General features: G+C 40.4%; 1 protein-coding gene across 3 annotated transcripts; it reads right to left on the bottom strand.

Annotated features, from left to right (window-relative positions):
* Positions 1 to 26243: 26243 nt before the first annotated feature.
* On the bottom strand, positions 26244 to 34427 carry ARSL (arylsulfatase L). 3 transcript variants are annotated; one of them, XM_080941602.1, is made up of 11 exons: positions 34164 to 34427; positions 33778 to 33911; positions 33151 to 33300; positions 32768 to 32889; positions 32327 to 32449; positions 31385 to 31817; positions 30380 to 30516; positions 29477 to 29611; positions 28446 to 28608; positions 27297 to 27418; positions 26244 to 26909 (listed from the first exon to the last, which is right to left on the bottom strand). In XM_080941602.1, the coding sequence occupies exons 2-11, from the start codon at positions 33792 to 33794 to the stop codon at positions 26470 to 26472; spliced, it is 1842 nt and encodes a 613-aa protein (XP_080797728.1). In that variant the 5' UTR covers positions 33795 to 33911; positions 34164 to 34427; the 3' UTR covers positions 26244 to 26469. The 3 variants fall into 3 exon arrangements, with proteins under 3 accessions (XP_080797728.1, XP_080797729.1, XP_080797730.1); XM_080941603.1 differs by having other exon boundaries at positions 33778 to 33891; XM_080941604.1 differs by having other exon boundaries at positions 33778 to 33891; positions 34182 to 34427.
* Positions 34428 to 70445: the final 36018 nt, after the last annotated feature.

Here is a 70445-nt window from a genome sequence, read left to right as displayed (position 1 = left end):
TATACTTTATGTTTATAGTCACTGAGATCCACAGACCATACAAAGTGTAGACTATGTCACACCAATGACATGTACAATTATCTAAACAAAGATTGTGCTTTCATTGTGTTTGTAATCAATAAACAGACCAAATAAGAAATATATTTAAACCAGCTGTATCCAAAATTATACAATTCTTCACAGAGCCACCATTAAATTTTATTGTAGTGATTCAGTTTTAAATATTAAACATGATGCAGAGAAAATGTCATTCTGTAAGCTTTCTTTCCTTTTTCTTTTCATTTGTTATTTTACTTATTTACATTTTAGTTTTTCCCCCTCCCAGTCTCTCCTCCACAAAGCACCTATAGCCTCTCCTACCCTGTAAACACACACATCTGTCTTCTAAATTATCATATGACTATGAGAACAGGGGACTCAGAAATATTATTTGTTTAATTTCATCTATTTTTCAATCATTTGTACATTACAAAAGGTCTATTTCTGTAAACATTTAGAAGATTATATTGTGAGTTTTAGTCTTAATTTTTATATTTAAGCATGGATATTTGTTGAATTGCACTGTTAAAATTTTGAGAATGCAGCTTTTATGACAATAATGAAGATTCATTTTAAAAAATTAAAATAATGAAATTTTACATGATGAGCTTTCTTTATTTTCTCATTTGTTAAAATGCATCAAGATATATGCCATCTTGTATATTATAAGCTATCATAAAACAAAAAACATTGACAGAAAATTACCATTTTTGTATGGCCACTATATTTACATTCAGAACAAATCCCCAGAGCTGTGGATATACTATAACTACATGTACCGTCTTCATACTGGAATCTTTTATGAGACTCTGCTCAAAAATTTCAAGCTCAATATATTATTTAATCCATGTTCACGTACCCTTCCCCAAAGTGAGGGTAGATTCACATCCTATCACAAATGTGACTTTATTTTTCATACTTAATGCATCAGTCATAGTCATGTAATCGTTCATAATTTGAAACTTGAAGTAAAAAAATTAAGGACTATTTTCTGTTGGATATTTTCTATATTTACATTTCAAATATTATCCTGCTCTCCCCACTCCCATCCTTCTTCTTCTCCCCTTTTTTCCATGAAGGTGCTCCTTCTCCAAACCACCCTCTCCACCTAAACACCTCGGCATTTCCCTAAACTGAGAATAATGAGCCTTCACTGGACAAAGACCTATTCTCACAGTCATTGATATCCTATTCTATATATGCAACTGAAACCATGATTTTCTCCAGGTGTGCTCATAAGTTGGTGGTTTAGAAACTGGGAGTTCTGGAGAGGTAGGTTGTTTAATAATTTTGTTCTTCCCATGAGGTTATAAACCATTCAGCTCCTTCATTCCTTTCTCTAGCTCCTTAATTATCTGTTCAGTCTGATGGCTAGCTGCAAGCATCTTCAGTTGTTGTATCTGTTTCTAAGGAAGCTTCTAAGGTACAGCTTCTAAGGAGGCATTCATATCTGGCTCCTGCCAGAAAGTACTTTTTAGAATCAGAATTAGTGCTTGGATTTGGTGCATGCATATGGGGTCACTTCCTAGGTTAGGCAGTATCTCAAGTATCTTTTATCCAATTCTTCCTCCTCTATTTCTCCCTGTATTTCCTCCAATGAGTGTTTTAATTTTTCTTCTAAGAAGGACTGAGGCGTCCACATTTTGATCTTCTTTCTTGAGTTTCATAATGTCTGTAAATTTTTCCTTGGTTGTTCATAGTTTTTGAGATAATATCTCTTTATCAGTATCTGCATAAAATGTGTATTCTTTTGGGACTGTGTTACCTCACTCAGTATGATTGCTTCTAGTTTTATATATTTGCCAAGAATTCCATAATGTCATTGTTTCTAATAAAAGAGTAGGACTCCAGTGTGTAAATGTACCAAAATATGTGTTTCCATTCCTCTGTTAAAAGACATCTAGGTTCTTTTCAGTTTCTGGCTATTATAAATAATATTGCTATGAACATGATGGAGCATGTGTCCTTGTTATATGTTGGAGCATCTTTTTTTTTTAACGACTTTATTTTTCAAAACAAAGATAAATGTACAGATTTTAAACATTTTTTGCTTAAAATTATACATTTTTGTCAGTACTGGTTTTTCAGACATTAAAATAAATTTTACATAAAACCATGTGAATATATTTTTTAGTCAGTACTTGATTTTTTTCAAGGGCTTGACACTATGCATTGAAAACCTACTAGTTACAATAAGCGTAAAGTACATGTAAAACAAAACGCAACATGGAAATAGTCAGGCTTCTTCTTTTGTGAATATATGTATATTTTTTGTTTTCTTTATTTCTTGGACTTCAAACAGTCTGTGAGTTGTTTCTGGGGGAGTGCAAGCCTCTGGGGTTAGCATCCCACTATCAGTGACTGCATATTATGTCTGTTCTTTTGTGACTGGGTTATCTCACTCAGGATGATCTTCTCTAGATGCAGCCATTTTCTTAAGAATTTGGTTAAGTCATTGTTTCTGGTGGCTGAGTAGTATTCCATTGTGTATATGTACCACAATTTTTGTATCCATTCGTCTTCTGAAGGGCATCTGGGATCCTTCCAGCTTCTGGCTATTATAAATAGAGCCGCTATGAACATTGTGGTGCATATATCTTTGTTGTGTATTAAAGTGTCTCTGGGGTATATGCCCAGAAGTGGAATAGCTGGGTCTTCAGGTAGTACTATATCCAATTTTCTGAGGTATCGCCAGACTGATTTCAAGAGTGGTTGTATTAGCTTGCAACCCCATCAAAAGTGGAGAAGTGTTCCTCTTTCTCCACAGCCTCGCCAGCATCTGCTGTCATCTGAGTTTTGGATCTTGGCCAATCTGACTGGTGTGAGGTGGAATCTTAGGGTTGTTTTGATTTGCATTTCCCTGATGGCTAAGGATATCGAGCACTTCCTCAGATGTTTCTCGGCCATTCGGTGTTCCTCAACTGAAAATGATTTGTTTAGCTGTGTACCCCATTTTTTAATAGGGTTATTTGATTCTCTGGTGTCTAGCTTTTTGAGTTCCTTGTACACATTGGATATTAGGCCTCTATCTGTTGTGGTGTTGGTAAAGATCTTTTCCCTTTCTGTTGGTTGCCGTTTTGTTTCCTTGACAATGTCCTTAGCCTTACAGAAACTTTGCAATCTCATTAAGTCCCATTTGTTAATCTTTGACCTTAGAGCTTGAGCCATTGGTGTTTTGTTCAGGAAATTTTCTCCTGTGCCTATGTGTTCTAAGGTTTTCCTTACTTTCTCATCTAATAGTTTCAGTGTATCTGGTTTAATGTGGAGATCTTTAATCCACTTACACTTGAGCTTTGTACAAGGAGATTAGAACGGGTCTATTTTCATTCTTTTGCATGTTGAGTGCCAGTTGGACCAGCACCATTTGTTGAATAGGCTGTCCTTTTTCTATTGAATGTTTACTGCTCCTTTGTCAAAAATCAGGTGACCATATACATGAGGGCTCATTTCTGGATCTTCTATTCTATTCCATTGATCCACTTGCCTATTTCTGTACCAGTACCATGCAGTTTTCAGCACAATTGCCTTGTAATATAGCTTGAGGTCAGGGATAGTGATTTCCGCAGATGTTTTTTTGTTGTTGAGGATGGATTTCGCTATTCTAGGTCTTTTGTTATTTTATATGAAATTGCACATTGATCTTTCCAATTCCATGAAGAACTGGGTTGGAATTTTGATGGGGATTGCATTGAATCTGTAGATTGCTTTTGGTAGGATGGCCATTTTTAAGATGTTGATCTTTCCAATCCATGAGCATGGGAGATCTTTCCATTTTCTGAGATCCTCCTCAATTTCTTTCTTTAGAGGTTTGAAGTTCTTGTCATACATGTCCTTCCTTGCTTAGTTAGAGTCACACCAAGGTATTTCATAGTTTTTGTAATGATTGTGAAGGGTACATTTTCCCTAATTTCTTTCTCCACATGTTTGTCCTTTGAGTATAGGAAGGCTACTGATTTGCTTGAGTTAATTTTGTATCCGGCCACTTTGCTGAACTTGTTTATCAGCTGTAGGAGTTCTCTGGTGGAATTTTTGGGGTCACTCAAGTACACTATAATGTCATCAGCAAAATGTGATGTTTCTATCTCTTCCTTTCCGATTTGTATCCCCTTGATCTCCTTTTGCTGTCTAATTGCTCCAGCCAGGACTTCCAGTACTATGTTGAATAGGTAGGGGGAGAGTGGGCACCCTTGTCGAGTCCCTGATTTAAGTGGGATTGCTTCAAGTTTCTCGCCATTAAGTTTGATGTTGGCTGTTGGTTTGCTGTATATTGCTTTTATTATGTTTAAGTATGGACCTTGGATTCTTGTTCTTTTCAGGACTTTTAACATGAAGGGGTGTTGGATTTTGTCGAATGCTTTCTCAGCGTCTAGTGAGATGACCATGTGATTTTGGTCTTTATGTTTGTTTATATGGTGGATTACATTGATGTATTTCCTTATGTTAAACCATCCCTACATCCCAGGGATGAAGCCTACTTGGTCATGATGAATGATGGTTTTGATGTGTTCTTGGATTTGGTTAGCAAGGATTTTGTTGAGTATTTTTGCATCAATGTTCATAAGTGAGATTGGTCTGAAGTTCTCTTTCCTTGTAGGGTCTTTGTGTGGTTTAGGTACGAGGCTTATTGTAGCCTCAAAAAATGAGTTGGGTGATATTCCATCTGATTCTATATTTTGGAATAGTTTGGTGAATATTGGTGTTATATCCCCAATAAATGTCTGATAAAATTCTGCACTGAACCCGTCTGGACCTGGGCTTTTTTTGGTTGGGAGGCTTTTGATGACTTCTTCTACTTCTTTATGTGTTATAGGGTTATGTAGATGGTTTACTTGGTCCTGGTTAAACTTTGGGACCTTGTATCTGTCTAGGAATTCGTCCATTTCCTCCAGATTTTCCAATTTTGTGGAGTATAAGTTTTTGTAGTAGGATCTGATGATTTCTTGAATTTCCTTAGTTTCAGTTGTCATGTCACCACTTTCCTTTCTGATTTTGTTAATTTGGATACTCTCTCTTTGCCCTTTAGTTAGTCTGGCTAGGGGTTTATCAATCTTGTTGATTTTCTCAAAGAACCAACTCTTTGTTTTGTTCATTTTTTCAATGGTTCTTTTTGTTTCTATTTGGTCTATTTCTGCCCTAATTTTGATTATTTCTTGCCGTCTACTCTTTTTGGGTATATCTGCTTCCTTTTGTTCTAGGGCTTTTAGCTGTGCTGTCAGGTTGCTGATGTGAGCTCTCTCCAGTTTCTTTTTGGAAGCACTTAGGGCTATGAGTTTTCCTCTCAATACTGCTTTCATTGCATCCCATAGGTTTGGGTATGTTGTGTTATCGTTTTCGTTGAATTCTAGAAAGTCTTTAATTTCTTTCTTTATTTCTTCTTTGACCCTGCTATCCTTTAACAGAGCGTTGTTTAGTTTCCATGTGTATGTGGGCTTTTTGTTGTCTTTGTTGTTGTTAAAGACCAGCCGTAGACCATGGTGATCTGAGAGGATGCATGGGAGTATTTCAATCTTCTTATATCTATGCAGGCTCGTTCTGTGTCCAATTTTGTGGTCAATTTTCGAGAAGGTGCTATGGGGTGGTGAGAAGAAGGTGTATTCTTTTACTTTAGGATAGTATGTTCTGTATATATCTATTAATTCTAGTTGGTTCAAAGTCTCTGCTAGTTTTGCAGTGTTCTTGTTCAGTTTCAGTTTCCCTGATCTGTCCATTGGTGAGAGTGGGGTATTAAAGTCTCCCATTATTATTGTGTGGGGTGAAATGTATGTTTTGAGCTTTAGTAGAGTTTCTTATATGAATGTGGGTGATTTTTTATTTGGAGCATATATGTTAAAGATTGAGAGTTCCTCCTGACAGATTTCCCCGGTAATGAGTAAAAAGTGTCCTTCTTTATCTTTTTTGATAAATTTTGGTTGGAAATTTACTTTATTCGATATTAGAATAGCCACTCCAGCTTGCATCTTGGAGCTGTTTGTTTGGAAGTTTTTTTCCCACCCTTTTACTCTGAGATAGTGTCTGTGTCTGTCTCTGAGATGAGTTTCCTGTATGCAGCAAAAGGCTGGATTTTGTTTATGTATCCAGTCTGATAGCCTATGTCTCTTTATTGGGGAGTTGAGACCATTTATGTTAATAGATATCAAGGAATAATGGTTTCTGTTTGCTGCCATTTTTGCTTTTTTGGGTTGAGTTGTGTCTGTGTTTTTTTCTTCTTTTAGTTTTCTTGTTTAGGAGTTTTCTTGTTTTTACTAGGCTGTATTTTCCCTTCTTGTATTGGGTTTTTCACCTATAATTCTCTGTAGTGCTGGGTTGTGGTCAGATATTGTGTGAATTTTGATTTGTCTTGAAATATCTTTGTCTCTCCATCGATGGTGATTGATAGTTTTGCTGGGTATAGCAGCTTGGGCTGGCACTTGTGCTCTCTTAAGGAGTGCATGATGTCTGTCCAGGCTCTTCTAGCTTTCATAGTCTCTGTTGAGAAATCAGGTGTAAGTTGGATTGTTCCTCCTTTATATGTTACCTGACCTTTTTCCCTTACTGCTTTTAGTATTCTATCTTTCCTTTAGGCCCTTGATGTTTTTACTATTATGTGTCGGGAGGTATTTCTTTTCTGGTCCAACCTATTTGGAGTTCTGAAGGCTTCTTTTATGCTCGTGGTCATCTCATTCTTGAGGGTAGGGAAGTTTTCTTCTATGATTTTGTTGAAGATATTTACTGTGCCTCTTAGTTGATACTCTTCTCCCTCTTCTATTCCTATTATCCTTAGGTTCGGTCTTCTCATTGTGTCTTGTATTTCTTGGACATTTTGGGTTAGGAGCTTTTTGTTTTTTGCATCTTCTCTGGCTTTTTTGTCTATGTTTGCAATGTTGTCTTCTGCCCCCGAGATTCTCTTCTCGATCTCTTGTAATCTGTTGGAAATGCTTGCTTCTGTGACTCCTGATTTCTTTTTTTGGTGTTCTGACTCTAGGGTTATCTCTTTTAGCGTTTTCTTTATTGTGTCAATTTCTGTTTTTATTTTCCTCTTCCATTCCTTTATTTCTTTGGTTCTGTTTTCCTCTCGTTCTTTGATTTCTTTGAGTGTTTTTCTTGTTTCTTCTTTAAAAGCTTCTGAATCTTTTTGCTTTTCCTCCCTTTCTTGTTTAAGTAACTCTATCAGCGTCTTGAGGCATGATTTCAGGTCTGTGTCTTCTTTTTCTGGAGTGTTTGGAATTCCGATGTTTGCTACTATGGGAGAGCTGGGTTCTGGTGTTGCTAGATTGTCTTGGTTTCCTTGGGATATACCCGTTCTCTTCCCTCTTGCCATTTTGTTGTCAGTGATATGTTCTTGCCTTTCCCTTGTATCTGGTCTGTGTCCCTGGTACACTTTCCCTGTGCACTCCGCAGAGATCTCTCTACTCCCCGGCAGCCCAGGTTCTGGGTGGCAGCTGGGCCACGCTACGCTCTGCGTCCTGAAGTCGCCTCTGGGTGAAAACAGACGTTCCTAAGATCTGTTCCTGATCACAGATGCTCAGCCTCTACGAGCCGCCTTTCTGGCTTACAGGTGGGCCAGGCTCCGCTCTGTGTCCTGAAATCATCTCCGGGTGGGAACAGAAGTTCCTAAGATCTGTTCCCGGTCACTGGATCGGGGACGACAGGGCAGGTCAAGGCAGGGGGTGCCCTTTCCGTGTGCACTCTGCAGAGATCCCTCTGCTCCCCAGCAGCCTAGGTCTCCCACTCACCAGTTGCTCAGCCTGTACAAGCCGCCTTTCCGGCTGGCCTGGAGCATCTTTTAGGTTTATTTCCAGAGGTGGTCCATCTGACTCTTAATTAGTACTATCTCTAATTTATGAGGAACTGACAGACTGATTTCCAGAAGGGTTGTACCAGCTTGCAATCCCAACAAAAATGGAGAAATGTTCCTCTCTCTTTCTCCACATCCTTGCCAGCATGTGATGTCACCTGGGTTTTTGATCTTAGCCATTCTGTCTGGTGAGATATGGAATCTTAGGATTTTTTTTGAACAACTTTATTTTAAAAAACAAAGATAAATGAAAAAATTTGAAGCATCTTTGCATTAAAGTATACAAAAACAGCTTTGTCAGTGCTTGGCTATTTTTTTCAAAGGTTTGATAGTGTGCATTAAGGTCTTACTAGTTACAATGAGCATAAAGTACATGTAAAACAGGATGTAACTGGGAATTAGTCAAAGTTTTCTTGGTGTGTAAGGATTGAGCATAATGGTACTTATTTACTTTACTTTTCTTTTCTTTTCTTTTCTTTTTTCTTGAACTTCACACAGTCTGTGACTTGTTTCTCGGGTGTTCAGAGCTTCCTGGGGTTAGTATTCCATTATCAGTTACTGCATATTATGTCTGTCTTTTGTAACTGGATTATCTCATTCAGGATGATATTCTCTAGATGCATCCATTTTCTTAAGAATTTCGTTATGTCATTGTTTCTGATAACTGAGTAGTACTCCATTGTGTAAATGTACCACAATTTTTGTATCCATTCATCTACTGTAGGACTTCTGGGTCCTTTCCAGCATCTGGCTATTATGAATAGAGATGCTATGAACATTGTAGTGCATGCGTCTTTGTTGTATATTGGAGTGTCTCTGGGGTATATGCCCAGAAGTGGAATAGCTGGATCTTCAGGTAGTACTATCCAATTTTTTGAGGAATCGCTAGATTGATTTTCAGAGTGGTTGTATCAGTTTACAACCCCACCAACAGAGGAGAAGTGTTCCTCTTTCTCCACATTCTAGCCTGCATCTGCTGTCATCTGAGTTTTGGACCTTGGCCAATCTGACTGGTGTGAGGTGGAATCTCAGGGTTGTTTTGATTTGCATTTCCCTGATGGCTAAGGATGTTAAGCACTTTCTTAGAAGTTTCTCAGCCATTTGATATTCCTCAATTGAAACTTTTTGTTTAACTCTTGCCCCATTTTTAATAGGGTTGTTTGATTCTTTGGTGTCTAGCTTTTTGAGTTCTTTGTATACCTTGGATATTATTTCTCTATCTGATGTGGGGTTGGTAAAGAACTTTTTCCCACCCTGTTGGCTGCCGTTTTGTTTTCTTTATAGTATCCTTAGCCTTATAGAACTTTCCAATTTCATTAAGTCCCATTGGTCAATCTGTAACCTTAGAACATGAGCCATTAGTGTTTTGTTCAGGAAATTTTCTCCTGTGCCTACGTGTTCTAATGTTTTCCCTACTTTCTCATGAATAGTTTCAGTGTACCTGGTTTAATGTGGAGATCTTTAATCTACTTACACTTGAGATTTGTACAATGAGACAAGAAAGGGTCTATTTTCATTCTTCTGCATGCTGAGTGTCAATTGGACCAACACCATTTGTTGAAGATGCTGTCCTATTTCCATTGAATGTTTACAGCTCCTTTGTGAAAAATCAAGTGACCATTTATGTGACGACTCATTTCTGGATCTTCTATTCTATTCCATTGATCCATGTGCCTATCGCTGTACCAGTGCCATGCAGTTTTTAGAACAATTGCCTTGTAATATAGCTGCAGGTCAGGGATAGTGATTCCCACCGATGTTTTCTTGTTGTTGAGGATGGAATTTGCTATTCTAGGTCATTTGTTATTCCAGATGTAATTGCACATTGCTCTTTCCAACTTTATGAAGAAATGGTTGGAATTTTGATAGGGATTGCATTGATTCTGTAGAATGCTTTTGGTAAGATGGACATTTTTTCAATATTGATTCTTCCAATCCATGGGCATGGGAGATCTTTCTATTTTCTGAGATCTTTCTCAAATTCCTTCTTCTGAGATTTGAAGTTCTTGTCATACAGGTTCTTCACTTGCTTAGAATTACACCAAGGTATTTCATACTGTTTGTGACTATTGTGAAGGGTATCTTTTTTCTCATTTCTTACTCCCCATGTCTGTCCTTTGAGTAGAAGAAGGCTACTGATTTTTTAGAGTTAATTTTATATCCATACACATTGCTAAACTTCTTTATCAGATGCAGAAGTTCACTGGTGGAATTTTTGAGGCCACTTATGTACACCATCATGTCATCTGAAAACCGTGATGTTTTTATTTCTACATTTCCAATTTGTATCCCTTTCATATCTTTTTGTTGTGTTGTATCTCTGGCCAGGACTTCCAGTAGTATAATTAATAAGTAGGGTGAGAGTGGGCATCCTTGTCTAGTCCCTGATTTTAGTGGAATTGCTTCAAGTTTCTCAACATTAAGTTTGAGGTTGTCTATTGGTTTGTTGTGTATTGCTTTTATTATGTTTAGGTATGGGCCTTGGATTCCTGTTCTCCCCAAGACTTTTAATATGAAGCTGTGTTAAATTTTTCAAATGCTTTCTCAGCATCTAGTTATATGACCATGTGGTTTTTTTCTTTGAATTTATTTATAAGGTGGATTACCGTATATTGTTGATGGATTTCCGTATATTAAATCTTCCCAGCACCACAGGTATGAAGCCTACTTTATCATGGTGAAGGATCATTTTGATGTGTTCTTGGATTCAGTTTGCAAGGGTTTTGTTGAATATTTTTGCATCAATGTTCATAAGTGTGATTTGTCTGAAGTTCTCTTTCTTTGTAAGGCCTTTGTGTGGTGTAGGAGTGAGAGTTATTGTGGCCTTGAAAAATACGTTAGGTAGTGTTCCATCTGACTATATTTTGTGGAATACTTTGGAGAGTACTGTTATTAGGTCCCCAATAAATGGTTGGTAGTATTCTGGACTGAACCCATCTTGACCTGGGCTTCTTTTGGTTGGGAGGCTTTTGATGACTGCTTCTATTTCTTTAGGTGTTATGGGATTATTTAGATGGTTTAATTAGGAAACTCTCTCTTTGCCCTCTAGTTAGTCTGGCTAAGGGTTTATCAATCTCGTTAAGTTTCTCAAAGTACCAGCTCTTGGTTTTGTTGATTCTTTGATTGGTTCTTTTTGTTTCTATTTTCTCAATTTCTACTCTGAGTTTTAATATTTCTTGCCTTCTACTCCTCTTGGGTGTATCTGCTTTCTTTTGTTCTAGAGCTTTCAACTGTGCTGTCAAGTTGGTAGTGTATGCTCTCTCCAGTTTCTTTTTGGAAGAACTCAGATCTATGAGTTTTCCTCTCAGTTCTGCTTTCATTGCATTACATAGTTTTGGGTATGTTTTGTTTTCATTTTCATTAAAATCTAGATAATCCTTTATTTCTTTATTTCTTCTTTGAGCATGATATCTTATTATAAATCAGTATTTAATTTCCATGTGTATGTGGGCTTTTTCTTGTCTTTGTTGTTATTAATGACCAGCCTTAGACCATAGTGATTTGATAGGATGCATGGGAGTATTTCAATCTTCTTATATATATTGAGGCTTGTCATGTGACCGATTATATGGTCAATTTTGGGGAAGGTGCCATGATGCTGAGAAAAATGTGTATTCTTTTGTTTTAGATGAAATGTTCTGTAGATGTCTATCAATTCCAATTGGTTTATAACCTCTGCTAATTTCATTGTGTCCTAGTTCAGTTTCTGTTTCCATGATTTGTCCATTGATGAGAGTGGGGTGTTGAGGTCTCACATTATTATTGTGTGGGGTGCAATGTATTTTTTGAGCTTCAGTAGGGTTTCTTTTATGAATATGGGTGCTCTTGTATTTGGAGCATATATGTTAAAGATTGAGAGTTTCTCCTCACAAATTTTCCCTGTAATAAGCAAAAAGTTTCCTTCCTTATCTTTTTTTTTTGATAACTTTTGGTTCAAAATCTACTTTATTTGATATTAGAATGGCCACTCCAGCTTGCTTCTTGGGGCTGTTCTTTTGGAAGTTGTTTTTTTCCCAACTTTTTACTCTGAGATAGTGTCTGTCTTTGTCTCTCAGGTGAGTTTCCTGTATTCAGCAAAATGCTGAATTTTGTTTATGTATCCAGTCTGTTAGCCTATGTCTTTTTATTGAGGTATTGAGTTTATTTATGTTAAAAGATATTAAGGAATAGTCGTTGCTGTTTCTTTCTATTTTTCCTTTTAGAGGTAGAATTGTGTTTGTGTGTCTTTCTTATTTTGGTTTTCTTGCTTAGGTATTTTCTTGTTTTTACTCGATGTACTTTCCCTTTTTGTATTGGGTTTTCCACCTGCAATTCATTGTAGGGCTGGATTTGTGGTCAGATATTGTGTAAATTTAGTTTTGTCTTGGAATATGTTGGTCTCTCCATCTATGGTGATTGATAGTTTTGCTGGGTATAGCAGCTTGGGCTGTCACTTGTGTTCCCTTAGGATCTGTATGATGTCTGTCCAGGCTCTTCTAGCTTTCATAGTCTCTGTTGAGAAGTTGGGTGTGATTCTGATTGGTCTGACATTATATGTTACATGACCTTTTCCTATTACTTCTTTTAGTATTCTTTCTTTGATTTGGGCACTTGGTGTTTTGATTATTTTGTGTTGGGAGGAATTTCGTTTCTGGTCCAGTCTATTTGGAGTTCTGTGGGCTTCTTTTATGCTCGTGGTCATCTAATTCTTAAGGGTAGGGAAGTTTCCTTCTATGATTTTGTTGAAGATATTTACTGTGCCTCTTTGTTGATATTCTTCACCCTCTTCTATTCCTATTGTCCTTAGTTTTGGTCTTCTCATTGTGTCTTGGATCTTCTGGATATTTTGGGTTAGAATCTTTTTGGCTTTTGCATCTTTTCTGACTGTTTTGTCTGTTTTCCATGTTGTCTTTGGCCCCTTAGATTCTCTCTTCCATCTCTTGTAGTCAGTTGAAAATCCTTGCATCTCTGTCTATCGATTTATTTATTTTTTTTGGTTTTCTACTTCCATGGTTTTCGCTCTTAGTGTTGTCTTTATTGTTTCCATTTACACTTTAAATTACTTTTTCAATTCCTTCATCTTTTTGATTTGTTTTTCTCTAGTTCTTTGATTTCTTCTAGTGTTTTTCTTGTTTTCTCTTTAAAAGCTCCTATTTCTTTTATGAATGTTGGTGCTTTTTTATTTGGAGCATATATGTTAAGGATTGAGAGTTCCTCCTGACAGATTTCCCCGGTAATGAGTAAAAAGTGTCCTTCCTTATCTTTTTTGATAAATTTTGGTTGGAAATTTACGTTATTCGATATTAGAATAGCCACTCCAGCTTGCTTCTTGGAGCTGTTTCCTTGGAAGTTTTTTTCCCACCCTTTTACTCTGAGATAGTGTCTGTCTTTGTCTCTGAGATGAGTTTCCTGTATGCAGCAAAAGGCTGGATTTTGTTTATGTATCCAGTCTGATAGCCTATGTTTCTTTATTGGGGAGTTGAGTCCATTTATGTTAATAAGATATCAAGGTATAGTTGTTTCTGTTTCCTGCCATTATTGCGTTTGTAGGTTGAGTTGTGTCTTTGTCTTTTTCTTCATTTAGTTTTCTTGTTTAGGAGTTTTTTTGTTTTTACTAGGCTGTATTTTCCCTCATTGTATTGGGTTTTCCACCAATAATTCGTTGTAGTGCTGGGTTTGTGGTCAGATATTGTGTAAATTTTGATTTGTCTTGAAATATCTTCATCTCTCCCTCTATGGTGATTGATAGTTTTGCTGAGTATAGCAGCTTGGGCTGGCACTTGTGCTCTCTTAAGGAGTGCATGATGTCTGTCCAGGCTCTTCTAGCTTTCATAGTCTCTGTTGAGAAATCGGGTGTGATTCTGATTGGACTGCCTTTACATGTTACCTGACCTTTTTCCCTTACTGCTTTTAGTATTCTTTCTTTACTTTGGGCGCTTGATGTTTTTACTATTATGTGTCAGGAGGAATTTCTTTTCTGATTCAACCTATTTGGAGTTCTGAAGGCTTCTTTTATGCTCGTGGTCATCTCATTCTTGAGGGTAGGGAAGTTTTCTTCTATGATTTTGTTGAAGATATTTACTGTGCCTCTTAGTTGATACTCCTCTCCCTCTTCTATTCCTATTATTCTTAGGTTCGGTCTTCTCATTGTGTCCTGGATTTCCTGAACATTTTGGGTTAGGAGCTTTTTGTTTTTTGCATCTTCTCTGGCTGTTTTGTCTATGTTTACAATGTTGTCATCTGCCCCCGAGATTAAACAAAACAAAAAAATCTTTACACAACAAGAAAACTTTGACTATTTCCATGTAACATTTTGTTTTGCATGTACTTTGTGCTCATTGTAACTATTGGGTTTTCTGTGCATACTGTCAAACCTTTAAAAAGATCAAGTACTGACTATTCATATAGATTTATGTAAAAATTATTTTAAAATCTGAAGAAAAAGTACTGACCAAAATGTATTGTATAATTTTACACAAAAAATGCTTGAAATCTGTACATTTATCTTTGTTTTGTAAAATAAAGTTGTTAAAAAAAAAAAAAGCTCCTATTTCTTTATGCTTTTCCTCCCGTCCTTGTTTAAGTTTCTCGATTATCATCTTAAGATATGATATCGGGTCTGAGTCTTTTTCTGGTTTGTTTGGCATTGTGCTGTTTGCTGTGATTGGAGAGCTGGGTTCTGGTATTTACAGGTTGTATTGGTTTCCCTGGAGAATGTTCTTTCACTTTCCTCTTGCCATCTTGTCTGTGATTATATGTGGTCTTGCCAGTGATTGGTTCTTGTGTCTCACATGTACCTTGCCTGTGTCCCTGGTTCTCCTCTGTTCTTGGTGGCAGATGGCCTGAGTGTTCGGTCCACACGCAAGGGCCATTCGGGTAGAAACCAAGTCCCAATGGCAGAGTTTCTACTCCCCTGAACCAATGGGAGGGTGCTTTCAGTGCTCTCGGCCCAGACCTCTCTGTGCCCTGGCTACTCGCCGTGCAGTCACACCAGCCCTGCATCCCTGGATCTCCGCTGTTCCCAGTGGCAGATAACCTGGGAGTTTGGGCAATACATACAATCTTATGCTAGTAAAAGTAAGTCAAAACACTGGGACTGTTAGCAGAGTCATTGTGTGCTATGTGCTGAAGCAGAAAACTAGTGGAACTAATGAGTGAAAGCTTAACTTGATTTTTTTCTAGCCACTGCCTGGCAGCTTTGCCTGTGTCATTTATCATTAGATCTTCACAGGAAATGCAAGTAACTGACATCAGATCTCTAGCTTTGAAGTATAATAAGATAAAAGATAAAATTTAAATAACGACGAGTTTGCAATCTTTATTATCATTATGGCCAAGGGCCTGGAAATAGAGAAAGCTTAAAGCATTGCTTAACAATAGGTCAGGGTTGATTAATCCCCTAAAGTTCTTTTACTTTTGAAGATAGTTTTTGCTCTCCTGAGATTTTTGTTATTTCAAATGAATTTGCAAATTGCTCTTCCTTAGTCTCTGAAGAATTCAGTTGAAATTTTGATGGGTATTACATTGAATCTGTAGATTGCTTTCGGCAAGAGGGTCATTTTTACTATAGTAAGACTACCAACTCATGAGCATGGGAGATATTTCCATCTCCCGAGAAGATCATTTTTCTTGTCAGAGACTTGAAGTTCTTGTCATCTTATTTTTCACTTGCATGGTTAGAGTCACACCAAGGTATTTTTTCGTCTTTGTGACTATTTTGAATGGTGTCATTTCCATAATTTCTTTTTCAGCCTTTTTATCCTTTGAGTAGCGGAAGTCTACTGACTTATTTGAGTTATTTTTATATCCAGACCCTTTGATGAAGTTGTTTTTCAGCTATAGGAGTTCTGTGATTGAATTTTTGGGGTCATGTATGTATACTATCAGATCATCTGCAAAAGTGATATTTAGACTTCTTCCTTTTCAGTTTATTTCTTTTGACCCTCCTTGCTCTCTGGTTGCTTTGGCCATGTCTTTGACTACTATATTGACTCGGTAGTGAGATGTTCCCTGACTTTAGTGGAATTGCTTCAAGTTTCTCAGCACTTAATATAATTTTGGTAACTGATTTTTCTGTATATGGCTTTTACTGTGTTTAGGTATGGCCCTTGAAATCTTGATCTTTTCAAGATTTTTAACATGAATGGTATTGAATTTTGTCAAATGCTCTTTTAGCATCTGATGAGATGATCATGCGTTTTTTTATCCCTTTTAGTTTGTTTGTACAGTGGATTACATCGATGGATTTCTGTATATTGAATGATCCTTGCATGCTTGGGGTGAAACCTACTTGCTTGGGGTGGATGTTCATTTTGATGTGTTGATTTTGGATTCAGAAGCAAAAATCTGATTGAGTATTTTTGCATCAATATTTATAAGAAATATTGATCTGAATTTTTCTTTATTTGTTGGGTTTTTGTGTGGTTTACATATAAGCGTCTTTCTGTTTCTATTTTGTGAAATATTTTGAATAATATTGATATTAGGTATTCTTTGAAGTTCTGATAGAATTCTGCACTAAATATATCTGGTCCTGAAATTGTTTTTTGTTAGGATAATTTTATTGACTGATTTCAATTTTTAGGGATCATGGGACTATTTAGGTGGTTTATCTGATCCTGATTTAACTTTGGTATCTTGTATCTGTCTTCAAAATTGTCCATTTCCTCCATTTTTTTTTTCAGTTTTGTTGACTAGAGATTTTTGTAGTAGGATCTGCTGATTTTTATTTTAATGTCCTGTTTCTGTTGTTATGTCTCCCCTTTCATTCCTGTTGTTGAATACTGTCCCAGTGCCATCTGGTTACTCTGGCTAGGTGTTTATCTATCTTGTTGATTTTTTTCTCCTGGGTTTGTTTATTCTTTGTATTGTTCTTTTTGTTTCTACTTGATTGATTTCAGACCTGAGTTTGGTAATTTCCTGACTTCTACTCCCATTGGGTGTATTTGATTCTCTGTTTTCTCGATATTTGAGGTGTGCTGTCAAGCTGCTAGTGTATGCTCTCTCCAGTTTCTTTTTGGAGGCACTCGCAGCCATAAGTGTTCCCCTTAGCACTGCTTTCATTGCATCACACAAGTTTGGGTATATTGTGCTTTCATTCTTGTTACATTCTAAAACATCCTTATTTTCATTCTTTATTTCTTCCTTGACTATGTTATCATTGAGTAATGCATTGTTTACTTTACTGAACACGTGCATGTGGGCTTTTTGTTGTTTTTGTTGTTATTAATACCAGCCTGAATCCATGGTGATCTGATAGAATGCATCGGATTATTTCAATTACTTTTGTATCTGTTGCAGCCCGTTTTATGACAGATTATATGGTCACTTTTAGATAAGGTAACATGAGGTCTTGAGAAGATTATATATATATATATATATATATATATATATATAATTTATATTATTATTATATATGATATAAAATTATATATATATAGTTTTAGAATGAAATGTTCTATAGATATCTGTCAAATCCATTTGTTTCATAACTTATTAGTTTCACTGTGTTTCTGTCCAGGTTCTGTTTCTATCATTGTCCAGTAATAGAGTTGGGTGTTAAAATTTCCCACTATAATTGAATGTGGTTCAATGTATGCTTTGAGCTTTTGTAAAGTTTCTTTCATGAATGTAGATGTCCTTGCAGTTGGAGCATAGATGTTCAGAATTGATGTTTCATCTTGGTAGATTTTTCCTTTGATGAGTATCAAGTTTCTTTTTTGATAACATTTGGTTGAAAGTCAATTTTATTCAATATTAGAATGGTTGCTCCAGGTTGTTTGTATGTTTGGACCATTTTCTTTGAAAAATTTTCTAGCCTTTGACTCTGAGATACTGTCTATCTCTGTCACTGAGTTTGGTTTCCTGTATGCACCAAAATGTTGGGTCCTATTTACATATCCAGTCTGTTAGTGTATGTCTTTTTTATTAAAAAAATTATTCCATTGGTGTTAAGAGATATTAAGGTTAGTGATTTTTGTTTCCTGTTATTTTTGTTTTTGGAGCTGAAATTATGTTTGTGTGGCTATCTTTTTTTTTTTTTTTTTTTTTTTTGAGGAGGGATTGTTTCAAGAAGATTACTTTCTTGCTTTTTCCAATGTGTGGTTTCCCTCTTTGTGTTGGAGATTTTCATCTATTTTCTTTGGTAGGGCTGAATTTGTGGGAAGACTTTCTGTAAATCTATTTTTGTCATGGAATATCTTGTTTTCTGCATGTATAGCAATTGAGAATTTTGCTGTGTATGGTAGCATGAACTGACATTTGTGTTCTCTTTGGGTCTGAATAACATCTGTCCTAGGTCTTCTATCTTTCATGGTCTCTGTTGAAAAGTGTGTTATAATTCTGATAGGTCTGTCTTTATCTTTTATTTGATCTTTTTCCCTTACTGCTTTTAATATTTTTTCTTTGTTTTGTACATTTTGTGTTTGGCTATTACGTGCAAGAAATAATTTCTTTTTTATTCTATTTGGAGTTTTATAGGCTTCATGTATGCTCATGGTAAAGTGTAGGGAGCTGTTTGTGCCACACCCAAACATGGTGCTGGCTTCCCGCCCAGTACTCAGCAAACAGAGCTGTTGCCCAGCCAAGAGACTTAATGCGCATGCGCCACATAGCCTGCTCTCGGGGCATACTATTGAGTTACTGGAGGGCGCACCAATCAGGTAGCGACACGAGTCTCCTAGGCATATATAGCAGTGCATTTCTCCCCCACGTGAGAGAAGAGGAAGATAGTGGAGAGATTGCGGGAGACCCCACGTGGAGGGATGGCGGAGAGGTACCACGTGGAGAGGGACCCGATAGGAGAGATTGCGGGAGATCCCGTGTGGACAGAGACTGGACAGAGAGATCGCACGTGGGAGACTGTGTGTGAGAGGTCGCCTAGACAGTAGAACCCAGTAAGGAGTCCCCGGCTCAGAGAGAAGTTTCCTGCTCAAGAAGCCCCCTGCTCAAAGTGCTGTACAATAAAGGTTATTCGCAGAAGAATCTGTTTGTTGGTTGCATGCCTGTTCCTAGCGGCGGGAAGCATGGGCGCATGACAGTAAAGTCTTTCTTTATGTTAGGGAAGTTTTCTTTTATAATCTTATTGAAGATATTTTCTGGCCTTTTAAGTTGGGAAACTTAGTTCTCTTCTATACTTATTATTTTTAGGTTTCGACTTTATATTGTGTCCCAGATTTCCATGATGTTTTGGGTTAGAAAGGTTTGGCATTTTGCATTTTCCTTAATTATTGTATCAGTGTTTTGTATGGTATCTTCTGCCCTTGAGATTCTCTCTTCTACCTCTTGTATTCTCTCAGTGATGCTTGCATCTAGGATTCCTGTTCTTTTACCTAGGTTTTCTAACTCCAAAGTTTTCTCTGTGATTTCTTTATTGTTTCTCTCTGCATTTTTAGATCCTGGATGGTTTTGTTCAAATCCTTCATCTATTTAATCATGCTCTTATGTATTTCTTTAAGGTAGTTATCCATGTCCTTCCTCAAGTCCTCTATTGTCACCATCATCAGATATGATTTTTAATCTGAATCTTCCTTTTCAGTTGTGATGGGGTATCCTAGACTTGCTGTAGTTGGAGAACTGGGTTCTGATGATGCCAAGTAGCCCTTAATTCTGTTGCTTATGTTCTTGAGCTTGATTCCTTGTCTTTTTTATCTCTAGTGCTATTTGCCCTAGCTGTCTCTGACTGGAATCTGTCCTTGTTATCCTGATTGTGTCAGAACTCCTCAGAGTCCAGGTGTCTCTGTGATGCTGTGATCCTGTGATCCTGAGTGTGTCAGAGCTCCTGTAAATCAAGCTACCTCTGAGATACTGAAGTCCTGGTATGACCAATTTCCTGATTTCCTCGAGTGTGTCAAAGCTCCAGTGTTCCTGGGTGTGCTTGATCTCCTGGGAATCGAGTTTTCTCAGTGATTCTGGGTCTGTTAGCTCATCTGTGATCCTGAGATCCTGTGTTAGAGCCCCTAGGTGATATATTTCTTATGCGTCTTGTGGGATTGGATGCCAAAACAATCCCCAAAGTCTTCTCAGTGCACAAGTTTAGACTGGAATGGATCCGTGGAAGTGGCTGGGTGGGGGTTCCTGCATCCCTGGATCCTGGGGGACCCAGTTTTTCTGGGTATTGGGGTTAGCTCTTTTGAAGTTGATTTTCATTATATATATATATATATATATATAAAATGAATATATATATAATATATATATATATTCTGAAATCAGTTACCCAGACTGTGAGAATGATGAATCTTCTGGGTTGTCTGAGACATTCGTATTTCACCCAATTAGAGGTTTTCTTGGGTCAGATCTAATTTGTTTAAGTTTTGTTGGTAGCCGTATGCCTTCACTTCATGTAGACACATAAGCAGAACCATGGCCCCATATTGAAACTATTTCAGGTTTCCATTCTAATGTTAACATTTCCTTATAGTATATTGGTTAGCATACTCGAAAGTCCTTTTATATATCAGTGTTTCTCAGCTGCTGTTGTTCCCTTTTCACCAGCATGAAGAAAATTTTAGAGTTAATAAAGCATCATTTAGTCTGTTCCTGGGTGTTTTTAACTCTCCTTTTTGTTTAATAAGCATCCTTTTTAAGTTACAATTGGGTCTTTCTATAATTGCTTGTCCTATGAGATTGTGTAGTATACCAGTAGCATACTTCATTTTGTATTATGCAAAGAATTGGTTAATCTCATTGGATACATATGTGAAACATTATCAGTTTTAGTTTTTACATTCTTATAATTGCCATTATTTCAAAAAATGTAATAACACGGTCTTTTCAGTTTTATTCAAAATAACTTTCATTTATTTTAATTAGTTTTTAAAAGTTGATTAAACACAGCCATTTATTATTTTTGAATGACCACTTTATTGCATTCCAAATAATATCTCCCTTTGCAGTTACACCTCCACAAACCGTGCCTTTGATACCACTCCCCGTTCTCTTTGCCTCTACGAGGGAGCTCTTTCACCCACTCCTGCATCACCACTCTAGTATTCATTTACACTGGGGCATCAAGCATTCACAGGACCAAGGGCCTCCTCTCCCTTAATGTTACATAACTCTTACCTCTGCTACTTAGGTATCTGAAGCCATGAACCACACCATGTGTATTCTATGTTGGTGGTTTAGTCAATGGAGCTCAAAGTGATGGGGAGAGCTAATATTGTTCTTCCTATGGTGATGAAATCCCCTTTAGCTCTTTCAGTCCTTCCCCTAGCTTTTCCATGAAGGTTTCCAGGTTCAGTCCTATGGATGGCTTTGAGTATCTGCATCTGTATTAGTTAAGTACTATCAGAACCTCTTAGGAGACACCTATACCAATCTTATGTCAGCAAGAACACCTTGGCATCAGCAACAGTGTAGGGGTTTAGTGTCATCAAATGGGATGGATCTCTTGGTAGGGTAGTCCCTGCTCCAATTTTTATCCCTGTCTTTTCTTTAGAAACTAACATTATTGGGTTAAAAAATTTGAGATCGGTAGGTGGCCCCATCCCTCAGCTGTGCGTATCTACTGGAGCTGGTCTCTAAAAGTTCAATATCCCTTTTGCCATCTTGTATAAATTCTTCCCTTTTGAATCCTAGGAGGCTCTTGCTTCCCTGGGATCTGGGACTTTCTATTGGTTATTATTATTATTATATTTGCAATCCCCCACTGCTATATAATTCTATTTAATTTCCTGGACCTCTGTACTTCTCTTCTGTCTCTTTCCATATCTGATCCTGTCCCTTTCTGCCCTCCTCTCTACTTCTTAGGCTCCTCCGTCCCTCTACCTCCTCGGATTATTTTGTTTTCATTCTATGTATGATGAATCATCAACACTTTGGTCTATCTCCTTTTAAAGCTTCATATGGTTTATGATTTGTATTATGAGATTTTGGCCTAATATCCAGTTATCAGTGAGTACATGCCATATGTGTCCTTTTGTATCTGGGTTACCTCAATCAGGATGCTCTTTTATGTTTCCGTCCGTTTGCCTGTAAATTTCATGCAGCAATCTGCCATGCCCATCTTGTTTTCATCAGTATAAAATGTCGGTGCCCCTGGAATCAGTATTGTCTGTATAATAGTTGGAAGAGCTCAATTAGTTATTTTTATGACCTGTAAACCTTTTCTTTCAGGTATTTTGTATTTTCTCTCATCCAAGTAGTTATTATATGCTTTTTTTTTTCAAATCCTCATTGATCAGCCATGGTGACATAATCTCAGTATTTTGTCATATTTGTCAGTATAAATTTTGCTGGATTTGTTTCTGAAAATTCATGTAATCTTTTTATACCTTTTATAATTGACTTAGAAAAATGTTATATGTCTTTAATTTTTTACTTTGATTATAAGCTAATAAAATCCATTGCATAGTACTATTTTCTCTTTGCATACAGATCCCAGGAAGAGAGTGAGTTGAAGCAAAAATGATGCAAATATAAACAACCTTTGGATCAATTCAATCCACATAATCATCCTGCAATATTTTTTTTCTACAAAAGTTAACTCTTTTTTTTTTTTTTTTTGCCTCAGCTGTTAGACATCTTGGACTGTATATATTTAAATTTTCTTACAATGTTTGAATTAAATTTCTCCATTCATTTGTAGTTAGCACAATTGAATATGCCAGACATTTAATATCCACCATTCTTTTTTTTTCAAAATCATTACTAGTTTGTAATTGGTGTCTACAGGTATGTAACTTTTTGTTGTTGAATTTTTTTTGTTGATGGATTTTATGACAAATAAGCAATTGAATCTCATCATTGTATTTTTTTCTGCAACAATATGTAATCACCAGCATGGTAGAATTCTTCATGTGACGTTCAACATATTCTGTAAAACATTTTTGTAGGTGTCAGCAAACAAAATACAATTTATATTATAATGATTGAAGAAATTGCTTATAGATCATTTCTGATGGTTGTTGCAGAAAATATTGAAATAAAGTTGGATTATTTAATATTTCCTTGGAAGTACACTCCAATAGTATCTTTTCATTGGCCGATTTTTGTTCAGAATGGGTACTGAGAAAACAATCCTTTCCATATTCTGCTCATGTAATTCTATTGGGAAATAACAATATTTCAAGTTAATTAAATTATAGGCCATGATCTTGATAATCAACATGGTAGGGGAAGTTCAAGTTTTATGGAACCCATTGTTTGGATTACCTTATTATGTTCTCTTAAATTTACCATCCTCTTTTCCTGTTTTCATCCATTCTTTTCTTTTCATTCTTTTTTTCTTTTTTTACAACAAACATGGGGAATTCCATGGGCTGGTAGACCATTCTATATGTCGAGCCTCTAGTTGCTCTTGAACTTATTGTTCAGGTATCTGTAATCTTTCAAAATTTATGGGACACTGCTGTTGCCATACTTGTCTTTTTGATAACCTTTAGGGGCAAGGCTTTTGGCACATCAAGAGTGGCACCTTAAATAAATTTGGGAACTCAGTCCTTGTGATGCTCTGTTTGGACAATTGGCACAGCTGGTTGTACTTGACCTGTATCAATACCTTCCCCAGAAGCATCTACCATAGCACCTCTCATTTTCAGATTTGATGTCACTATAATTATAGGAATATTAATCTGAGTTCCCAAATGTAAAAGTTTTCTTTTCCACAAATTTATGGGTATACCAGACACATAAGGTCTCAACTTCCCTGTTTTGCATCTAATTCCACACAGATAACCTAATAGACTTTTCGATATTCCTGATAATTTACCAATTTCTATAAATTGTGCATAAACCTGAAATATCAAATTCCAAAACATTAGGGAAAGTATATGAATTTCAGTTCCTATATCCACTGTACCTTCTATGTCAACACCATTTATTTAAACCATTAATTTACATGCCTGATTAACCATTTGCCAGGACATACATTTTTCTGTGCTCCAAGAATTCCCTGTCTTTTCTCCTGGAGCAGCCTGGTCCTTGAAATTAGAAATCTTTTGAGAAATTCTATCTGCTGCATCCATTTGCATCTTCCTTTTCACATATGCCATTTTGTTTCTTCTTGCTATTCCTAGATGCAAAATAAATCCCTAAGAAGGCAACCTACTTCTTCCCAAGATGATCCTCACTGTCCCTGAAAGTAAAGTGTCATAAATGCTAGTGGGTAACTTTTTAAACATTTAACTTTTGGGGATAATGTAAAGAGAGTATCTGTGGCCACCTTCTGCACTTCCTTCTGTAGGTTGTGTAGGATGAGAATTAGTTTTGATCTTCTTGCCCACTTGAGACTACTCAGCTGATAAAGGGAATCAGCTCAAATTATTTGCTCAGGGCCCCTCTGTTCTTTTCCTGATACTTTATATGTCTTCTTTGACAGACAATGCTTAGAATACTGTATGTCCTTTCCACGACTACTGAAAGCGTCCACACCTTGTAAACCTTTGTAGCTCATAACAACTAGAACTTGCTTGTCCCTTTTCTACAGATATTGCTGGATATAGAATCTCAGGATAGAGTGATGTTAGGTTCTTGTCTTCAAGCATAGCAGAATCTCAGTAATGGTCTCCCTTATAAACTCTCAGTATCTTCTTCATCCCAGAAACCCAGCCATTCCTAGAAACTGCCCCTATTGATTTTATTCTTCATCCCAGGCAAATCCGGTTTCTTAACTTCCAATCCTTGTTTGCTGTTCCCATTCTGCTCTTCACCAGCTCAGTTCCCTTTCTCAATACACCTCTGCTAACTATTTTGTTTCTCCTTCATGAGATTTGTACTCCCTCCCTAGTGTCCTCTTTATTCTTTTGGATGTGTTTGCTTTTCTTTTTCTAATTCTTTCAGGTATACTTTTAAATTGCTCTCCAATTTCAATTTGAAGGCTCTTAGTCCCATAAATTTTCCCCTTATCCCTGCTTTCATTGTATAAGTTTAGGTAAGCTGTGCCTTTTTTTTTTTTTTTTTTTTTTTTTTTTTTAAATCAAATTCTAGGTCTTTAATTCCTCTCTTTATTTCTCCCCTGATTCAATGATCACTGAGTAGGAAAATGTTCAGTTTCCATGAGTTTGTAAGCTTTCTGTTGTTTTTGAAGACTGGGTTTAATGTATGGTGGTCTGATAATTTATACATTGTCTCAATTTTCTTATATTTGTTCAGGGTTGATATGTGACTGATTATATGAACAAATTTGGAGAAGTTTCCATGAGATACTAAAAAGAATGCAGTCTTTTTTGTTTTGGATGACAAGTTCTGTAGGTTTCTGTTAAGTGATTTGCTTCATAACCCCATAGTCGCATTCTTGTTTACTTTCTGTCTGGATGACATGTACATTGGTGTGTAATGTTGAAGTCTCACAGACTTTCCTAAGTGGTTGGATCTGTGACTTAAGCTTTAGTATTATTTCTTTTATGAAAGTGAGCACTCTGGTTTCTGAGGCATATGTGTCCAGAATTGAGTTTTTCTTTTTTCTTTTTTTTTCTTGGATTTGTCTTCTGAGGAGTCTAAAGTGTCCTTTCCTATCTGCTTTGATTATAGTTGAAAGTATATTTTGATATTAGAATGGCTTTTCCAGGCCACTTGGCATTTTTCTAGCCCTTTATTTTGAGACAATATTTATTTTCATTGATGATGTATGTTTCTTTTACCAAGCAGAAGGATGACACCTGGTTTTACATCCATTCTGTTATTCCATGTGTTTTCATTCTGGATTTGAGTCCATTGATGTTGAGAGATATTGATGGCCAATGATTTTAATTCCTTATATTTTGATTTTTTGTTGCGATAGTTGTGTTTGTGTCTATGTATTGTGTATTTGTGTGATTCTCTTTTGTATTTGCTAGATAAAATTTTATTTCCTTTGTTCTCTTGTATGTACTCAATATACTCGACATGGAATATTCTTCAAGTATTTCATGTAGGATTGGATTTGTAGATAGAGCTAGATATTGTTTAATTTTGATTTTGTCTTGAAATATCTTTTTTCTCCATTATTTTGATTGAGAGGTTTGCTGGACATAGTAGTCTCGGTTAGCATCTGTTCTTTAGGACTGGAAGCGAGGGGCAGGGCTTCACCATTAAACTTTATTCATCCTTGGCTCCATCCAGGGGTTAGGGACCAGAATGTGACATCATCACTTACCCTTCCCCCGTCAACCTCAGTGACACAGGAGTTTCACCACAACCCTCATACCTGCCACTTATGCTGACTTCCCAGGCCCCATTGCACCACACCACAAACACTTCCATAACTGAGACACAATCTCCCATCCCCAGGGCCCTCCCCTGCTATCCTGGTGACTGACAGCGGAAGTCCTGCCCCTCGAAGCCATAGTCGCACCCGCTGCCCCCAGCGTCCTCCTGCATGAGTCATTGTGGCGACTCCCTGTACTGTCAATCATAGATATTACTTCTAGTTTGACAGGCAGTCCCTTCGCACATTGTATATTTCTCCAGGGAAGGACCAGTGGCACCTCCCACCCTCGTCCCAGCCTTAATGATGTCACTTCTGGTTTAAATAGCAACTTCCGGTTTGATCAGAATTTTCTTTATCCATCCCTGGGGAGGCTGCATAGACCCCCCCCATCCCAGCTGTAACAACATCACTTCCTGTACCACCAGGGACTTCTGGTTTGACCAGAAGTCCACACCCCAGGCCCCAAATTAATCCCAGGAAGGCCACCTAGCATCCCAAACCATTGCTCTGCCCTTCATGCTTTCGGTTCAGATGACAATTTCCAGTCTCACAGAAAGTCATGCCTCGGGTCACCTTCATCATTTCTAGTCCTGCTGAGGTGGCCATCTTTGTCACTTTCACCCCCAGCCTCAAGGTCACAGGTGCAGGTGGGGAAGTGGCCGCAGCAGGGCTGGAGCCAAGGCAGCCAGATGTTGAACAGTGTCCCCAGCTGCTGGGGGATGCGGCCCAGCGATTGCCACTGGCGAGAATTCTCCTGCCTCAGGTCTGCTAGCACCTCTGCCAGCTCTGGCCCTGCACCCCCTAGTGGCAGGGGATGTGCCTCCCCTGGGTCTGATGTCAGCTCAAAGACCATCGGGGGCTCATGCTCCACCACTGCTCCCAACCCCACGCATGGGCAGACCCCGCCGCCTGCCACTGCTGCACAGGACCCGGACCCTGGGGGATCGAAGGTCGGCGTTATGAAGTGCGCCTTCCACACCTTGCCACCTGCAACATGGGTTGGAAAGAGAAATGGGGTGAGTGACTGGTGACCTGTAACCCGGAAGTGACCCCAGCTGAAAAGAAGTGAACCTAAAAGGGGGGGGCCTGTCAATCTCCTTGATGACTCCTGACCTGAATGTGACCCTAAGGTGTGGAAACCAATGATTGTGGTGGCCTCAGTCTAGGAAGTGATCCCAGCTGAAAGGAAGTGACCCCGGGGGTGTGGTCTATTAAGGATCCCAGTGAGCTCTGAAGAGGAAGTGACCCCAAGGGACAAGAAGTGACCTCTAGGGGGCAAAACCTGTCCTTCACCTGATGACTATAATCCTGGAAGGAAGTGAGGACCCACAATCCCCTGACTTGGAAGCCCCAACCCCAGGTCCCAGGACTCACTGTCACGCTGTGCCCACCGGGCCGCATGCAGGAAAACTTCGCAGTAGTGGAGCAGGACATCATGTGCGGAGTGTGGGGTCTCCCCACGCAGCAGGGGCATCATGTCTCGCCCGTCAATCACCCTAAGAGGGCAAGGACTGAGTGTCAAAACGAGCATGGCCTACCAGGAAGTGAAGCCCTGCCTACTGGTGAAGTGAAGCCATGTTAACATTGGCCTAGAGACCCCGCCCACCTCATGCTAGGTCCTTCCAACTGTAGGCCTAAGCCATGCCCACCCCATCCTTAAGTCCACCTACTATTCAGAGGCCCCACCCCTAAAATTAAAGCCCACACGTCACTCAAGCTTCCTGAAGCCCCAACCACTCCAGTAAGCTCTGCCCAGTGAAGGGTTGTCCCACCCACGTTAAGCTTGGATGAAAGTCACGCACACGTCATCCTGGACACTCAACCACCTCTATGCTGTAGACCCTGAAGCCTCTTGCAAAGCCCCAATGGTGGATTAAAACCCACTTATTACTTAAGCTTCCTGAAGACAGCCCATCACTGTTCCAAACATCCCGCCCACCATACCTAAAGGACCACCCATCCCACCATGCGCCTTGCCCACAGAATTCTCATGAACCACCTGCCTTACTGGAGCCCTTGCCTCTCCACCCATCACTAAAGCACATGGAAGCTTCGTCCCCTCCTGCCATTAAGTCACTTCCTGTATGATGCCATCACCATCCCTTGTCACCCTACCTTGTGATGTAACATGGAAGTCCCAACCCTTCCTGTATGATGTCAATTGCCAAAAACCCTGCCTTTCATTGCAACACAAGCCTTATGACATCATCCATTTCTCCACACAGCCCTACACCTGATTCAGTTTCTCCTGGCTCCGCCCACCTCCTGCTAGGCCCCACCCTCCACATTCTGAAGCCCTGCCCCTGGACAATGAATTAAAACCCACCTGTCAATTAAGCTCCCTGAAGTTTCACCCCTTCCTGCCTCTCAGCCATCACTTCCTGTATGACATCACTCATTCTGCCTCACAGTGCCATCCCCTACCAGCCCCCCCCCCCCCCGTAACTTCAAGTTAGCCCTGCCCACCCCAGGATGTCATCAGTCCCACCACCCTGCCCTGAAGCCACCATTTCACCTCCTCACCTGTCTGCGGGTAGGGAACCGCCCCCCAGCTGCACCACAGTGGGGAAGACGTCCATAAGGCTCAAGGGCTCGGAGATGACGCGCCCACGGGGGATGACACCCGGGAACCGGAAGATGCCAGGGACACGGATGCCACCCTCCCAGCCACCCATGCCCTTCCCGCCTGGGGCAGGACCAGGGGGGGTCAGTGGTGGGGCCAGGACAGCCAAACGGAGCCAGAGGTCAGTGGTCGGACAGGTTGTCAGGGAGGGATAAGAAGTGGGTGGGTGGTAAGTTTGGAGGAAATCAGTAAGTCACAATTCATAAATTCATATCAGAAGTGTTAAGTAGCAGCAAACAAACAAACAAACAAACAAGCACCCCCCCCCCACAAAAAACCAAAAACGGAAGTCAGGGAGTGGGACAGAAAGTGGGTACCCGGGAATATTTAAGGCCAGAAAGGAAGTCGGGTTCAAATCGAAAGTTCCGATGGACCGGACAGGAAATCGCGTTTGACGTCAGAAGCCAGGACAGGAACCGGAAAAGAGAGGATTGAGGGTCAGTGAGCAAGAAGTGAGGTCCAACCTGGGCTGTGCTGCTACTCACTGGGACAGGATATTTGGCATAGAAGACTACTGTCATACAGGATTGTATATGTCATGGGGATTAGAAGAGGGTGGGGCTTAGATCGGCCAGCTGTCACTCTTGGGGACAGGAAGTGATGGCCTGGGAAACCATAATAAGTGGGAAGAAACCCGCAGTGGGTAGGCAGGGCTTTCCAGCCAGGGCCAGCAGTCACTAATGGGAACAGGAAGTGGGGACTGGAACTGAAAGTGACTGAATGGGAATCTGAAATGGGTGGGTGGGAATAAAATCAAGGGGCAGCTCTGGGGAACATGAAGTGAGGAAACAAAACAAGAAGTGGTGGGAGAAAACAAAAAGCAAGAGGGGCGGGGCCTCACAGAAAAGCCCAGATTTCTCTCATGGGAACAGAAGGTGAGAGCAGACCAGAAGTTGGGGGCTGGGACAGGAAGTGTGTGGGTTCTGCTCACCCCTGAAGACTCCGTTCCAGCCCCCGAGCCGCTCGCCCCCAGCCTGAGCCTCGAGCCAGCCTCCATTGTCAGAAGTGAAGTGGACGAGAGTGTTCTGGCTCAGGCCCTCCTTCTCCAGCGCCGCCAGGATCTGCCCTGGGAAGACCAGGAAAAGAGCAGGGCTGAGGTAGAAGGGTATGGCAGAGAGAGGTGGAACCAAATGAAGAGTGGGTCAAGGGAGAGGGGTGTGGCCTTGTGACTTTGGCCCTACCCACTACTTTTAAAGTTGTTCATCTTGGTCACTGCTCCCACCTGCCTTGCCTGTCACTCACCTCGGCCCCACGTACTACTCTTATAAACCTCAACCAAAATCCAGTGCTCCACCCACTATCCACTGGCCCTGCCCACTGCTGTTACACTCATCATTCACCCTGACCATGCCTACTATATTGTGCTAGCCATGCCCCTGCCTGTAACTAACTTTGTAACCACCTGTCCACTCACTCTGCCCACCCATTGGCTCCATCCATCAACCAATTGCCCTGCCCACATCCACTTTGACCCTGCCCACTGCTGAGTCTCTGCCTCTCAACCCGGACCTGCCTGCTCTGCCCAGCCTTCACTAGGATTCTGCCTATCACTACTGCACCTGCCCATCAATCCCAGTGACTCCGCCCTATATTTCCAAAAGTCCCACCCATTTCCTGGCCCCACTAAAATTAGCCTCACATATTACCCAATTGGCCCTTACCACACCAGACTGACTATTCCTGTCACATTAGCCACACCCACCAAGATCTGGCCCTGCCCATCACACCAGCCCCAGTAACATTAATCCTGCCCCACCTCACTCATTTAAGCGACTCCACCCAGTGCCCCAGTGCCCCCAGTCTCCTCCCTGCCCGCCCTTATCCAATCACTCACCGACCACCCAGTCCATCTCCTCCACATTGTCCCCATATCTCCCGTGTGCGCTGCGGCCCTGGAACTTGGGCGTGGTGACTAGGGGTAAATGTGCATGTAGCAGAGACACAAACAACAGGAAGGGGCGGTGCCGGTGCCTGGGGGCGGGGCCCGTGGCATCAGGGGACAGGGCCTGGGCAAGGTCACCTGCATTAGTGCAGGGTAGCCTAGGATACCCCGCTCTGACCACAGGGCTCCCTGGTTAGTCTAGTATGCCCCATTTTTCTGAGACTCAAAATGGTTACCACAGGGTTCCTCGTGAGTCCAGGGAGAAGAATGGTTAGTGCAGGATAGCCCGCTCCGCGAGAATGGTGAACAGTTTGACCAGGATGTCCCAGTAGCAGTGGACAGTTCAGTGCCTAGCCCAGGATAGCCCTTTGAGGCCTGATTCCTCTACTGTTAGCGCAGGATGCCCCATTCTTCTGGGACTCACTGTGGCTACAACAGGGTACCCCGTTAGTGCAGGAAGCTCCATGGTTAGAATAGGATAGCCCACTGCCACAGACGTGTGAGCCGTTAGTCCAGGATGTCCCTATCAATCATCCCCAGCCTTGCAGCCCTCAATCACCCCATCATTACAGGAAGGATCAGTGGCTAACGCAGGATATCCCAGTAGTACAAGAGATTGCAATGCCTAGCACAGAATAGTCCGTGAAGCCAGAATGCTGTCAGCACAGAATGCTCCACTCTTCCATGAGTCACAGTGGCTGCCGCTGAAAAAGCCCATTCCCTCAAAGTGCTGAGTGCCCGGGATATCCTGTCCCAAAAGGTAAACTCAGAGGCAGGAAGATTCAATAGTTAGCCCAGGATATCTCAATAACAACATAATGGTGAGCAGGTAGTCTAGGTCATCCAGTGTGACAGGGAGACTCAGTACTTAGCACAGGATATCCCATCGGCCCAGGAAGAACAATGGTTGAGCCCAGGATGTCCCACCCACCCTGTTCCAGGACCTGGCCCCCTCACCGGCTCAGGAAGTCCTCTGTCTCACGCAGTAGGAGTGGGGTGAAGCTGCCAAGGCGCAGGGGCTGCTGGGTGACAGTGCTGTTGCGCATGAGGAAGCAGTCGTAGTGGGCAATGGCCTTGCCCACAGCACAGGACCCTGCCTCCAAGATGGCCGCTGCCATGCCCAGAGCCACAAGGGCTGCCCATGGGGCCCAGCGAGCAGGCAGCAGCCCTGAGCCACGACCCCCTGCCAGCAAGGCGGCAATGGCAGCCAGGGCCTGCCCCACCCCACTCAGGAACCGCTCCAGCCTTGCCCGCTTCTCAGACGGCTCTTCCCCCGCGCAGTCTCCCATCAGCCCCAGTGGCAGCCCTAAGAAGTGGTGGAAGCCGTGGCGCATAGGGTGGTGGCAGAGGTCAGAGGTCGACCTGCAGTTCAAGCCCAGGTGCCACTTTCCTGTGGGCAGAGAGGCCAGGGATGATGTCATGAGGGTGACATCATTGCTTAGAACCTGCCCACCTAGGGTGAGGTCATCACCTGACAGGGATTCAATGTCATTACTTTTTACACAGGGCAGGATGATGTACCAGGCTGAGACCCCGCCCACCAGAGTGATGTCATCAGCACTGCCCACTGGGAAATGATGTTACAGCACAAGAGGAAGATGATGTTATTGTTCTCCACAAAAAAGCCCCACCCACCCACATTGACAGATGGTCGGAAATGCCCCTTATGAATCAAGAGCCACGCCCCTAGTTCCCAATAGTGGATGACATCATAGGTCCCATAACTCTCAGGCATGACCCCTCCGTGACGTCATCAGCCCCGCCCAGGCAATGGCATCTTGGGCTCTGTCCCCAGGCTGTCACAGGAGGTCCCTCCCACTGCCAGATGATGTCAGCATTCTCCCTGTTGGGGGACACTGCTGCCCTCTGGCCGTGACTTCACAAGTCCCCTCCACTCACCCAGAATCCCAGTGACATAGCCGTGCCCCTGGAGGATGCGCGCAAATGTGATCTCCTCAGGGGGGAGCCCGCCTGCTCCAGCTGCCCACTGCAGTACGCGGTGCCCATAGCCAGATGTCATCCCTACAGAGTGGGACACACAGTAGGGTGAGACACTGAGGAGGACTGGGGTGTGTGGTAGGGGATGGGGCACACAGGAGGACTGGGATACACAGTAGGACAGAACATTGAGAAAAACTGAGGCACACAAGAGGGCATGGGGGAGGGAGGGACACAGTAGGGCAGGCAACACACAGTAGAGCAGGAGACAAACATTAGGGTGCAGGGCAAAGTAGCACAGGGGACACACAGTAGGGCACACACAGTAGGGCAGGCAGCACATAGTAAGACACAGAGTAGGGCACAGTAGTGCACCCAGTAGGGCCCAGGAGGTGGCCTTACCTGAGCGGATGGGGTAGCGCCCTGTGAGGAACGCGGCCCTACTGGGTGTGCACATGGACTCGGCGGCCAGGTACTGTGTGAGGCGGACACCGTCCTCTGCCAGGCGGTCAATGTTCGGGGTCCTTGGGCAGGGGTGGGAGTGAGGTCAGGGGACAGGGTAGGCTGGGCTAATCTTGGACTACAAGGACTAGGACTGTAAGTACAATGGGGTTTTCAGACCTAACCCGGGCTAATCTGGGACTGTGAGGAGCTAACCTAGGACTACACACTCTAACTATAATGGGATTTTCTGGGTTAACCTGGACTGTTGGGATAAACTATGTCTATAACTGGCTAACCTGGAATAACACTGTCTAACTTTGAATAACCCCTGAGGTCCCCACCTGAGGGTTGTGTTTCCATAGCAGCCCAGGTCACCTATGCCCAGGTCATCCGCCATGATGAGGAGGAAGTTGGGGCGGGGCGGGGGCACACGCAGAGCAGTGGTCAAGATCAGCTGCAGGCCACAGAGGAAGCACAGTAGGGCCACAGGCCTGAGGCAGAGACAGACAGGGTCTAGGGGTCAGCATGCAAATGAGGTCCATGAATATTCACAACCCAATTAACATGCCCACAACACTGACCATCTGGCAACATTAATGAGCTCATTAGCATATGCTATAGGAATCAGCTTCACAAATATTCACATGCTGACCATTAGGACATATGTGGATTGGGATCATGAATATTAACAAACTCATTAGTATTTTCACCAGGCAATGAAATGGCTAATATACAAATGGTGTTCTTGAATGTTAATGAGATCATTAGCATATCCTACAGTCATGCAGTGAACGGTATGCAAACCAGTTTTATAGGCATACACTCAATTCACAGGATTTAATTGTTATGCAAATAACTGAAGAAGATTCATTAGCATACAAATGATCAGAGCCCTTCCTGCAGTGGGCAAGGCCTCCCTCCTGTGACTGACAGGGGGCGGGGCCTGAGTCAATCTAAGTGGTACTCACCATTTTGTACCCTTCATCACCAAACTCCTGGGGCACGACTTCTTGTGGGCAGTAGAGCAGTTGCTTCCTGTCAGTCACGCTGGGTCACGCCCACCAGCCCTTCACTCATAAACCCTTTGATGAATATTAATGACCTGTGTGCAGTGCCTGATGAATACTCATGATTGCCGCTTGTCAATCAAACTAAGCAAGTACTAGGCAGGGAAACTTAGGCCTGGGGAGGTCCAGGCCCGGCTCCTTGGAGACCCGGTCCCTTCCTCCCTTCCCCCCATCCCAGCTTCTCCCCCCACTCTAGGTGAGCTTTTCCCGCGCGAATCCCCGGACCCGCCCACTCCCCGCTGCCTCGCCCACTCCCGTTGCCCAGCTCACTCCCCTGCTGCCCATACCCTGCGCCAGCCCCTCACCGAACCCAAGGGGCTCCCGTCCCGTTCGCGCGGGTTTCCGCAGGTTCCAGCTGCTTCCCAGCTGCCAGGCTCCGAGTGCGCTGCAGACTCAGGCCGGGGTGGGCGGGGCCGGGGAACCTGTCTATCAGGTCTGATCGCTTTCCCTGGGGCCTGGGTGCGGCGGGCGGGGTAAGCATCCGCGGAGGCTCTGGGATGGGGTCCCGCTCAAACCAGTCCGGCCCACCCCGAAGCGATTTTCCCGGTGACTTCTCGGCTTTGGCCTGCCCCGGCCCTCACGCAAAGAGCTTAGACCCTCCCCCGACTCCTACAACCCTCCCCTCTCCGTCATGCCTTGGGGTTTGTGGGATGGACGACTTGCCATGGCACGGTGCGTGCTGGGAAAGGGGCGGAACCGGTAAGAGCCTAGTGGGGATGGGGGACAGGGCGGGTTCTTCCCTGTGTGCTCTGTGCCACGTATGCCTTGCCCCTTGCAGCCAGGAGTCATGGTATCCTCGCTGTGGGCAGGGCCATGGTGTGAGTGATGGAGTGCCATGGTCCGGGCCTCCGCAGTGACTGGAAAGATGTTGGCAGGCGGGGCCCTGGCGTGACTGGCAGAAGCTGACTGCGCCCCGTCCTGCCCCCAGGGTGATGGAAGGCAGGAAACTGATTCTGGGGTTGTGGGGCAGGATGGTGAGCCCAGCACTTTGAAGTTACACTTTCTGTTCAAAGACTTCGGTGCAGGGAGGAGGCAGGGCCAGGGCAAGAGGAAAGGACTAGAAGTGGAGGGCAAGAAACAGGAAGTGGCATTTAGGCAGGAACTAGGACGGAAGGAAGAAGCAGGAAGTGAGAGCCATAATACAGGAAGTGGAAGAGTTTCAACAGGGAGTTGGTGGTACAGAACTAAGTCTAGACAGGAAGTGGGTGGTACAGAAAGTGGGCTTTTGAAACTAGGAACGAAACAGGAAGTGAAGGCCATGAAATAGAAAGTGCTTGTTGCTGAGAAAGTCTGTAGCAGGAAGTGGGCAAGGAAACATGGGCAGGACAGGACATTGACAGGACAGGGAGGGGAAAAGAAGTAGGAAGTGTCTTTGGGTAAAGAGGAAGTAGGCGTCTGTCATTCACTGAGCCAGATACTTGATTGACAGTCGAGTCCCCAGTCCAGGTTTCATGATGTCACAAACGCAATCACTGAGGGTCACAGGATAGACAGCTCAAAACAGGAAATCTATTGTGTGACTGGAGACCTATTGAGGGCTGGTGGTGCAGAGTGGGGCTTCCGTGAGAGTTGTGGATACAGGGACTTGTCTGGGAATATGCACGAGTGGGCGTGATCTAGAAGCTCATGCATATGGGTGTGGCTTAATTGACTATTCATGAGTGAGCCTGTCAGCTCCTAGACATAGATTTAACTCAGTCCTAGTATCAGGGTCACTTGTGAGTCACATGTAATGCACATGGCCAGACACAGGACCATGCCGGTCACATGCAATGTCACCTAAATGTCATGGGTGGCATTGCCTGTGACACACGATGCATCTCCTGATGCTGGATTGACCATCGGGGCATGGATATGTATATTTCACATGTCGTAGACACATGCGACATTGGCGTGTGACACAGTATGTGTCATGTATGTAATGTATGCACCTCACTTCATTCATATATAGGAGTGGGCATGGCCTCTATGTCACATGCTCATATGTGTCACGTGGCTGAGCTTGCTCTCACTCCAAGCATTCGGACGGCTGAGGCAGGGGCCTGTCTGTGATCTGAGGGAACATCCTGGGCTACAAATTTTTCCTTCCTGTGATGCTCCCATGTGCATCTCTCTGCCAGGACCACCAGGCGTTCATGGCTGACTTGGGAAATGTAAAACCAGTGCCGGCATTTTATGTAGCTCTCCCTGTGAAATCTGATCCCCATCACACTTCCTGCAGACAACACATCAGACACACGTGCCACCCTGTTACCCCAGTGCAGATGGTCTCATGTGAGAACGACTCATCATGAACGAACATTCATGGCACAGGAAGTAACACACGCTGGATTTAATGAGGAGAAAATTGTGAGTCTGGGGTTCACAGGCAGAGACATTCATGGGAAGGTATCCCGGGTCAGGCTCACCGTCACATCCGTGTTCGAGGGCTCATCTGCCTCTGAGGTGTCTATGGCAACACTGATAAGGTGTTCACTCATGTATGCAGCATTAGACATGACTTTGGGCTTAGCCGTTAATAATGAACAGTGGAGCAGGGTCAGGGTTGTTATCATGTGACACGCATGTGTGAGGACATGCCTGATGGTGGGGCCTGTATCCTTCTGGGGTCACAACCTCTGACCCCCATTCACATCACCAGGTCACCTTGTCTTCACACTACATGAAATTCCTTCTACCCAGCACTGGTTTTACATTTCCCAAGTCAGCCATGCATGCCTGGTGGTCCAGGGCCTCATGGTACAGGGGCTTGGCCCCCTGAAGTCAGTAGGCAGAACTTGCCAGAGTCAAAGAGCAGCTTGGGGGTTGTGCTGCGTGATGTTGCCACCATGGCTCAGGCAGGCATGTATAGAGTGTCAGCCTCCAGAGCCTGTGAGGTTACAGTTGGTGTGAGAAAGGCCCTGCCGGGTGGGGTGGACAGTTAAACGTGTGACATGACACATGATGTCACATATGACATCCTATGTGGCTTCATATATGATACAACATGGTGACATTCATGTTGTGAGGTTATACTTGACCCATATGGTGGCATTTGTGACGTCATGCATGTTGATGTGCACCTTGTGAAAACATACTTGACATGCATGACAATAAGTGACCTGCAAGATGACACACACGATGCCTTGCACTGATATCTGGGCTCAGTGACATCATATGTGCCGACATCATATGTGATGTCCATGAAAACATGTGATGTGACCTGAGACAACAGCAATCAATATGCCCATCCTAGTACGTGAGATCATGTGCATATGTGTGAACATGCATCCTACGCAAACCACTGAGAGGTCTGGCCTAATGGGGTATCATGGAAATAGAAACTAAACAGAGACACAGTGAAACTAATAAAAGTTATGAACCAAATGGATTTAACAAACATGTATGGAATATTTTATCCTAAAACAAAAGAATATATCTTCTTTTCGTCACCTGTTACAAAACTGACCATAGAGTTAGTCACAAAACAGGCCTCAGCAGATACAAGAAAATCAAAATACTCCCATGCATCCCACCAGATCACCATGGACTAAGGCTGGTCTTCAGTAACAACAAAAACAACAGAAAGCCCACATACACACGGATGCTCTAAACAATGCTCAACTCATTGAAAATTTTGTCAAGGAAGAAATAAAGAAATCACTTTTTAGAATTTAATGAAAATAAGGCACAACATACTCAAACATATGGGATACATTGAAAGCAATGCTAAGAGAAAAACTCATAGTGCTGAGTGGCTCCAAAAAGAAACGGAGAGAGCATACACTAACAGCTTGACAGCACAGCTGAAAACTCTAGAACAAAAAGAAGCAGATACACTCAAAAGAAGTGGACTGCACAAAATAATCAAATGCAGGCCTGAAACCAACCAAGTAGAAACAATCAGAATCTTACCAAGAATCAACAAATCCTGGAGATGGTTCTTTGAGAAGATTAACAAGATGGATAAACCATTAGCCACACTAACTTAGAGGGTACAGTAACAGTATCCAAATTAACAAACACAACAATGAAAAGGGAGATATAACAACAGAAACTGAAGAAATTCAAAAACTCATCAGATCTTACTACAAAAACCTATACACAACAAAACTGGAAAATCTGGAGGAAATGTGCAATGTTTTAGACAGATATCAGGTATCAAACTTAAACCAGGATCAGATAAACCATCTAAACAGTCCTGAAACTACAAAAAAAAATTGTAAACCACACAAAGTCACAACAAAGAACTTTAGACCAATTTCCCTCATGAATATCGATGCAAAAATACTCAATAAAATTCTCACAAACTGAATCCATGAACACATCAAAATTATCATTCATCATGATCGGTGACAGGAATCACCCTCCAGGATGCTGAGATGACCTGCTATTCCTGATCCTGGGCTCAACTAATACTGTTTATAGAGAGTTGCTACAAGAACAACAGCAGGAAGAGTTGCTAATCCCTGATAAGCCTGGTTTATCCAGTCTTTCATACTCGGTCAGGACTTCAAGGTTATGCCTTGAACTTTCTCAAAACCTAAAGACTGAACAACTACTAGTGCCAGCTAGCTTTCTTAAGACTAACCCCTTTTCTAATTTTCTTGCCCCCCTCATGCCAAATCAGGAGGATGCAATTAATTATAATAATACTTTCTTCTCAGTCCCTTAAGTTAGGGAGGATGATTTTGATTATTTTATGACTTACAAACATGTTGTCATTTTAAGGAATAATTACAAATAATTGTGGCTTTGGATAGGGATGAAATAAAACAGGTAGATTGAGACATGAGGCTTGGTTTTCTCCTCCCTCCCTCCCTCCCTCCCTCCCTCCCTCCCTCCCTCCCTCCCTCTCTCTCTCTCTCTCTCTCTCTCTCTCTCTCTCTCTCTCTCTCTCTCTATTTCTTCCCTCCCACAACCCCCATCTATGTTAGAAAGGGAGTTGAAATTAACAGTGGGTGGGGTTATAAAAATACTGTAAAGATTATAAAATTAGGTTTACATTATCTATTCTTAAAACACAGCACTTTATAGCCATAATCTTACAATGACACAGAATTTTGTTATTGATACAAAAATAAGGTTATATTTTGTTAAATTTGAACTTAAATTTGTATATTTATACAGGTTTAAGATTTCTGTTAGTATAAATTTTTTTATATTGAGACAAGATTTAAGATTAACATTGTTACAACATAATATATGTATGCTTCAACTCTTAAATAGGCATTGTGCTATGCAACTCCTATAATTGCAAGGTTCAATCCCAGTACTTTAAATTGCTGATATTACATAATTTATTTTGATAATTAGTAATGTAGGTTACCAGTCAGTAAATTTATAGACATGTTCAATTCTAGTCTGGATTTTAACAGAAATATACATCTTGCTTTGTACATATCATGGGGAACTGAGGTCAAGAAATGTTTTTTAGTTCAGATATACTATGTATTACAGATAGTCTTAAGAATTTCAGAGATTCACAGAATATGGTATTACATGATGTGTTTTATTATTCTGAGACTTATTTTTGTTGTTCCGTTGACACCTGTGAACTCACAGCTGCCCCATTTAACTCGGAAAAAGATGATGAGCATTGAAATGCCTCTCTATGGAGTTGCTGCAATTGTAGCAAGCTAGCTACTGGGCAAAGAAAATGCTCTCAATTTATCTGCAGACAGAATGCTTTCCAGAGAAGACAAACAGACTCAGGGAAATTGATTGTTAAGTTCTGTCAAGACAGGGTAAGCAAGTCCTTCATAATTCTGACTTTATAAGAGGTCTGTCAGATATTCTAGTCCAGAAGGTTAGAGATGTAACAACATTACAGCAAATATTGGAGATGATCCAGGCGATCAGCTGGCTCTCTTAGTCTAAATAGTCATATAATTAGTATATGCTTATGCTGTTTTAGATGCCACATAATGTTCTAGGTCGAAAAAGGTAATTTTAGAAGTGTAGTACAAGTTCAGATAGAAATTAATTTAGAAACAGAACTCTGAACCCATCAGCATAGGGTGGATAATAGAATACTTTCTCCTGAGTTGCCAAATATAAACCAACTGAATTTTACTTTGATTTAATAATTTCCAAAATGATTTAATAATTATTCCTAGTATGTTATTTGTTATTGTAAGACAAGGAGCATTTTATTTAGACAGAGGGGGAAATGTTGAGGTTTTCTCTGTTTCTGTGTATTACAATGCTAAATTCTCTACTAGAAAGTCTAGGGCCATACATGACTTCTAGTGTTTATATGCTTTTGTTGTACATTTCTTGTTTCTGGATTTAAACTTATTGTTTGAATTAAATTTACTACAGCCAGTTACTGGAGTGATTAGAGATACTGGCTTTGGAGTGACCTGTTGAGAGGAGTAGTGTAGAATGTCCTCAATCTGTTTGCATTTTTTTGAGTGAATAAACAGGAATTTTATTTTGAATAAATTTTCTTTTTTCCCACTTTCTTTTTTTATTGAATAACTTTATTTTAAAAAACAAAGATAAATGTACAAATTTTAAGCATTTTTTGCATAAAAGTATACAAATATATTTTTGTCATTGCTTGGCTTCTTTTATTTTTTATGGTTTGATAGTGTGCATTAAGATATTACTAGTTACAATGAGCATAAAGTACATGTAAAACAGGATGTAACCTGGAATTAGTCAAAGTTTTCTTGGTGTGTAAGGAGTAAACATAATGGCTTTTTCTTTTCTTTTCCTTCTTTTTCTTTTCTTGAACTTCACACAGTCTGTGAGTTGTTTCTGGGGTGTTCAGAGATTTCTGGGGCTAGTATCTAATTATCAGTGACTGCATATTATGTCTGTTCTTTTGTGACTGGGTTATCTCACTCAGGATGATATTCTCTAGATGCATCCATTTTATTAAGAATTTCATAAAGTCATTGTTTCTAATAGCTGAGTAGTACTCCATTGTGTAAATGTACCACAGGTTTACTGGGTTGTGGAGGACAGTGTGTGAAAGCAATGGCTAAGGGACAGCTGAAGACAGCAGTTCCAGCTCTGTAGCCCTTGTGAGGTGAGGGTGTTCAGGCCCATGGAAAGAGATGTGTGGTTAACAGGCTTGGGAACTAACCCCTTAGGGGATTGTGCTCCAGCTCCACACAGAAGCAGCTCCTAGCAAGGCTCCACAGAGTTATCCTCCATGCGGGACTAATGGCAACAGAAGAGTACCATTATTTAATATCTATTACAACACTGCTACAGTGAATTCTTTTGTAACAAGATGTTACAGTGGGCATTATGGGAGCTGGAATAAAATAAAGAGAAAGTGATCCTGATTTGGAAGACAAGAACTCCGGCTTTCACAGAAGATTGTATTGTGGTCAGGTGTCAGGAAATTCTTCAGCATATGTTCTCTTGCAGAGTCTTGTTGATTTGGTATGGTAGAACAAAGAAGATTTGCTGTAATTTAACCTCGTATATTTGCAGGAATTTTCTGTGGTTAATATCTTAGGCTCATTTTAGGATATGGGCTTACAATTGGAAATTGTGCTGATAAGTGTGAGCATAGGAACTTCGTGGAATGATATGGCCGACATAAAGATTAAGGTAAATACAGACCTTTTTATTTTATTTTATTTTATCTTATTTTTCCATGTGGAGGCTAATAGATGTTCTTTAGCATGTGATATAAGCCACACAGGGATGGTGATTATTCTCTGATTCTAACCATTTAAAATTAAAATTAAACATCTTATGATAACTGAGTCTCTGAAGAACTGTACTTCTCTGACTAATTTGTGGACATATAGGCTATAACCAGAGTATTCATTCACAGAAAATGTAAAAAGTTCTTTTTAAAGATTGCATTTAAGATTTCCAGTGCTCTGCATTGTGCATGCAATACAGTACTAAATTCTGTTTATTACAAATATGATGTTATTCTTCTGTATAATACAGTGTAATGGAATTAATTATAGCAATTTCATACATATGTATCACTGTGTTTTATTGGTTCTTCATTTTTCATCACTTTCTTCTGTAGGTCGAATGTTACTGAAGAGGCCTCTCTGTCCACGTATCCATCCTCTTTACATGTCAGATGTTTGTAGGCCATGTCCTTATTCTTATATGGGTATCAATCCTCTATGCATATGTAAATCATATGTACCTCACTTTCTGACATCTAATGTCTAAGGAAAAATTGGAAACTTGTTTAACTCTATCACTAAATTCTATCAGTTATGGATTTTAAACAACTCAATTATTTAAAATTTAATAAAATTTCAGTTCATTGGTTAAAGCCCTCAGAGCCAGCAGTATGAATGGAAATAGGCAACCTCAAGAGGAGGGGATGTAGGGGGACCCTCTATAATGTACTAGAGACCTGGAAGGTGAGAGAATTCCAGGATTCAGTGGAAGGGTGCTTAGATGAAATACTGTGAAGTAGGGAGAGGAAACTTGAAGAATCTACCTCCAGTAGAAAAACACGGCATCAAGTGGAGGAGTGGGGTTGCCATTCCACAGTCAAAAACTCTGACCCAGAATTGCTCCTGTCTAAAATGGATTGCAAGGACAAACCTTGAGAAGAGACTGAGGGAAAGTAGGTTTATTGACCAGTCCATGTTGGTTCTGATCACAAGGGGAGGCTCCAAGGCCTGACATTATGACTGTTGTGTACTTACAGATAGAAGCCTTGCATGACTGCCCTCCTAGAAGCACAACAATCACCAGAGTAAGTAAGACACACAGACCTATACCCAGGCAATGGACTAGAGTCGAGGAGCCATGTGGTTGAATTAGGAAAAGGCTGGAAGAACTTGAGGTGCAGGGCAACTTCATAGGAAGACCCAGCAGTCTCAACAATCTTGGACATCTGAGATATATCAGACACTGAGATTCCAAGCAGGCAGCATATACCAGACAGTCTGAGGCCCAAGACACATATAGAGCAGAGAACTGCCTGGTTTCTCCTCAGTGAGAGAAGATGCACCTTGAGAGCCTTGGTGCCACAGAAAATGGGGAGAACAGGTAGGTAATGGGCATATGCAGGAATGGTGACATCCTCTTTGAAATGGGAGAGGAAGAATAGAATGAGGAACTATTAGAGGGCAAGATTGGAGATGGATAAAATTGGCCTATAAAAATAGAATAAAGATATTAATAAAATAATTATCAGTTAATTATTTAGTGAAATGTTTTGTGAACTGTCCTGAGCAGGTACCTTAGAGGTTAACAACATTCTGTGTTCTAGAATAGGATTCTTTTCCCAGGACACACAAGCCAGCTTACGTAATATATATCATTACCCCAAAGCATCTGATGACTTCTGCCTTTCAAAGTTAATGTATGCAAATTTATAAATATATAGGATGTAACAGGATGTTCACATGCACACAGAAACGCGCGCGCGCACACACACACACACACACACACACACACACACACACACACACACACATTAGACCACAATTTTAGAACAAGAATCAAATTGCCAATTATATTATCTTACTCCTCTCCATCTTTTTTTTAATTTATTTTTTACTTATTCGCTTTATGGCCTTCTTACTGCCCAGCTCCTTGTCACCCCATCCCACTGTCCTTCCACCACTTTCTTCAGCATTGAACAAGTAGGGACATCCCAGGTATCTCTCCACCCCTGCATTACAAATATCTGCAATGTTAAGCATTTTCTTTCCAATTTACATCAGACAAAGCCGCCCGGCTAAAGAACATATCTCTCATATAGGGAACAGCTCTTGGGATGGCCCTGCTCCAGTTTTGAGACCCACATGAGGACCAAGCAGAACGTCTGTTACATATATGCAGGGAATCCTAGGTCCAACCAGTATATGCTCCCTGGTTAGTGTTCAGTATGTGGGAGCCCGAACATTCCAGGTTAGGTGATTTTGAGGGTTATTTTATGAAGTTCCTATCCCTTTAGGGGCTGTGATGTTTCCTCATACTTGCATAAGAATCCCAAAGCTCCGTTCACTGTTTGAATGTGGATGTTTGTATCTGTGTCAGCTGCTCTGCAGAGTTTCTCAGAGGGCAGCAATGTTCGACACCCATCTACAAGCAAAATAAGGTATGCTGTGTGGTGTCAGGGATTGGTTCTTGCCCATGGAAAGTTCTCATGTTGGTCCGGTTCCCTCAGTCTCTGCTCAATCCTGTTTTATCCAAAATTCCGGCATACATTTGAGACTGGGTAATTTTAGGGGTCAAATTTTTGTGGGTGGTCTAGTGTCCTTATAATACCACTGGAGTTCCTGACTGGCCACAGGAAGCAGTCTAACCAGGATCCACATCTTCGATGCTGTGAAGTCAGAGTTAAGGTCATCAACATTGATTCCTAGGTACCTCCCAGATCCCAGAACTCTATCGCTTCCTGGAGATGATCCCTACTTTTGCTTGCCCATTGGTTGCAGGTTTCCTTGATTCTAATGGACATGAAGCTACATCATTCCGTCCCTCAAAACGCCTTCCATAACCTTTCTATTCCTCTTTCCAAGTGAGTCTCAAGTGTTTGTTCTTATGCTCTCCTTCCTGTCTTGTTTCCTTGGGTCGGTGAAGTGTAGCATGCCTTTTCTCTATTTTGTGGCTAATATTCACGTATATGTGAATATGTACCATGAATATTTTTTGTAGACTGGGTAATCTCACTCAGGATTATATTCTCACTATCCCTCCATTTGCCTGCAAAATTCATACTGTCTTTGATTTTCATAGCTGAATAGTAAGTATTTCATGGTAAATGTACAATTCTTAGTATGTACAACTGTTGACATAACAGCTTATATGCAGAATAACTTTCTCTATACATTATGTTCCTGAAATATACCTAAAACATGGCTTATGGAAGAAAGAACTTAGGGATAAATTAGAGGACAACTAATTTGCTTTATTTGCATTTTACCTTAACACAATGTAGAGGTATGCCTCATCATTTGATTTTTTTGGTTTTTCCTGTCAAATACACTCAAAATATTCACAATGGGGTCAAATGTCAATAATGTCAGTTCCTTTAATCCACTTTAATCACTATGTGAATTAAAATCATTACTTATTTCTGTACAGTAGATTCAAATGGAAGACAAAGACAAGTTCAGTCAAATTAGGTTTCATCTTAAATAATATTTTGATAATTTGACAATACAAGTTTTAATACATTTGAATTTAATTATGTTTCTAATTATTCTTAAGATAAAAACTGCTTTATTGGCATGAAGGCTGAAATATAGAGAGAATCTCTTTGGCACTGTATGGATGCTTTTCCTGTCAATACAGAAGCCTAGAATCAATGGGCTGAGGCATGATTAGAAGGTGGGGCATCTGGCAGAGAGAGAAGAAACACCATTAATGAATTAGCAATGGCAGTTTAATCCAGAAAAAAAATGAGGCTCTTACAATTGACCAAAGTCCATGTTAACAACGAGAAACCCCCAGAATATCATTGAAAGTTCTTATATGTACTCTTTCTATGAAATTATGACAAACAATGATCAGAGAATAATACTACATGAACCAATGCTGCAGTATTGTCAGCGAAGCCCATTGTCATTGAAGCCCAAAATTGAACAGCAAAGAGTGGGGCAAGGAGATGAACAGCATCAACAAAGCCAAACAAAGACCAGCAACCTTGACGTGGCAAACCAAAGCTTCAGCGTTACCACTCTCTACTGTGTTATACTTATATCTTTTCCAAATATCACATTTATTTTCACAAGTGTTCTCTAGCAAATTATCCCATGCCCTTTGTCAAGAAATCTTTCAGAAAAAAAACAAAACACTTCTCTTTTTTCAGCAAAACATCCTCCCACATGACTGCTTCAGCAAAAGTATCTTCTCACATGTCTGTTCTGATTCCTTAAAAACATTTCATATACATCCTGTCATGAGACAGTATCCAGAAAAATATCACATGACACAACAAACTCTCAATAGAAAGCATACATTTCCACTTCTCATATCAATGCTAAAATACACATTTTGTCAGGACTTCTCTCACGTAGAGAATATTGTGTTCCCTGCATCATTTTGAAGTTGTAGAAGCAGATAATTGGCTTTTCTCAAATGCATCACTCTTTCTCACACGAATCATTCTTTCTTGCATGCTCAAATGATCATGAAGGAGTTCTGAGATCAAAGCTACAATGCTTAGTGATTTTCTAATGAAGATCCCATTTAATTAAGGGAAAATTCTATCAGAATTAAAGCAGAAGGTTAACATGTAGAGATACACATGCCAATCCCAGTTTACTCCGCCAAGTAAAGGTATCCCTTTTAATGGAAGAAAAAATAACAAAGATCAATAACATTCACAATTATAAGAATTTATAAGTACTAAAACAGCACAACTTAAGATACTTAAGAACTCATTCAAACTGAAAATGGAAAATAACAATGAGAGGTAAAAGAAGCATATTAAAAAACACAAGGTCACCAAAAAGAAAATCAACTATAAAAAAAGTATCAAATATTGCCATGACAGTAGAGACAATAAGTATATTAAAAAATAATTGTATGTTAATGGTCACATTCTCCACTCAAAATACTAGACAACAAAATTTGTTGTTTAAAAAAAAAAAAGATAGTGAGCATTCCTTTGTTCTGCCCTTAAGGAGGGACCTCATTTATAAACACAATCAGATCCTTTCTTTAGTGAGAAAGCATTGTACTGCAGTGGAGTTAAACAGAAAGATGAAAATAAACAAATGAACAAAATGGAAAGTGAGAGAACACATTTATTAAGATGTGCAGTACAACAAATTAAGTATATTCCTGCTAAGCTACAAATAAATTCTTACTAATTTTATTTTATTTGGATTTGAGAATTACTGGGTGTCAGCATTAATCTACTCTTTTAACTGCAAGGATGGCTACCTCCCCTGTAGTGTACCCCAGATAATTGTTGTTGCTCCTTGCCATATGTGAATGGTTCCTCTCCCTTCATGGTGGCTTTCTGTGGGACTTTGGGCCAAGCTGAGTGCCAGAAACCCCACAGAGAGAACTCTAGTCAGAGACAAGGGTAACTTCTGTGCCCTCCACTACTAGGTCTGGCTTGATATGTGGGTTCAGGAGAAGAGGAGAAGCCCTGGACAGGAAAGGGAGAAACAATTCTGCCACTTTCATTGTTGGGTACAGCCTGCCCCTATTTCTGCCACTGTCATGAGGTGCTGGGCTAGGCTGAACCAAGCCAGTGGAAGGCTCAGGCACAGGGTGCAAGAAGCTTCAGGAGATGAAATCTCTTCCCAAATAGCAGTGTTAACAGATCTTATTACAGAAGCTCTCAGACAGTGGAATGATATTCTTGCACACCTTTACTCTTGAGTAGTCCTGCCCACGTGTATACAATATACGTTTTTGGAATGGTTCAGAGTCTGACAACAGGTGTTTCCTATTGGCTTGGCCCAACAGCTGGGAAAACCCTACGTGTTTGGGGGTGGTCCTGCTTCTGTCCTGAGTGCAGTCACATCTTCACCTGCGAAGGAGGGTCTTGGGGCGTGGCTAATGCCATTTTGTGTGACCAGTGAAAAAACCTTCCTTTATGGGAGACTGTGGTGTGGGTTGTGTGGAGGAGTCTGGTTCCTCAGGAAACTAGGAAGCACCTCTCATCTGACGTAACACTCCTGGGGCTTCACTTATCTCGAACTAGAACCAGGGTACTCTTCACTACCTGCCAATTGTCCTACAGATTCCTCCTCTGCTGTCCTTCTTTTTCTCCTTGACTCTACTCTGTTGCAGTAAATATTAAAGAATCAAAAATCTCTTTTCCGGCCCTAAGGTCTCACTTGGCAGGCCAGACCCTGATACGGAGCAGCACGCACCTCTGGTGCCAGGTCTGAGCCTCCACGTCCCAACTTGTCTGCAGAACACCCTTTCCTGGTGGTTTTCTACCGCTTCTTCTCTACCTTTGTCTCAGGGAGTTTCCCTAGCCCAAAATCTCACATAAATACAAATCTACAGACTGATAGCTTTTCATACAAGTTTATATATTGAATTCTCAATCCACAAACCATCTACACAACAAGGTTACATTAAATAGACAAAGATACAAACTCCCCTTCTATATGATATACTAGACCTATAAAATCTTTAATGTTCATAGCTATTTAACACCAATTAATATCACCTGGGTCTAGCTGGACCTTGGGGACCTCCATCTTGCTACAACCTCTCCTCATCCTCTGACCTCCTCAGACCTCTCAGCCTTCTCCAAGTCCCTCGCCCCACCAAGTTACTTGCTTTCCTTTATTTTCCTAATTAAAATGGGAAGGTTTAGTTGAAGTCACTAGTACTAGGCAGCCCTTCTTAGGGAAGTGAAATTACCATTAAAATACAAACAGGGAGATCCAGGAACACAAGCCTGGAGAGAAGGTGTTCTGAGTATCCAGGGTGCAGAGAGATCTCTGCTGAGCACATGGAAAGTGTGCACCCCTCCTGCTTGGTTCAGGAAACCAGTAACCAGGCTTTGGGCTGTTCCCAGCTGGAGGCCTTTGAGTGCAGAACAGGCATTCAGATCATCCACCACCAGGAACAGAGGATATCCAATGACACTGGCCTGGTGAGATGGCATTCTGAGTAGCCGGGGTGCAGAGAGATCTCTGCCGAGCACTCGGAAAGTGCACCCCACCCCGTGCTTGGTTCAGGGAACCCTTAACCCAGCATTGGGCTGTATGAGCCGGAGGTCTTTGAGCTGTTCTGAGCCTGAGGTCTTTGAGTGCAGAACAGGCACCAGACAATCCGCCACCAGGAACAGTGGCGATCCTGGGACACAGGCCTGATGAGAAGGCATTCTGAGTAGCCAGGGAACAGGAGATCCAGGGACACAGGCCAGGAAAAAGGGGGAGGCAAGAACAAATCACTGACAACAAGACCACGTAGAAGAACAGAAAAAAGATGGCAAGAAGAAAGTGAAAGAATGTACCCCAGGGAAACCAAGAGAACCTGGCAACACCAGAACCCAGCTCTCCCATAACAGTAAATAGCAGAATGTCAAACACTCGAGAAAAAGAACACTCAGACCCGAAATCATACCTCAAGATGATACAGATCCTTAAACAAGAAAGGGAGGAAAAGCATAAAGAATTAGAAACTTTTAATGAGGAAACAAGAAAAATACTCAAAGAACTCAAAGAACTAGAGGAAAATATTACCAAAGAGATGAGGGAGTGGAAGAAGGAATTTAAAATGGAAATTGACAATAAGTAAAAATAAAGAAAACACAAAAAGAGACAACCCTAGAGGTAGAAATCCTAAAAAAGAAATCAGGAGTCACAGATGCAAGCATTTCCAACAGACTACAAGAGATGGAAGAGAGAATATCGGGGGCCGAAGACAACATTGAAAACATAGACAAAACAGTCAGAGAAGATGCAAAAATCAAAAAGCTTCTAACCCAAAATGTCCAGGAGAACCATGATACGATGAGAAGACCAAACCTAAGGATAATATGAATAGAAGAGGGCGAAGAATATCAACTAAGAGGCACAGTAAATATCTTCAACAAAATCATAGAAGAAAACTTCCCTACCCTTAAGAATGAGATAACCATGAACACAAAACAAGCCTACAGAACTCCAAATAGGTTGGACCAGAAAAGAAATTTCTCCCTACACATAATAGTCAAAACGCCAAGTGCCCAAAGCAAAGAAAGAATACGAAAAGCAGTAAGGGAAAATGGTCATGTAACATATAAAGGCAGACCAATCAGAATCACACCCAACATCTCAACAGAGACTATGAAAGCTAGAAGATCCTGGACAGACATCATGCAGACACTATGAGAGCCCAGGCGCCAGCCCAAGCTTATATACCCAGTAAAACTCTCAATCACCATAGATGGAGAAACTAAAATATTCCAAGACAAAACTAAATTTATACAATATCTGACCACAAACATAGCATTACAATGAATTATAGGTGGAAAACAAAATACAATGAGGGGAACTACATCCTAGTAAAAACAAGAAATGTCTTAAGCAAGAAAACAAAAAGGAGAAAGGCATACAGGCACAATTCAACCTCCAAAACAAAAATATCAGGAAACAGTAACCGCTATTCCTTGATATCTGTTAACATGAATGGACTCAGTTCCCCAATAAAAAGATATAGGCTATCAGACTGAATACATAAACAAAACCCAGCATTTTGCTGCATACCAGAAATTCATTTCAGAGACAAAGACAGACACTATCTCAGAATAAAAGGTTGGGAAAAAACCATCAAAGCAAATGACCCCAAGAAGCAAGCTATTGTGGCCATTCTAATATCACATAAAGTAGATTTTCAACCAAAAGTTATCAAAAAAGATAAGGAAGGAAACTTTTTACTCATTACAGGGGAAATCTGTCAGGAGGAACTTTCAGTTCTTATCAAATATGCTCCAAATACAAAAGCACACATATTCATAAAAGAAACCCTACTGAAGCTCAAAAAATACATTTCACCCCCCCACAATAATAGTGGGAGACCTCAATACCCCACTCTTACCAATGAACAGATCATGGAAACCAAAACTGAAGAAGGACACTGTAAATCTAGCAGAGGTTATGAACCAACTGGAATTAATAGCTATCTACAGAACATATCATCCTAAAATAAAAGAATACACGTCCTTCTCAGCATGTAATGGCACCTTCTGAAAAATTGACCACATAATTGTTCACAAAATGACCCTCAGTCGATATAAGAAGAATGAAATCTTCTCATGCATTCTTCCAGATCACCATGGTCTAAGGCTGGTCTTTAATAACAACAAAGACAACAAAAAGCCCATATACACATGGAAACTAAACAATGCTCTGTTAAACTATAGCAGGGTCAAAGAAGAAATAAAGAAAGAAATTAAGGATTTTCTAGAATTCAATGAAAAAAAATACAACATACCCAAACCTAAGGGGTGTAATGAAAGCAGTACTTAGGGGAAAACTGATAGCTCTGAGTGCTTCCATAAAGAAACTGGAGAAAGCATATCCCAGCAACTTGACAGCACAGTTGAAAGCTCTAGAACAAAAGGAAGCAGATTCTCCCAAGAGGAGTAGACAGCAAGAAATAATCAAATTCAGAGCAGAAATTGACCAAATAGAAACAAAAAGAACCATCCAAAGAATCAACAAAACCAAAAGCTGTTTTTTTTTTGACAAAATTTAGAAGATTGATAAACACTTATACGAGAAGCCACTGAGAGAGTATCCAAATCAGAAATGAAAGCAGAGACATAGCAACAAAAACCGAGGAAATTCAAGAAATCATCAAATCCCACTGAAAAACCCTATACTCAACAAAACTGGAAAATCTGGAGGAAATGGATATATTTCTAGACCCATAAAATATACCAAATTTAATCAGATTCAGATCAACCATATAATCAATCCCATAACACCTACATAAATAGAAGCAATCATCAAAAGCCTCCCCCCTCCAAAAAAAAAAAAAAAAAGCCCAGGACCAGATGGGTTCATTGCAGGATTCTATCATACTTTTTTTTTTTTTTTTTTTTTGACTACCTAATACCAATCTCTCCAAACTATTCCATAAAATAGAGTCAGATGAAACACTACTCAACTCATTCTTTGAAGCTTCAAAAACCCTCAACCTAAACCACACAGAGATACCAAAAGGAATGAGAACTTCAGACCAATTTTCCTCATGAACACTGATGCAAAAATACTCAATAAAATTTTTACAAACGAAATTTAAGAACACAGCATAATGATCATTCAACATGATCAAGTAGGTTTCATCCCTGTGTTGCAGGGATTGCTCGATACATGGAAATCCATCAATGTAATCGGCCATAAAAACAAACTCAAAGAATAAAACACAATGATGATTTCACTAGATTCTGAGAAAGTATTGAAAAAAATTCAACACTCCTTCGTGTTAAATGTCTTGGAAAGAGAAGGAATCCAAGGCTCAGACTTAAAGCTATTAGAAGCAATATACAGCAAACCAATAGGCAATATCAAACTAAATGGTGAGAAACTTGAAGAAATCCCACTAAAATCAGGGACTAGACAAGGCTGTTCACTCTCTTTGTATCTATTCATTATAGTACTGGAAGTCCTAGCCAGAGCAATTAAACAGCAATTGGAAATCAAGGGGATACAAATTGGAAAGGAAGAAGTCAAAATATCACTATTTGCAGATGACATGATAGTATATGTAAGTGACCATAAAAATTCCACCAGAGATGTTCTACAGCTGATAACAACTTCAGCAAAGTGTCTGGATATAAAATTAACTCAAACAAATTCAGTAGCCTTCCTCTACTCAAATGGCAAACGTACAGAGAAAGAAATTAGGAAAAAGATGCCCTTTTAATAGTCACAAACAATATGAAATACTTCGGTGTGATGCTAACTAATCAAGTAAAAGATCTTTATGACAAGAACTTCAAATCTCTAAAGAAGAAAATTGAAGATGATCTCAGAAGATCTAAAGATCTCCCATGCTCATGGACTGGAATGATCAATATTGTAAAAATGGCCATCTTACCAAAAGCAATCTACAAATTCAATGACATTCTCGTCCAATACCTGCTCAATTCTTCATACAGTTGAAAGGAGCAATTTGCAAATTCATCTGGATTAAGAAACACCCTAAAATAGTGAAATCTATTCTCAATAATAAAAACATCGCTGGGGAATCACTGTCTCAGATATCAAATTACAAAGCAATTGTGATTAAAAACTTCATGGTATTGGTATAGAGACAGAGAGATCAATGGAACAGAATTGAGGACCCAGAAAAGTCCAAAAAGTGGAAACCTCAGTCCTTCTTAAAAAAATAATAGTGTATGGCACTTTCTCAGAGAGGGGTACACCTAGACCTTAAAGCAGTAATAATTCAAGATCTAAGAATATTGCATTGTGGCAATTCTCGGGACTTCAAAAAATCATTATGTTTAACCTATACACAACAAGAAAACTTTGACGATTTCTATGTTATGTTTTGTTTTTCATGAACTTTATGCTTTCTGTAACTAGTGAGATTTCAGTACATACTAACAAACCTTTAAAAAAATCAAGTACTGACAAAATACATTCATACAGTGTTATGCAGAAATGCTTTTAGAATATGTACATTTATCACTCTTTTTTAAAATAAAGGTTTTTTGAACAAATTTATTTAAAAAAACAAAGATAAATTTACAAATTTTAAGCATTTTTGCATTAAAGTATATGAATACATTTTTGTCAGTGTTTGGCTTTTTTTCCCCAAAGGTTTGATAGTGTGCATTAAGGTCTTACTAGTTACAAGGATTATAAAGTACATGTACAACAGGATGTAACCTGGAATTAGTCAAAGTTTTCTTGGTGTGTAAGGATTGAGCATATTTTTTTTTTCTTATTTTTTCTTGAACTTCACACAGTCTGTGAGTTGTTTCTGGGGTGTTCAGAGCTTTCTGGGCTTAGTATCCCATTATCAGTGACTGCATATTATGTCTGTTCTTTTGTGATTGGGTTATCTCACTCAGGATGTTATTCTCTAGATGCATCCATTTTCTTAAGAATTTCCTTAAGTCATTGTTTCTGATAGCTGAATAGTACTCCATTGTGTAAATGTACCACAATTTTTGTATCAATTCGTCTACTGAAGGACATCTGGGTTCTTTCCAGCTTCTGGCTATTATAAATAGAGCTGCTATGAACATGGTGGTGCATGCAGCTTTGTTGTATATTGGAGTGTCTCTGGGGTATATGCTCAGAAGTGGAATAGCTGGATTTTCAGGTAGTAATAAGCCCACTTTTCTGAGGATTCGCCAGACTGATTTCCAGAGTGGTTGTTTCAGTTTCCAACTTTACCAGCAGTGGAGAAGTTTTCCTCTTTCTCCACATCCTCAACAGCATCTGCTGTCATCTGAGTTTTGGATCTTAGCCAATCTGATTGGTGTGAGGAGTAATCTCAGGGTTGTTTTGATTTGCATTTCCCTAATGGCTAAAAATGTTGAGCACTTCCTTAGAAGTTTCTCAGCCATTTGATATTCCTTAATTCAGAACGTTTTGTTTAGCTCTGTACCCCATTTTTAATAGGGTTGTTTGATTCTCTGGTGTCTAGCTTTTTGAGTTCTTTGTATACCTTGGATATTAGGCCTCTATCTGATGTGGAGTTGGTAAAGATCTTTTGCCACTCTGTTTGCTGCTGTTTTGTTTTCTTGACAGTGTTCTTAGCCTTACATAAATTTTGCAGTCTCATTAAGTCCCATTCATCAATTTTTGACCTTAGAGCTTGAGCCATTGGTGTATTGTTCAGAAAATTTTCTCCTGTGCCTGTGTTTCTAAGGTTTTTCCCTACTTTCTCATCTAATAGTTTCAGTGTACCTGGTTTAATGTGGAGATCTTTGATCCACTTACACTTGAGCTTTGTACAAGGAGATAAGAAAGGGTCTATTTTCATTCTTTTGCATGCTGAGTGCCAGTTGGACCAACACAATTTGTTGAATAGGCTGTCCTTTTTCCATTGAATGTTTACGTCTCCTTTGTCATAAATCATGAGACCATATATGTGAGGGCTCATTTCTGGATCTTCTATACTATTCCATTGATCTACATGCCCATTTCTGTACCAGTACCAGGCAGTCTTTAGCACAATTGTTTTGTAATTTAGCTTGAGGTCAGGGATAGTGATTCCCACAGATATTTTCTTGTTGTTGAGGATGGATTTTGTTATTCTTGGTCTTTTATTATTCCAGATTAATTTGCACATTGCTCTTTCCAACGAAATGAAGAATTGGGTGTGTATTTTAATGGTGATTGCATTGAATCTGTAGATTGCTTTTGGTAAGATAACCATTTTTAAATCGTTAATCCTTCCAATCCATTAGCATGGGAGATCTTTCCATTTTCTGAGATCTTCCTCGATTTTCTACTTTAGAGGTTTGAAATTCATGACATACAGGTTCTTCACTTGCTTAGTTAGAGTCACACCAAGGTATTTCGTAGTTTTTGTGACTATTGTGAAGGGTATCTTTTCCATAATTTCATTCTCCAAATGTTTGTCCTTTGAGTATAGGGAGGCTAGTGATTTGTTTGAGTTAATTTTATATCCAGCCACTTTGCTGAACTTGTTTATTAGGTGTAGGAGTTCTCTGGTTGAATTTGTGGGGTCACTCAAACACACTACATGTCATCTGCAAATGGAGATACTTTCACTTCTTCCTTTCCAATTTGTATTCCCTTGATCTCCTTTTGCTGTCTAAATGCTCTGCTGAGATATTCCAATACTATGTTGAATAGGTATGGGGAGAGTGAGCAGCCTTGTTGAGTCCCTGATTTTAGTGGGATTGCTTCAAGTTTCCCACCGTTAAGTTTTATGTTGGCTTTTGGTTTGCTGTATATTGCTTTTATTATATTTAGGTATGGGCCTTGGATTCCTGTTCTTCCCAAGACTTTTAACATGAAGGGGTGTTGAATTTTGTCAAATGCTTTCTCAGCATCTAGTGAGATGATCATTTGATTTTGATCTTTGAGCTTGTTTATATGGTGGATTACATTGATGGATTTCCTTATATTAAATTAGCCCTGCATCCCAGGGATGAAGCCTACTTGATCATGGTAAATGATTGTTTTGATGTATTCTTTGATTTTCTTTGCAAGGATTTTGTTGAATATTTTTGCATCAATGTACACAGGTGAGATGGATATGAAGTTCTCTATTCTTGTAGGGTCTTTGTGTGGTTTAGGACCAAGAGTTATTGTAGCCTCAAAAAATGAGTTAGGTAGTGTTCCATCTGATTCTATCTGTAGAATAGTTTGTAGAGTATTGGTATCATTTCTTCAATAAATGTCTGATAATATTCTGCACTGAACCCATCTGGAACTGGGCTGTTTTTCGTTGGAAGGCTTTTGATGACTGCTCTATTTCTTTAGGTGTTATGGGATTATTTAGATGGTTTACCTGGTCCTGGTGTAACTTTGGTATCTTGTATCTGTCTAGGAATTTATCGATTTCTTCCAGATTTTCCAGCTTGGTGGAGTATAAGCTTTTGTAGTAGGATCTTATTATTTCTTGAATTTCCTCAGTTTTAGTCATTATTTCTCCACTTTCCTTTCTGATTTTGTTAATTTGGATACTCTGTCCTTGCCCTCTTGTTAATCTGGCTAAGGGTTTATCAATCTTGTTAATTTTCTCAAAGAATCAGCTCTTGATTTTGTTGATCCTTTGAATGGTTCTTTTTGTTTTTATTTGGTCTATTTCTGCCCTCAGTTTGATTATTTCTTGCTGTCTACTCCTCTTTGGTGTATCTGCTTCCTTTTGTTCTAGAAGTTTCAACTGTGCTGTCAAGTTGCTGGGGTATGCTTTCTCCAGTTTTTTTTTGGAAGCACTCAGAGATATGAGATTTTCTCTCATTACTGCTTTCATTGCATCCCATAGGTTTTGGTATGTCTTATTTTTATTTTCATTGAATTCTAGAAAATCTTTAATTTCCTTCTTTATTTCCTCATTGAGCCTGGTATCGTTTAATAGAGCACTGTTTAGTTTCCATGTGTATATGGGCTTTTTGGTTTTTTTTGTTTTTATTAAAGACCAGCCTTGGCTCAGAACATCTGCCTCCAGGAAGAGCAGAGACCCAGACACACCAGACTGGTGAGAACCGGATGAGAACAGATTCTGACTAGCCAGGGAATAGAGAAATCTCAGCAGAGCACGTGGAAAGTGTGTGCCTGCTGGTCTTGATCCAGGGATTCAGGGACCTGGTGTCACTGGGCCCTCTCTTCCCAACTGGCAGCTTCCGGGGTGCACAATATGTGCTCCACATACTTGTGGAGTGAAAATAATGCATCATAATCAAAGGATATGCAGCATTATGAGAAAAATTATTAGTTCTGTGAGAAGCAATAAAAATATGCCAGTGGCTACAAGCATAATCTAAGACTATAACAACATACTGGTATTTTCTAATCATAGTATGAAAGTAGTTAATTCTTAATGTATATCACAAACAATATTAAATATTGAATAATGAAAAAATTAGATAAAAAATTGTAAAGATCACAATATTTATTCACATGATGGTTTAAATGGTGAACTAACCTTGTTAAGTAAAGAACTAGTTCTCATACCAAGTCATCACACAAAATTCTGGAGATATTAATTGTTGTACAATTTCACAGAATTTTCAATAAGATACAGATAGGCAAAATTTTGATGAAACATTATGGAAAACAATATCTGATATATAATAGCCACTAGGGAAATATTGAACATCCTCACTTATTGCCCTCCTTCTGCTTTGGATTCTTTAAGTCTGTGAAGTATAAAATGATTATCCTGTATTTTATATCCAATATCCACTTACAAGTGAATCCATATCATGCATGTCCTTTTTTAAGACTAATATTTCTGTCCTCAGTGTGAAAGGATGTGTCAATCCCTGCAGAGACTTAATATGCGAGGCAGAGGAGGATACTGAGGACTGAGGGTAAATTTAGAGGAGAATGTGAGAGAAGAATAGGAATGGAGGCAGCAGCCAGGATACAAATTGAAGTAGTGTATAGATTAATGGAATGAAAACTGTATGAGGAATAAACATGTACCACTCCACAGACTGTGGTAGAAATGGTGGAATGACAGTTTGTGAGTTAGTCATCCTATCCATACAGTATAGTGGGAGGAAATTCTCAGAAGATTACACTTTATTCCTGCAACTCAAGTTGTCAACAAATTCTTTTTTGCAAGGAGAGGCCCCATTGCAGATTATGACATTAGAAGCTTAGATTCAGTGCCAGAATGAATCAAGAAGGCCCAGTAGGGAAAAAGTTGTTCTACACACTCATCATCTGTGAAAGGTCAATGAACTGGATGGTCAGCAACTGTAACAAAATGGACAGTGAAGCGTGGAAACCGAAGACATTAAAATAAGTAAGCAAATGATCTGAGACCTAAGGAGCTGCCAGATTACTCACAGTCTGTCCTTTTTCATGCACTGGAAGTGAAAAACACCCTAGGGCATAGATATTAAAACAGGAAAGTATTTTATTAAGTAAAGTAAAACAGAATTTTAAAAGATCAGTACTATAGTTTATGTTTCAATATTGTTTCTCAGGTTAAAATTTTTAAATGTTTGATTATATGAGATTGAGTATGTGTAGAGCTCACAAAACTTAAGAGTGACTTACAAGACTGAAGAAAAGATTCACTGAGAGAATCTTTTGGTGATAAGGAGGCACAAATGATAAAAGAATAGGAAATTTCTCCCTGGAACACCCAAAGTTGTGTTAGTGCATATACATGGGGCAAAGAAAAAAAATGGCTCAATAAAAATACTACTAATGATAAAAAGATATAAAGGAATTCTGCTATGTTAAATATAATTTAAAATAGTATCTAGAAACAAAAATTGTAGAAAACATTGTTGAAAATACAAAATTTGACTATGGTTCTAGAATTTCAAGAACATTATGGTGTGGCATAGAATGTTCATGTTACTAAAAGCACTGTGAAAATCTGGTCATATCTGACTACACTGAAGAAATACAAACCTATATACCCAAACTCAAGTTCCTAGAATAGCAACCCAAATTTCTGTTTTTTTTTATTATAGACAAATAGTAGTTTTTATTAAATAATATTTTCGTGGTTTCAGTCTGCATATTACTCACCTTTTTCCAGTAACAGGCCATGATGATTTAACTACTTCAGATACAGGATATAATTTTGCATATCCATAAATTCATGAAAAATCTATAGGAAATTGGCACCTTTTTTGTAACAACTTTATTTAAAAAAACAAAGATAAAAGAACAAATTTTAAGCATTTTTGCTTAGAAATATACAAATACATTTTTGTCAGTGTTTGGCTTTTTTTTTTTTTCAAAGGTTTGATAGTGTGCATTAAGGTCTTACCGTTACAATGAGCAAAATGTACATGTAAAACAGGATGTAACCCAGAATTAGTCAAAGTTTTCTGGGTGTGTAAGGATTGAGCATAATGTGTTTCTTTCCTTGAACTTCACACAGTCTGTGGGTTGTTTCTGGGGTGTTCAGAGCTTTCTGGGCTTAGTATCCCATTATCAGTGACTGTATATTATGTCTGTTCTGTTGTGACTGGGTTTTCTCACTCAGGATGATATTCTCTAGATGCAACCATTTTCTTAAGAATTTTGTTTGCTCATTGTTTCTGATAGCTGAGTAGTACTCCATTGTGTAAATGTACCACAATTTTTGTATCCATTCATCTACAGAGGGCCATCTGTGTTCTTTCCAGCTTCTGGCTATTATGAATAGAGTCGCTATGAACATTGTGGTACATGTGGCATCCTTTATATGCTGCATTTTAAATAATATTTTACTTGTGAAACTCCCACGAAAGGTATGGTGATCTGTTTTGCTACTTAATTAAAATTGTATAATTAAAAATAATAAAGAAATTAAGTTTGGCTTCAGAATGTGAAAGGAATTGCACCAGTTTCTCCACATGAAACTCATATAAACACATGTGGAGACACTTTATCCTAACAAACATATCCAATATTTGTGCACACAGCAATGACAAATGAATTCTTATGTACTGTGCTTTGCCTGGTCAAAACCTGTTGAATAGGAATCTTCTACCACAAAAATGTATAATACTCGTTTCATGTCTTTTTTGATGATGACCTCAGTGTATTGCAAAGAAAAGGTCTGATACAGATGGCCCATATTTTATCTGGTTATTGCATACTCTTCTATTCTCAATATATTTAATAAATACTGGTCTTTTTGTTGCTCAACATGGTATGCCAAAATAGTTCCTTAATGAGGGCTGAGAGAGATATTAACCTTTGTGCATAAAGGTAATAGTGTAAAGGTCAGTTTACTTCTATGTCCTTTTAGAAGAATTATAGTATTAAGGTATTACCCTTGTGATGAACCAGGCAGACTTCTCAGACTACCCTTAAGATTAGTACTCATCTTGTTAGAAGATCAAAATAATTTATTTCTTTTTAATCTAAACTTATGTCTCTGCTGTGTACAATGACTAGTTCTATAGCTCGACTGTGTCCGAACTTCCATTCTTCCCTAAAGCACAAGATGTTCTTAGTAATAATAATCAGATATCTCATTCAGTATATAACTTGTCTTTTCCTATATTACTGATTGATTCTGGAAACCACTAGAATATTGTACAAGTAGAAAAAACAAAACAAAATATAAAACCTAATGGCTGCTTTCCTGGGCCTCACATAATGGAGAAAGTTGATGGATCAGGTTTTCTGTGTACACAAGTAAAACTTGCTTAAATCAGTCAAAATTTGGGCTGATGATCCTTACTTTTATTTGGTCAGACAGACACAAAGACTTAGTGATTTTTAAAACATCTATTATTATTCTTGAAAATATGGATAATATGACAAGGCAAGTGTTTATCTTTTGATACAAGTCTTCAATTATTCATGAATTTATTTCAGGGTTTTGTGGTTATTTCATGGTTATTAATTCACATGATAATGGTCATGCTATTATTTCACAAGGCAGTTGTTATAGTTCCCTGGTTCTTATGTTGGTGTGATTTAGACTCACTTGTAGCATTATGGAAAGTACCTAGTATAGAATAAGCTTCTATTTGACAACCAGCTTAATTTTTTCCTTTGTACATCATTCAAGCATATGGTACCTTATAGGATATTGGCAATATTCTTGTTTGTCATTAGTTCCTTTTTATGTTTCAAACGTATACCCTGATAAATTTGGTGGTACTGAGCAGAGAAACATAGTCAATCCAATCTTAAAAATAGATCACAGGAAGTCAAAGTAAAATGATAACATAGTATCACATGTGGTATTGGAGATCATTAGAACACTTTATAATATAATATAATACAATACAATGCAATATAATATAAAATACTTTTATAATGATGGGATAAAACTGTATTTTATAAACATAAAACTATATACCTTTTGGTAATACAAGTTAAAATATAAAGTTTAGAGTTGCATTTGATGTTTAATTACACTTATGTGGGGCGCCGCCCACACATTCCCATGCTTCCGTCATTACAAGATGGCGCGGATATCCGGCTGTGGGGCGCCGCCCACACATTCCCACGCATTCGCCATTACAAGATGGCGCTGATATCTGGCTGGAGTTAGCAGCAAACAAGCCATGTACGCACAGGCTGGGTAACTTCTGCTTCATGAGTTCCGCCTCTCCCGTGGCGTCATAGGGCCTGCTGAGTCTCAACCAATCAGGGGGCTCCGTGTCCAAGGCAAGGACTGATCCCTTTATAGGGGACGGGCTGGATAGCTCCTCTCTCTCTTCCTCTCTCTTCTGCCTCTTCTTCTCTCTTCCTCTCTTCCTCTCTCTTCTGCCTCTTCTTCTCTCTTCCTCTCTTCCTCTCTCTTCCTCTCTTCTTCCTCTCTTTCTCCCGTTGGTTTTTCGGCCGTCTCGTGGAGCTTGTTCGTCTTGTTCGTCTCTTTGGATCTCTTGGTTTTCTCCGTCCTTTTCGTTACGTGAAGCAAGTACCGGTTTTTCCAGATTAATAAAGTTTACCGCAGAAGGATTCTATTTTGTGTGCCGCGTCGTTCTTGCAGGCGAGACGGTTGCGCGGGACATCTGGTGCCTCAAACCCGGGAAATTCGACCACTCCATCGTCTGCACCACAGAATTCAGAACTGCGGGGAGATTAGTTCGGCAAGGTATGTCTGATCCTGGATCTTTCTTTAATTTGGTTTAAATCTTCCACGGCCGTGTGAAGGGTCTGTAGAGGCTCCGGTCTTCGTCAGTGCAGTTTTTATTCTCTTCCTCTTAATTTCCTCTGTGTCCAACGGGGCTGGTGTTAATTTTGTGCTTAAGTCGGACGTAGATAAGCAGAGGCACCCCTGCGTTCCATAAGTCTTTGTAGATAAAAAAAGCGGAACGCGCTGAGACTTGCCTTTCAGTTTCGCCTTGGGCCGCCACGCGAATAAGCCGCGGGCATTACATCGCTGTGATGGGCTCTTCACACTCGACCATTACAGCCCTGCAGTCAATTCTTAAGCAGAGAGATTTAGAATTGCCCACCCGCATCTTGCAGCGTTTTGTAAGAGAGGTTGAGCGTACTGCCCCTTGGTTTGCAGTTTCTGGGTCTCTCTCACCAGCCTCATGGAACAGATTGGGTAGAGAATTAAACTGTGCGCAGAATGCTGGAGACCTTGGGCCCGGAACCATGGCCATTTGGACGATGGTACAAAATTGTTTAAGAGATGAGAGTTGTAGGCCCGCCGTCGCTGCGGGGCAAGAGGTATTGAGTGAAGCGCAGGATAGGCTATCAGAAGCCGAACAGAGTGAGAGAATGGGCGCGCGCAGGAAAAGGTATTATCCCCCTAAGGAAAAAGGACCTCCAGAAACGCGGTATAGCGGGAGAGTAGCTACCCACGAACCTTCAGATTATTATTCCCTTATGCCCTCTAATGTTAGGAGAAGGGGAGTCAGTTTGTACCCTCTAGAAGACTTCGAGGCTCTAGACATTGATAGCCCCGAGACTTCAGATGATGATTATGAGCGAGAAGGCTTAGACCCAGAAGAGGAGGCAGGGGTAGATGAAGGAGCAGCTAGTTATGAGGAAAAAGGATATTATCCTGACGAGCAGTACAGGCCCACGCGTTTGTCCCCAGCCGTTCCAACAGCACCTCCTTTACCAGCAGCCCCTCCTTATGAGACACGCGCACCTTTAAAAGCCTTCTCATTCCTCCCAGAGAGAGTAAAGAAACAGGTGCGTCTTGCATTATGCCACAAAAATTTGATGATTTTAAAAGAGGCATTTCCTATATTGTTACAGGCCCTAAAAAGTAAGGGCCTATATATTGCCACAGAAAAGCTCCAGATTTTTGATACTGGTCAATTCCTAGGGTCTGTGGTATTTATTCACTGATAGGATTGTCCCTCAAAAGCTCGAGATAAGAAGGGATCACCTCCACACTCTTAATGATTTTCAAAAATTACTGGGAGACATTAATTGGCTTAGACCTTTTCTTAAGATTCCTTCTGCTGAACTTAAACCCTTATTCGATGTTTTAGAAGGAGATCCGCATGTCTCCTCACCTAGAAGTTTGACCCCGCAAGCAGAAAGAGCGTTACAGTTGATAGAAGAAGCTATACAGGATGCACAATTGGTTCGCATGGATTATGATAAACCTTTCTCATTATGTGTTTTTAAAACAAACCGGCTCCCTACTGCAGTGCTTTGGCAACAAGGACCCTTATTGTGGGTACATCCTAATGCCTCGCCAGCTAAAATAATTGACTGGTATCCAGATGCTGTGGCACAATTAGCGCTGAGGGGGCTAAAATCTGCCATCACGCATTTTGGCAGTGAGCCACAGCTGTTAATTGTTCCTTATAATGCCATGCAGGTTTCCACTCTTGCTGCCACTTCAAATGATTGGGCTATCTTAGTCACTTCCTTTTCAGGAAAAATAGATAATCATTACCCAAAACATCCAATTTTACAGTTTGCTTTAACTCAACCTGTAGTTTTTCCCAAAGTAACGTCCTGTAGTCCCCTAAAAGAAGGGTTAGTTATTTATACTGACGGTTCCAAAACTGGGCTGGGGGCTTTTGTGGTTAACGGTCAGGTCTACTCGAGGCAGTATACAGAAACCTCCCCACAGGTGGTAGAATGTTTAGTGGTTCTTGAGGTTTTAAAACGTTTTTCAGAGCCTATAAATATAGTGTCTGATTCATCTTATGTCGTTAATGCTGTCAATTTGCTTGAGGCGGCTGGCATTATTAAACCGTCTAGCAGAGTTGCCTCAATTTTTGCGCAAATTCAAAATTGCCTTCTAGCCAGAAGATCACCCTTTTATATCACATTAGAGCTCATTCTGGATTGCCAGGACCTATGGCTCAAGGCAATGATTTGGCAGACAGGGATACAAAAATAATTGCTATAGCCATGTCTTCGCCGCTAGAGGCTGCTAAAAGTTTTCACAAAAACTTTCATGTAACTTCCGAAACTTTGCGGCGCCGCTTTTCCATTTCCAGAAAACAGGCTCGCGATATTGTTGTCAATTGCCAAAATTGCAGTCAGTTTCTGCCCGCGCCCCACTCGGGGGTTAATCCTCGGGGCATCCAGCCTCTTCAAATATGGCAAATGGACGTTACCCATGTCCCCGCCTTTGGTAAGCTGCAATATGTACATGTATCCATTGATACCTGTTCAGGAATAATTGTAGCCACTCCCTTATCTGGAGAAAAGGCCTCACATGCCATCCAACATTGCTTGGAGGCTTGGAGTGCCTGGGGTAAGCCAAAGTTCTTAAAGACAGACAACGGACCGGCTTTTACCTCACAAAAATTTCAACAATTTTGTAGCCAGATGGCTGTGACTCATCTTACAGGTTTGCCGTATAATCCACAAGGACAAGGTATTGTGGAACGTGCTCACCGCACTCTTAAATCATATCTAATAAAACAGAAAGGGGGGATTATGCAGGCCTTGCCCCCCGTGCCTAGGACCGCAGTATCCATGGCACTGTTCACCTTAAACTTTTTAAATCTTGATGACCATGGCCATACGGCAGCTGAAAGGCATTGCCTACCCATGGATAAACCAAAAGAGATGGTAAAATGGAAAGATGTCATAACTAATGAATGGAAAGGACCGGATCTTGTGTTGATAAGATCCAGGGGAGCTGTTTGTGTTTTTCCTCAGGATGAAAATAATCCTTTCTGGGTTCCCGAGAGGCTCACGCGAAAAACGGCAGAGACTCCTGATGACGGCCCTGCTCCTGACTCGGTGGAACCAGAGAGCCAGAGAAGAGACGAGATGGGCGATTCTGTCGGCATTCCTGAAACCAATTCCAGTGGAACTTGATGCTACAGTCTCCCCTAACCTTTTCACCCCCGATACTAACTTGGGTGGGGGTGGGACTCTTGGGAGCAATCCTTTGCTGCGGACTTGCGTTGCTTCTCTGGCTGGTTTGTAAGCTCGAGGCCCAAACAAAAAAGAGACAAGGTGGTTACTGCCCAAGCGCCTGTCGCTCTAGAACATGCAGCATCAGCCGATATCTGTTTGTCTTTGCTTAAGCAGTAGGTCGCCGGCCAGACAGCTCTTGCACTCCTAGAACTTCGGTTCATTGCACAGGATTAGAGTGTCTGGTTTGAGCAGCCCATGAGGGATGCCGAGCTTAGCATCGCACTGAGAAACCCCTGGTCGCGGGGTATTCTCCGGGAGATAAGCCATTTGTATGAGGGTTTCCTGCCCCAGTGTCCCTCCCTCAGAAAAACGGCAGAGTGACAGGTCAGGTGTACTGCGGGCTACAAAAGGCCTAGCGGTTACTCCTGTACATGGTCTTTATACACCTTAATGAGGATTTGACCTCTATCTCCGCCCTCCTAATATGGGTGTTCTACTTTGCTCAAAGTATAAAAGATAGGGGGAGATGTGGGGCGCCGCCCACACATTCCCACGCTTCCGTCATTACAAGATGGTGCGGATATCCGGCTGTGGGGCGCCGCCCACACATTCCCACGCATTCGCCATTACAAGATGGCGCTGATATCTGGCTGGAGTTAGCAGCAAACAAGCCATGTGCGCACAGGCTGGGTAACTTCTGCTTCATGAATTCCGCCTCTCCCGTGGCGTCATAGGGCCTGCTGAGTCTCAACCAATCAGGGGGCTCCGTGTCCAAGGCAAGGACTGATCCCTTTATAGGGGATGGGCTGGATAGCTCCTCTCTCTCTTCCTCTCTCTTCTGCCTCTTCTTCTCTCTTCCTCTCTTCCTCTCTCTTCTGCCTCTTCTTCTCTCTTCCTCTCTTCCTCTCTCTTCCTCTCTTCTTCCTCTCTTTCTCCCGTTGGTTTTTCGGCCGTCTCGTGGAGCTTGTTCGTCTTGTTCGTCTCTTTGGATCTCTTGGTTTTCTCCGTCCTTTTCGTTACGTGAAGCAAGTACCGGTTTTTCCAGATTAATAAAGTTTACCGCAGAAGGATTCTATTTTGTGTGCCGCATCGTTCTTGCAGGCGAGACGGTTGCGCGGGACACACTTACATTAACTCTCTGCTTTTTTTTTCTTCCCTCATGTCATGTGCATGTGCATCTCTCAGTTTAATCTCGAATTAATGGCAGCTAATTTACTTAACTACTGTCACTTATACAGAATGCACGAGCATACACACACACATACACACAGACATACACACTTGCACAAACCCTACATATTGTAACATTTTATACATATTATATATGTAAATACAACCAGCTTGCTCTATAAAGTGTTACTTTTATGCATTAGATTTCAGGGCTAATCAGTTAGTGTTGGATGATGACAGGGAGGTGGATGGAAGGGTATCTTGGAGGGCTCTGTGTGCCGTAGGCTCCACAGAAAGATCTCTGGTCAGTGAGTGGAGAACTGCTTCTGCCAGGAGATGGCAGACAGGGCCAAGCAGGCTAGGCAGCAAGGGGTGCAGGGGAGCTTCCAGTGACAACTTCTGGAGAGCAGATTGCTTGGGACAGAAGCTCTCAGTCGACAGTGATTCCTGCACACCTTTCATTTTGGACGGGCCTCATATATACAGCTTTTGGATGAGTCACAGTCAGTCAACAGGTGCTTCTTATTGGTTTGGCCTGAGGGCTTGGGAATCCCTTATTTACATATTTGGGAGTGTGGTCCTGCTTCTGTCTTGAGCCCTCCTGACACGTGACTATGTCCTCACCTGTGGCATAGGAGCTTGGGGTGTAAACCTAAACCACTCTGCAGGGGGTCGTGGGGGGGCTGTAACTATGTGAGACAGGCCTGATCTCCTTGGAGACTAGGAAGCTTATTGCCATCTCTTAGGTTCCCGGAGGCTTAACTTATCTTGACTGAGAATCAGGGTACTCATCAATTGCCCCCACAAAGAAATAGTTCTTTGGAGTGAATCCAGTCTGTGTCATCAGGATTTCAGCAGTTCTGCATATAAGAATCAAAAGGTGCAGCCAGCCAAACTCTTCCCTAAAGACCATCCACAAATTAGCAAAAAAAGTTTCATCCAGAAGAAACTGCAATTCTCTTTTAAGCCCCCGGGTCTGTAGAAGGCATGAGAAGCTGCCAAATCCACCAGAAGTTCTTTGTTAGCATTTTTCGCTAACACATCTTTGTAACACTCCACAATGCATCCTTAATAAAGACCACCTGCAAAAGAGTCAAACAATTGCCAGCAAGAGTGGCAAGGTAGATCAATACCACAGACATCCTCCAATAACTGTTGGGTTATAGTATACCCTTTCCAATCATCACATGCTCTCTGAAGTGTCCGCTGTAGTAATAAATCATATGTACCATTTCCAGGCTGCTTCCAGGAAAACAGCATGTGTCTGTGCTCAGCTGAACACACCCTCACATGTTGCCTTCAACAAAGACATTCTGTCATAAAACGACTTCCAGAAAAACATCACATCATGATACAACTGAATCTCCAAAGAAAACAGGAATTTCCACTTCATACACGACCAGTAATGGTTTATAAAATCAATTAGCCCATGGTAAACTACTGAACACTAAATTTATCCAAGTGGTTAGAAACAAAAGTCAGATCCACAGCATTCCTCAGGAGTCTGAGTATGACTGTTATAAATGTTGATTAAGATATAAAAAGACGACCAACTAGAAATTCCTCATTATGGAGATTAACATCTTAAGAATGAGTACCTACAAGAACATGTATGGACAAATACTACCATTTTGCCCTACAGTGTACTTAATATATATGATGAGTTTCAGATTTCAGTGGCAGCAATATCACAAAGTACCACCAGTCCACAATGAATTTATATGTGTCAGTAAACATGTACATTTTTGATACCTACAACACCACTAGTCATTGGTGTAGGACCCAAACTGTGTAAAACCCATGTCAAGTGCAAAAGGGGGCTCCATAGCAGGAGTATGAGCCAAAATAAATTTCACATCAACTTTGCCTTTTTGTTATTTTGCTCCAAGTTATTGAAAAGATGCTCTTTGTGGACTTTTTCTTTTATGGTTGTGAAATATCCTTCCCCTTCTCATTTAATAACATTTTTGTTGCAAGTATATTTTATAGCATATTAGAATGCATTCTCCAGCATATTTTTAAACTTTATTTTAAAAAAAGATAAAAGAAAAAAAAATTAAAACATTTTTGCATAAAAGTATACAAATATATTTTTATCAGTGCTTGGTGTGTAAGGATTGAGCATAATTTTTTTTTATTGTTGTTTTGTTTTGTTTTCTGTTTTTCTTGAACTTCACACAGTCTGTGAGTTGTTTCTGGGGCAGTCCATGCCTCTGGGGTTAGCATCCCACTATCAGTGACTGCATATTATGTGTGTTCTTTTGTGACTGGGTTATCTCACTCAGGATGATATTCTCTAGATGCAACCATTACTTAAGAATTTGGTTAAGTCATTGTTTCTGATAGCTGAGTAGTACTCCATTGTGTAAATGTACCAAAATTTTTGTATCCATTCATCTACTGAAGGACATCTGGGTTCTTTCCAGCTTCTGGATATTATAAATAGAGCTGCTATGAACATTGTGGTGCATATATCTTTGTTGTATCTTTGTTGTATATTGAAGTATACAATATACAACATTTTTTAATTTGTTGTATCTTTGTTATATCTTTGTTGTATATTGGAGTATCTCTGGGGTATATGACAAGAAGTGGAATAGCTGGATCTTCAAGTGCAATAGCTGGATCTTCTATGTCCAATTTTCCCACCAACAGTGGAGAAGTGTTCCTCTTTCTCCGCAACCTTGCCAGCATCTGCTGTCATCTGAGTTTTGGATCTTGGCCAATCTGACTGGTAGGAGGTGGAATCTCAGGGTTGTTTTGATTTGCATTTCTCTAATTGCTAAGGATGTCAAGCACTTCCTTAGATGTTTCTCAGCCATTCCATATTCCTCAATTGAGAACGATTTCTTTAGCTCTGTACCCCATTTTTTAATAGGGTTGTTTGATTCTCTGGTGTCTAGCTTTTTGAGTTCTTTGTATACCTTGGATATTAGACCTCTATCTGATGTGGAGTTGGTAAAGATCTTTTCCCATTCTGTTGGCTGCATTTTTGTTTTCTTGACAATATCCTTAGCCTTACAGAAACTTTGCAATCTCATTAAGTCCCATTTGTTAATCTTTGACTTTAGAGCTTGAGCCATTGGTGTTTTGTTCAGAAAATTTTCTCCTGTGCCTATGTGTTCTACGGTTTTCCCTACTTTCTCATCTAATATTTTCAGTGTCTCTGCTTAAATGAGGAGATCTTTGATCCACTTACACTTCAGCTTTGTACAAGGAGATAAGAAAGGGTCTATTTTCATTCTTTTACATGTTGAGTGCCAGTTGGACCAGCACCATTTGTTGAATAGGCTGTCCCTTTTCCATTGAATGTTTATGGTTCCTTTGTCAAAAATCAGGTGACCATATATGTGAGGACTCATTTCTGGATCTTCTCTTCTATTTCATTGATACACGTGCCTATTTATGTACCAGTAACATGCAGTTTTCAGCACAATTGTCTTGTAATATAGCTTGAGGTCAGGGATAGTTAGTCCCCCAGGTGTTTTCCTGTTGTTGATGATGGATTTTATTATTCTAGGTCTTTTGTTATTCCATATGAAATTGCACATTGATCTTTCTAACTCAATGAAGCTGAATTGGAAATTTTGATGGGGATTGCATTGAATCTGTAGATTGCTTTTGGTAGGATGGCCCTTTTTCAAATATTGATTCTTCCAATCCATGAGCATGGGAGATCTTTTCATTTTCTGAGATCTTCCTTGATTTTCTTCTTTAGAGGTTTGAAGTTCTTGTCATACAGGTCCTTCACTTGCTTAGGTAAAGTCACACCAAGGTATTTCATAGTTTTCATGACTATTGTGAAGGATATTTTTTCCCTAATTTCTTTCTCCACATGTTTGTCTTTTGAATATAGGAAGGCTACTGATTTGTTTGAGTTAATTTTGTATTCCGCCCTGTTACTGAACTTGTTTATCAGCTGTAGGAGTTCTCTGGTGAAATTTTTGGGGTCAAGTAAGTACACTATCATGTCATCTGCAAAGAATGATGTTTTTACTTCTTCCTTTCCGATTTGTATCCCCTTGATCTCCTTTTGCTGTCTAATTGCTCCAGCCAGGACTTCCAGTACTATGTTGAACAGGTAGGGGGAGAGTGGGCAGCCTTGTTGAGTCCCTGATTTTAGTGGTATTTCTTCGAGTTTCCCACCGTTAAGTTTGATGTTGGTCTTGGTTTTCTGTATATTTCTTTTATTATGTTTAGGTATGGACCTTGGATTCCTGTTCTTTCCCAAACTTTTTACATGAAGGGGTATTGAATATTGTCAAATGCTTTCTCAGCATCTAGTGAGATGATTATTTGATTTTGTTCTTTGAGTTTGTTTTTATGGTGGATTACATTGATGGATTTCCTTATATTAAATTAGCCCTGCATCTCAGGGATGAAGCCTTCTTGGTCATGGTGAATGATCATTTTGATGTGTTCCTGGATTCGGTTTGCAAGGATTTTGTTGAGTATTTTTGTATCAATGTTCACAAGTGAGTCTGGTCTGATGTTCTCTTTCTTTGTAGGGTCTTTGTGTGGTTTAGGACCGAGGGTTATTGTAGCCTCAAAAAATGAGTTAGGTAGTATTCCATCTGATTCTATCTTATGAAATAGTTTGGAGAGTATTGGTGTTATATCCACAATAAATGT

The sequence above is a fragment of the Micromys minutus genome, assembly GCF_963924665.1.
Source record: "Micromys minutus genome assembly, chromosome: 30".
Classification (NCBI taxonomy): Eukaryota; Metazoa; Chordata; class Mammalia; order Rodentia; family Muridae; genus Micromys; species Micromys minutus.
Note: the sequence above shows the minus strand (reverse complement) of the source record. Positions and strands in the feature narration are given on the sequence as shown.

What these genes read in the sequence shown, in the direction of transcription:
- ARSL (XM_080941602.1), bottom strand. An exon ending in GGTTCCCTACCCGCAGACAG is followed by an intron (nt 27,419 to 28,445) that starts GTGAGGAGGTGA and finishes TTGCCCTCTTAG; the next exon opens with GGTGATTGACGGGCGAGACA. An exon ending in CCGGTGGGCACAGCGTGACA is followed by an intron (nt 26,910 to 27,296) that starts GTGAGTCCTGGG and finishes CCCATGTTGCAG; the next exon opens with GTGGCAAGGTGTGGAAGGCG.